The following is a 72,089-nucleotide window of genomic DNA, read 5'->3' as shown; positions in this document are numbered from 1 at the left end:
GCTGCTTCTGGCTCCCCCCTCCCCCACCCCCGCCCCCAGGGTTGTGTATTTAACTCAGGGCCTTGTGCATTACTAGGCAAGTGCTTTACCACTGAGCTATATCTCCAGCCCTGCTGCTGGCATTTTAATGTAGAAGGAATCAGAATACCATCTCCTTATGGCATCTTGTAGTTCTGGGGCTGATTTCACTTTCAGGCCCCAAGCAAATTGAACATTTTTAAGTATCAGGCCAAAACATAAGTCCCAATTTACTATTGTTAATATTCTAAAAAAGAAGATGACATGGGTCATGGACCAAGAGAGGGAATAATTAATTCTAGCCTGCCAGCAAAAGGGTGAGAAGAAGGAGGCAACTCTCACAGTCTTGGAGAGGATCCTACCCCAATAATCACAGAAATTTAGTTTCCAGTTGGGAAAAAATAAATAAAGTGGGTGGATGGGGTGCAAGAGGATACTGCAAGGCTTCATTTTAGAGCTCGAAAATCCATCCATCATGAGGAAGCTCAGAAGCCAGTGTCAGTGAGAGGCAGATTCTCCGTACCCCTCATGGGCCCAAACCAGAAAATAAAGTTAGAACTAAAATAATATGAGCAGATGTCTCTGATGAAAAATGCTCCAGTATAATCAGTGAGTACAAATTTTATACCATGGATCCCAAATAGTCATTTAAATAACAAAACTAAAGCTGGTTTAATGGTGAAAAAAGAGTGGGGCATTATTCATACCTGGTTTTAAATTCCACCTTAGACCCCCTACTCCAGACTCTTTTGAACTACTGGTCATTTACTGACTCTTTGTGGTTTTTGGGAACAGCTAGGTTTCATACATGCATACCTACACCTCTTTACAGTGGGGATGCTGTTTGAGCAATGCATTGTTAAGAGATTTCATTGCTGTATGATCACCATGGAGTGTGTTTACTCAAACCTACATGGTATAGGTCAATTCCCCCTCATGGCCTCTTGATGCAATCCGGATACATGATGAACACAAGATGTATGAGCTGTGTGCAGTGGCATAACCCTGTAATCCAGCAGTTTGGGAAACTGAGACAGGAGGATTGTGAGATCAAAGTCAGCCTCAGAGACTTAGTGAGGCTCTAAGCAACTTAGTGAGACCTTGTCTCTAAATAAAAAATAAAAAGGGCTGGGGAGGTGGCTCCGTGGTAAGCACCCCTGGGTTCAATCCCCAGTACAAAAAAAAAAAAAAAAAAAAGGATACATGAAGTGGTGCCCATGTAACACAGCATGTTTTGAAATAAACATATTTATCAGCAGGAGTGAGTGCTGAAATAATGACAAAAAGCATAATACAGTAAATACATAAATGGGTAGCATGGTTGTTCATTATTATCAAGTGTTATGCACTGTACAGACATGTATGGGCTGTGCTTTTATACAACTCACAATGCAGTAGGTTTGTTTACAACATTATAACCACTAGCACGTGTTATATGTTGCACTACAGCAGTATGATAGCCACTACATCACTAGGCAATAGGAATCCTTCAGCTCCGTTATAATTTTATAGAACCCCTTTTATTTATGCATCTTGTCATTGACCAAAACATTGTTATGCAGTGCATGACTGTCTATGAAATTCACAAACACAGATGATGTTTGAAGTAATGTAACTGCTCTGAAGAAAAACAGGGTAGGAAGAACTGAGAAAATGATGGGGATAATATATTCGGTAAAAGGAAGCATTTATATAACTATTTTGGCTTTGGAACACAGTTGAATTTTTCCTAGGCTCAGGCCTGTCCATCTTAAAAAAATTTTTTAATCCATATATGTAATCTTTTGAGGTGGGATCTGACTACCTTGCCCAGGCTGGTATCGAAATCATGGGCTCAAGTAATATTCCTCTTGAGCAGCTGGGACTATAGACATGCAACACCATGCCCTGCCTTTTCCATGTTTTTAAAGTACAAACTAGATATAATTTGGTAGCTGCAAGCAAGAGTCCAGCAGTAGAGGATTACTTTTAAAAGACCTTACAAATATGCCATCAGACACTAAGCTGAGTGCTCTATGGACATGAAGTCATTCATATACACAGTAGATGTGTCACTGCACATCTACTGGCTTAAAGCAACATGCATTTCTTGTTGCACAGTTTCTGTGGATCATAATTCTGGGTCCAGCATTGCAGGGCTCTCTGTTCAGGATCTCACAAGACTGCCAGGACAATGTTTTCATCAGAAACCTGGAGTCACTTCCAAGATCATTCAGGCCATTAGCAGAACTCAATTCCTTGCATTGCAGGACTGAGGAACCTGTTTACTGGCTGTCCATTCTTAATTCCCTAGCACATGGTCCCCTCAGGCCATTTACCTTAAAAATGCTGACCTCTTCAAGCTCAGCAAGAAGGGCCAGTGTCTCTTTATGAACTTTCATCTGATTAAATCAGACTCACTCCAGATAACCTCTTTTCTTACTATCTCAAAATCAACTTTTAATTACACATACAGAATCACTTTACCTTTTCTATTTATTTCAACCTAACCCACAGTGACATCTGGTGCCACCCAAACTCAAGGGAAAGAGATTATACTGAAACTTTTCCCCAGGGGGAGGGAGCCATCCTAGGATTCTACCTTCCACACTGGGGAAAGTGAGATTCTGCCTCCTTCAGCCATCCTCAGGACTCCTCTCCTCCGTTGTGCAGGCTCCTACCCCTGGAGAGAGCCATGGTGCACATCTCACAGTCAGAGGCCTCCCAAATGAACATTTCTCAGTTATGCAGGGCTTTGTTCTGAACTGTGTAATTTTGATGTTTGCAGACCTGCCTGCCTGCCTGCCTCACTTGGGGCCTGTGTGCATTTTTCTGACCTTGATTGCCTCAGTCCACAATCATCGTTCTAGAGGAGGCAAGGCCTGCAGAGCCCTAGAAGAGCAAGCAGGGGCTCCGGAGTATTCAACTTTCAGTGTTTTCCATTAGTGACCTGGGGAGTATACAGATTGCTTCAATGGCTCCGTGGAGCCAGCAATCACAGCAGGCATTGGGGGTCCCTGAAATTGAGCTAGAGAATGTCCTCTGTGAAGCAGCTGCTAGGGGGATGGGAGTGCCCTGCAGCTTTGCTGAGTCTCCACAGGGCCAAACTAGAGGTCTGTGGCTGCTGCCCTGCTCCAGAGATGCCCAATGGGAACTGCAGGGCCAATGTAGGTTTTCTGGCAAAGGTCTCTGGTGCTCTATTAAGGAGTGAGGCAGCCCAGCTTTGGACTCTGACTGGGACAGACCTCATGGGGCAAGTTGGTAGAGCAGGTACACTTGGGCAGTGTAGGGTGACATCTTTGTTCTACGATTGATGAGCAACCTGGCAGTGTCTCCTGAGCCTCAGAGGGCATTAGGTGGGTTCAATACTGTGGTTCCTCATCCTCACAGTGAGAATTGGAGCCCACAGCATTCACTGAGTCTCCCTCTCTTCTCTGTCACCCATCTTGTATTTTCCCAGCATCTGTGATATGCCAAATGATGCTCTAAGAAATGGGAAAACAGGAGGAATATGTCACACATGGTATCCTTTTTTTTTTTTTTTTTTTTTTTTTTTGATACCAGGGATTGAACCCAGGGTGCTTAACCATTGAATCACATCACATCCCCAGCCTTTTTTTTTATTTTTTATTTTGAGATAGGGTCTCACTAAGTTGCTTAGGGCCTCACTAAATTGCTGAGGCTGGCTTTGAACTTGTGATTCAGGTATGTGCCACCCTGCCCAGCTTGGTCTCTTGCAAAGATAACATTTTAATAGAAAGAGACAGACATCAAACAGATGCATGAAAAATATGTGGGGGAGGGAGGGCTAAGTAGGAAATATGGGTGAAGGGACAATAAGAGATGGTGCCAGGGTAGTATAATCTGTGGAGATGTTGAAGCTGAGGCCTAACAACAAGAAGGGACTAGTCACCACATGATTTCAGATAATTGGTACAAAGCCACAGGCAGGGGAAAGCTTGGTGTGTTTAGGAACATCAACAGGCTATTGGAGGGAAGTGGACAGGAAAAAAAGAAGAGAGGAAAGAACCAATCAGCCAGCATCTGTGAGACTGATGAGTAGCATTGAAAAGCCGCTGGATTTGTGGGAAGGGGACTGACATGATCTGATGTATCTTTTTACAAGATCACCCTGCATTGTAGTGGGGCAAGACTGGAAACAGAAAACCCACTGGAAGGCAACTGCAATTCCAGAGTGTCCAAGGATAAAGACATTTGGACCCAGGGAGGTGACACGACTTACTAGAAGCTTTTCCAGCTAGACAGAAATGACCAGAGGGTCATCATCAGGCAGGGTCACTAGAGAGCCCTAACTACTGTCCCTCTATCACCAATCTGAAGCAGAATAGAAGCTAATTCTAAATCTATCCCCTAGTGCAGCAGAATTTGCACTTAGGGGATAGATTTAGAATTCAGCGAGAGGATTTTCAGGTGAAACTTAAAAGGAAATAAGTGAAACAGGAGCAGAAACAGAGGAGACAGACAAGCAGGGATGGGATCTGAGATGGAGCCTTGTATCAGCCTGATCCCAGGGAACTCTGGAATGTGAATTACATCATAGTTGGCCATCTCTTGAGGTGAGGGGGTTCCAGCTTTGTTAGCCCTATATTACTTAGTCATTGAACAGCATAGTGTGGAGGGGCATGCAAACACCCAGGCATCTTCAGGAAGAGAGGGCTCCAGGGAGCTAAGGACAAGACAGAGCAGAAAATAGAGCTGTAAATTGTGAGCTACAACAAGCACAGCATCTTGGGAACAGGTGCACCTGCCAGTAAAGAATTAACAGGGATATGGTCATGGCACCTGGAGCATCTCTTATAATAGCTGTGACTTTACAGAGAGAAGAGAGAGAGGATGCTCAGACCAAGAAAGTACAAGGACACAGGGAGCCCAAATTTATACATTGAATAGTTAACATAGGAGGCCTGTTTTAGGAGGAACCTCTTATTGGCCACAAATTCTCTTTAAAAACCTTTAGTTAGCTTCCACTAGGCACTTAAATTAGAAATTGCTAATTCCATTCATTCAACTTCTCAGCAATAAATCCATTGCATGCTCGAAGGCTACCTCTGAATATCCATTTAAGCATCATAAAAAGGGATTAGAATTAGGTGCACTTACTCAGGACATTACAGACTTCCACCAAAGCGATCTGACCCTCTGTTTCTGAGAATAAATATGGCCTACGCGTAAGGAGTGTTGTTCTTTAAAGAACCACAGCAACTGCAGAGAAGGAACCAGAGTCAAGGCGTAGGACCACCAAACACAGAGGCCCCTGTGACTGTCACAACTTTACCTGAATGACATCAGCTTTACCACATAAATGTGTAGCTCTTTTAAATGTAGATCAGTGGTTTCCAAAACTTGTCTGCATATCAGAATACCCAGAGATCTTATTAAAAGTCCAAAGCCCAGGCCATGTCCTAAACCAATCAAATCATGATTTCTTTTTATTTCCAAATGATTTTAAACTGACAAAAAAGTTCCAAAGATTCTTCCCAATTTTGTTAACACCTTACACGACAACTGTAGACTTTTTACCACCAAGAAATTGGCATTGGTATATTATAATTAATCAAGTAAGGCCTGAATTTCTAAAGATGGATGAGTTAACATAGGAAGCCTATTCCAGGAGGAACCTCTTTATTTATTTATTTGAGTTTCACCAGGTTGTCCATTAATGTCCCCTTTCCCCTTCCCATGCCAAGACCAATCCAGGGTACCACATTGCACGTAGTTGTCCTATCTCCCCTGTCTCGTATCGCTGGTCCTTGTTCTTTATGACCTTGACAGTCTTGAGGAACACAGGCCAGGTGTCCTACAAAATGCTCTCCAATCTGCATTTGTCTATTGTTGTTCTCTCAACAGAACAAGACTATCATTGTTTGTGTGGGGTGATGGGTCTTTGGAATAAATACAGCAGAGGTGAACTGCCCACTTATCACATCACCCCAGGGTGCACAGCTAATTCACATGATATCATCAGTGCTGTTATATTTTATCACTTGGTGAAGGGAGTGTTTGCTATACACTATAGTTGTTTTATTTCTCTTTCCTTACTCTAATACTTAGATGAGTCTAGTCCACATTCGATGTGTGGTATGTATAGAGGGGAATGGTCAGCAATCAGAAATCGTCAAGGCACATTTTCATGGCCACTATTGTCCCCATTTCTTTGCCTATGTTGCCAATTATTATTGTACAAACATTTTCAAATAATCTAGGATGGGTAGACTCTGGATCCCCTGGGATTGAACCAGTGCTTCCCATCTACATTATTTAGTCCCTTCTGAGCCTCAGTTTACCCATCTAAGTCTCAGTAGAGTATCTATCTATTCCTAAGGGTTATTGCAAAGATCAAGTTAGATAATGACTAAGTTGACCACAATGCATCTTTTAACACGTTTTGCTACCAGAAGTAATAGAAGTAATAATAATGCCTACCTGAATTTGACCTTGTATAATAGATATCTAGTGCTACAAAAATGTCTCTCAGTGACATAAAACAATAAGTTGAAACTTGAAGAAAGAGCTATATTAAAAAAACTAATTCCACAATTTTCATATAGTAAAGAAACACTTATCATTTATTATGTCCGGCACTATTCCAATTGCTTTTATACATGTTAACTCAGTGTTCATAAAAGGACCGTGAGGTTGAAACTCTTATTATCCCCATTTTTCTGTTAAGGAAACTGAGGCACAATGAGATTAAGCTGCTTTCTTAAAGGCACACAGCTAGTGAATGGGAGCGCCAAGATTTGAGCTGAGGCAGCCTGATTGCAGAGTCTATGCTTGTAGTCACTATACTATACTAAATGGTATAAAAGAAATAGGAAGTATAAATTTTTCTAGGACTGTAAATCTGGGAGGGGAGGCTGACCTGGCCAGGTTAAGGGAAAACAATCAATGAAAACACCTTGTCTATCCTAGGTAAGAATATACCCAGACAGGTGAGAGGGGCTGGAGTAGAAGGAGGGAGCAGGGTGTTTGGAAAGATTATTAAATGACCTCCTGGTCCAGTACAGCACCTTCTAACACTAGCTGATAGCATCTTTCTAGGGAAGCCCCTTCTCTGTCACTTTCTCTTGCTCTCTCCATTTCTGGGTGTGCACTTGAGAATTCAGCAGATCTCTGATTTCAGGGAGATTAGAGGGGATGAAACATCTATTTCAATAACTGGAATGGATGGCCAACATAAAAGAATCTGGGCCATTCAAAACACATCCTCACGCTTGGTCTTCCAACACTTAAGAAAAATCAATCCACCCTCCTGAGTTTTTAGGTCAGGAATGTTGGTGATGCAAAGGAAGTTTCTGATTGTGAAAATTTAGATCAGCCATCAAATCATGTTTGGGGAGAATGAATGCCATTTGCATCTAGGGACCTAAAGGGGTACTGCTTCCAGAACAGAGTGGGTTTCAAAGTGTTGCATATAGGGCCTCACTATGGGTATGTCCCCAGAGGTGGATTTTTGCATTTGAATGCAAACTTCTTGGTGACAAATAATGCTATCATATTTATCTTTCACACATACACTGACAATTTATTTTCAGCGAGTAGCTGCTCAAAATGTGTTTTAAATGAAATTATAATTAGACTCATGATGAGAATCTGTGACTTGCTTATTTACCATGGCATGTATATCTGAATTCCTAAAAGTACATGTAAATCATCACCTTTGTCCTTTCCTTTGTCCCATCTTGTCTGCATGTAAAATCATCTTTCTGATTCTAACATTGGCAAGGAGTAAAAGTATGTTAATTCACCTCATGATTGAAATTTTAAATGTAGTTTTACCAAAATTGGAGGCTTCAAAGCTGTGTACCCTTCAGGTAAGGAAACTAAGGAGTGTCCTTGGGCGCTGGCATTATTTAGAGAGGCTCATTGGGATTCATTTTATACTTGAATAAGATGACTCCACTTCTGTCTGAAACCCATTAGGAAAACTTGGAATTCCATCGGCTTCACTGAGGACGTACTGATTTTGAGCTAATTCTAAGCTATTTCTGAGCTGTCACATTTCAAAAGCAGAGTCTCTCATTGAATTTCCCTTGTTTCTAGCAAGAGAGGATAGAGGGAGTCTATGTCCTGTGCACATCTGTATGTTTATGTTGAGGGGAAAGAGTAGAAGATGAGAAGCAAGAGATAAAATAGCTTGTGAGAATATTTCATTTTTGAGGTTTTCCTTGTCAGTAAAGACAGGATATTATCTGAGCCCTGGAAATTTTGCTGTTTGGCTAGAACATCTTATAGAAAAGAAAGAAGAGAAAAAGTCACCCTGACAGTGGTTGGTCCTTTTGCTATTTATCAGGTCTAGGGTCTTCATCAGTACCCCAACCCTCATCCATGGCTCATATGACCTGAGTGAAAACTGTTTTTGCTGAGAAAACTCATTTTCTAGACAAGACTCCTAAATTTCCCGCCAAATGGCCACCATTTAACTTCATGGATCTTTTTTGAAATCCAGAAAGACTTGATGTGCTAAGCATGACCCTTTAAGAATGAGACAGGGACAGAGGGGGAGGATAAATTGATGTTTCATCACTAACATTGATTCCATTGGTGTGTTCACATGCCCCCCCCCCCCAAGAACCATGTCCCTATTTAGAACTCACCATATTCATTCAGGCACAATATTTCTTGAGCATCTCTCATGTCCCAGGCACTGTCCTGGCATTTGGTCTCATTGTAATTTAAGTGTTAAAGGCAAGTACTTTGAGGAAGTTATTTAACTTTCTGCTCCTCAGTTTCTTCATGTCTCCAAGAAGGGTTAATGACAGTGGGGTCGTGGTGATGAGCAGCATAGTGAAGAGTTAGACACTTGACACACAGTGAGTGCTGCGCGGTCTATCAGAGTGTTCTGGACACTCAATATGGCCTGTGCCCCTGAGACCCAGACGACCCCAAGGTTAGAAAGCAATAGGCAATCTCTCAATGCAGAGTTAGGGATCTTACTCCCTAAGAAAGCTGCAGAGAATACCCTCATTCTACTCATTTTTAATGCTGCCTCTGAGTTCTCACTAATTGGTGACCATCTTCAGAGTGCTAAAGAACTGCCACCAACACTCCCTTGTGCCAATTGGTAATGACATCTGGGTCCAACCCAACAGCAATACTTTTAGACAGCAATCCTTTTAGGTTGCTCAAGTGAAAAGAGATAACAAAATTCTATTGTACCAACTACATTCTTCCTGTCCTAGCCCACAACTTCAGAATTCTCTTTCAGACCAAGATAGGCATTAACTGGAAATAAATTTCAGCTTCAATAGAGGAAAAGCTAAGAATAGAATCAGTGGTTGTCCCTGAGATGCCATATGAAAAATTTAGATTAAGTGAGGCTTCCTTTTTTCCTCTTGGCCTATTTTCTTTTATTAAAGGATGTAAAGACAGCACCTTCCATTTCTGACGTGCCTTCCAAGCATGCTTTACTTCTGCTCTACTTGCTGCCTACTGCTTACTCATACTGATAGTCCAACTGTCTGTAAAACTCCTAACATAAAAGAATGAAAAGAAATTTGCTGGGTATGGAGGGCAGAACAAGGAGAGAGAATGATATAATAGCAAATATTATAGGTATACTCAATGTATCAGTTAGCTTTTGCTGTGTAACAAATGACTACCAAACTTAGTGGCTTTGAAAAAGATCCATTTATTTATTTTGTGATTCTACAAGTCATCAATTTGAGCTGATTTCAGCTGGACTCACTCTTTAGTTAGTTGTTGGACCAGTTGGAGGTTTTTTGATGTAGAGTACCCTTACAAAGGTTTATTTTTTCTTTGTTCCACAGGGTCTATCTCATGAACCACTAGGCTAAGTAAGGTTGTTCACCTAGTGGTTGCATGGAGACAAAAACGGATGGAGAACACCTCTTTCCAACCAATCATCTTGAGCCCATACCCAGAGGGTAATGAGGCCTAAGAACTTGTTCCTCTTTGAGTTGCATGAGAATCACCAAATTCAAGTATGCACAGAAACCAAGAAATGTACACTTGTCAATAAGAGTAAGAGCAGTAGACACAGTACGACCTGTGGGAATCCTTAAAGTAGTCCATGGCCAGTCCAAATACTTCATCTCATTCAGCTGATATCTTCCTTCCTTCCACTCAAATAATTTGTACAGTGTCTCTCCTCTGGTTATAAAAGCAATTCGTATTAATTGCAGAAAAATTTGTAAAGACAATTACAACAAAGAAGAAATCATCAACCATGATCTCATGTCCTGGGGCAATAATTATAAGTAATTATTTTATTATATATGGCAGAACATGACTTTGTTCCTGTCTCCATTTGTTGAGCTTTATATATCAGAACTTCTGCTAACTTCTTTTTATTACAGACTCATTTAATTCCCACAACAACATTCATTTTAGAGATGAGGAATATGAAGCACAGAGAAACTAAACATCTTGTCTAAATCACACAGCACATCAGTGGAGCCAGCATTTGTCATAGTACAGCCTCACTTCTCAGACCATTCATGCCCATTCAACCTTGTTGTTTCTCACATCCGTACTACTCCAACCAAAGGACAACAGGGGACTGAAGTCTCTTGGGGGGCTTGTTAAAGCAGTTTGCTGAGGTTTACTTTCAGATATTATTATTTGGTTGGCCTGGGGTGAGGCCTAAGAATTAGCATTTCTAACGGGCTCCAGATGCTGCTGATTTTAGGTCCATGAACCAAACTGTGAGCAGCTCTCTTCACAGCAGCATTTAGGAAAGTACTGTTAATTCTGCTTCAAAGATGAGAAAAACCCAAGATCAGGGAGGTTTAATAAATAGGCCACAGACACACAGCTGGTCAAGTCTCTTTTATATCCCTTTTCCAGTTTAATCTCATGGAAAGCAATAAAAGCCAGATGATTTTCACTTCATGTGATAGCTCCTGCCTTTCTTCTGGTGAGGTTTACAATGCTCAGGGAGGTAGTTGAGAATCTAGACACAGCCTCTCTGTGAATTAAGCAAGGTGTGCAGACTTCATTCATTCATTCACTCATTCATTCATTCATTCACTCATTCAGTCAATCATTCACTCATTCAGTCATTCATTCACTCATTCATTCCCCTCAATGGGAAGCTCTAGCCATGAAGCTCCATGATGCACAGTGATTTGAGTCCTGTTGTCATCTGCGCCACCCCCCCCCCCCGCTCCCACTGATATTTAAGTGACTGTTTTTCTGATTGAAGGAATGACAGTAGTCCCCTTCAAGTGAAGTTAGAACAGAAAAACAAAAAAAATGTACAAACAGACTACCTTTTGAAGCTTCAGAAAAGAACGTGCTCCAAAGGCCTCTGTGCTATTTTTAAACAGCAGAGAGCCAGGTATTATTTTGCCAGGTTTCTCATAAGGAAAAAAGAAAGAAGAAGGAGAAAAGAAAAATCTCCTATGGTCACAAAACCTTCCTGTTGTTCTGACCAAAAGGGGTGTAGCTTTTGTAGTCATGCAAGATTAGCTTGAAATTTTCTGGGTGTCTGCTTCTGCTATGCAAAGTGTGGTCCCTGGGACTTGATAGCAATGCTAATTCATGGGCCTCACCCCAAAAGAACTGGACTAGAATCTTTAGGGTCAGAGTCCAGGAATCTGTTTCAATAAGCTCTCTAGATGATTTTTGCAGCTACATTTTTAGGAGCCCTGGTCTCCTGAGAACCCTACAAAACTTATTTGCCATTCTTCTGTGGGTTCTGCATGCACAGATTCAACCAACCACAGATAGAAAATATTCTGGGGTAAAAAAAATCGCATCTACTGAACATATGCAGACTTCTTTATTCGCCAAACAATATGGTAAGTATAACAACGATTTATGTAACATTTACAATGTACTTAGTATAAATAATCTAGAGATGGTTTAAATATACAGGAGAATGTGTACAGGTAATATGCAGTACTATGCCATCTTATACAACAAACCTGAGCATCCTCAGATTTTTGGTGTCTTTGGGGTTCCTGGAACTAATGTGCTGTAGATCCCTAGGGACTACTACTGTGTTTTGCTTCCAGAGGAGAATAGCTGTTCTTCTGGAAAGTTTTAGGTCTCTACATCTCAAACTTTAGTGACCTTCAGGATCACCTAGAGAACATGCATTCCTGGATCACACCCTCATAGTTTCATCCACATTACATCTTGGGTTGGGCTCATGAATTGGCATTTCCACAAGTCCCCTGCAGACCCTGCTGCTGCCTATCCTAGGCCATACTCTGGCTAGACTAGCATCCTTTCAACTCATGTTAGAACATGAAAGTAAACAAAGCTGACTTCAACTTTCAGATCTTTTCAAAGTCTCTGATTCTTTAAGTCCATTTAGAAATTACATCTTCTCTATTAGGAAACCTTCTGTCTCTTGAAAACCATTTTCCTTTAAAAATGTATTTTTCAAACAAATCCACAAACTGTTGAGAAATAGAGCTGGTTCTCCTTGTCCAGGCCATTTCTGAAGGAGGTCCTGGAGTCTAAATAAATGTAAGCATGTAGGACATTGGTTGTTTCATGGTTTTATGTTCAGGAAGTCAGATCACCTTCCATTTACCCAGAGCCCGAGCCCCCTCACATTGCATGGGGATAAATTTGCTGGATCGAGCCCTACAAAAGTGATGCCAAAATGACCAAGATTGGCCACCAGGTCCTCTGAAGATGAAACTTTAAAATGAGGTCCCAACACTTAATGCAGTTCTTTTTTTTTTTTTTTTAAAGTGTTATTGAGATATGTCCCCATCCATTTTGATTTTTTTTTTTAAGAGAGAGAGAGAGAGACAGACAGACAGACAGACAGACAGAGAGAATTTTAATATTTATTTTTTAGTTTTCGGCAGACACAACATCTTTGTATGTGGTGCTGAGGATCGAACCCGGGCCGCACGCATGCCAGGCGAGCGCGCTACCACCTGAGCCACATCCCCAGCCCACTTAATGTAATTCTTAAACCCTTAGTACCTTCATCTTCTGGGATACTGAGGATTGATGGATAAATGTATATGTGTATATAATTTCTGAAATTACTTATTGGGCTCTCCAGTAAATATTAATATATTTAAATTAATTGTGAACATATTGCCTTTGATAGTCAAAGGAAGTGTAGTACCAAAAAATTGCTTGAAACAATTAAGAAACATATATACTCAAATATAAGAGTCTAGCATCATGTAAAAAAAAAAGTAAGAAATCATAAGGAAATGTCAAAAGATAAAATTGCAACAAATTTAATCTAAAGATTTTAAGTGTCTTTTACTCAAGATTTTAAATTGGGCAACATCTTATTCCATAAAATGAAATGTTCCATTGAGTTGAGGAGTTTGACTTTATAGACATAAAAGGGCTGAAGGAAGATGAAGCAGAGAATCAAGAGTGGATTGATTGGTTGTTTCAAGCTTACTTTCCTTATAGGGTTAAAACCAAGGAGACTTCCTTATCATGCCAGCTAAAACTAGCTTAGTTGGGGATTTTGCTATTCTCTCTCATGCTCCCAACCTTCTGGAAGGTCAGATAAATAACTATGTTTTGGCTTGGTGACCTGGAACTTTAGCAGGAGTGATTCCATCTTTGTTTGACCTATTGGGCCTAGTACTAGGAGCTCATCCCAAACCATGGCTTACTATATTTTATTGAAGAGAAGGATGAAGTATGATCCTTGTTCTCACAACTATTTACTCCATGCTTTCCATATGCCAGGCACCTGGCCTCACATAATTCCCCTTGAGGATCTATCATAGTGTATCACAGGGACGCAGATAACATAGAGGCCAGTATAGCAAGAAGTACAAATATCAAATGCCTGAAAGCCAGAGAGGAGTCCAGAGGAGACCTTGGTCCCTGTGAGCAGCCTCCCCAAGAAGATGCTATTTGCAATGAATTTTGAAGGCTGGATGGAAGTTGTCCAGACAAAGCAGGATTGAGGGGTGGGATTGTGGCAAATGGAATCACAGAAATTTGGAGGATTACAGTAAACAGAAGTAGATAAGCATTTTCTCCAGGTTGGCTCCTGAGGGAGTAAAGGTTAATAAGCACGAGATCTGATCCCTTGGAAAATATTAAACAAATCTGCTACTGCCTCCAAAAAGGAACATATAAATCTGTTTGAAGGAAAACACATCTGCGCTTGTGATTAAAGCAAGTTAACCTTTCCTGGGTGGCTTTTGTCTTTCCATTGTGTTATTCATGAAATCTTCCATTTCCGTAGTATCCCCCTGGGGTTCTAGCTAAATGAACTGCAGGCCTAGAAAAGCATGCTTGCCTAAAATATGTTCCTCCTAGAGAGTGAATTTGTGAAAATTTTAGATATTTGTGCAGCAACAGGAAAGGAATCTGAGGGGATGGAAAGAACAGGAACGTAGAGAGACTTGAGGCACAAATTCTACCAGTACATGCATGTTTTAGTCAGCTTTTTTGCTGCTGTGACTAAAAGATCTGACCAGATCAGAGAGATCTGACTTTTCCTCCTTTTAAAGCAGGAAAAGTTTGTTTTCGGACTCATGGTTTTAGAGGTCTTAGTCCAAAGAAAGCTGGCTCCATTCGTCGGGGGTCAGAAGGGAGGCTGAACATCATGGCAGGAGAGTGTGGCAGAGGGAAGCAGTTCACAGGAGGATCAGGAAACAGAGAGAGACTCTACTTGCCAGATACCAATATATATCCCACAGTCCACCATATATACCCCAATAACCACTTCCTCCAGCCACACCCTACCAGCCTTCAGTTACCATTCAGTTAATCCCTCTCAGGGGATTAATTCACTGACTGGGTTAAGGCAACTCAATTATTTCTTCTCTGAACCTACTTGTATTGTCTCACACATGAGCTTTTGGGTGACATCTCACATACAAACCATAACAATGCCTAAGTATGAGTAAGATTCATGAGCTTACTCTTTATAGGCCCACCATACCCTTCTAGAACCATCTAGAACTCCTCCATCCTCAGGTGTACAGGACAATATGAGTCCTGATTTGCTCTCTGGAAGGTCCTAAGGACATTGTATACATCTGTACACACTGAGACACATACCCAAACTTGGTAATAGCAAAGTATAATTTCCAGAGTTAGAACATCACTCTCATGAATATACAGTGAGTTTGTACCAAAGATTTATTTACTTCATTAGTGAGAGAACCAGTAGGCTGGTACAGTTCATTCCCAGAATATTTGAGGAACAAAGATTTATATAGTTAGCCAGGAAAGTAAGATAAAAATAAATTTTAAGATGGGTTCAAAACTGATTAATGTCTCACCAGGCAATAAAAATATTACCCTTGAGATTATCTTTTGTACCAGAGAGAAATCATTTGCATCTATATTGGATGAAAGTCATTTGTTCAGTCTTCTATAAAGTAATATCTAACTTGACAATCTGGTCTCCAATGAAGATTAAATAAGAAAAAAACTTTGGTGGTGATGAATATGTTCATTATTTTCATTCTGGCAATAGTTTTATGGCAAAATATATGTCAAGTTTTATCAGATTATGCATTAACTATGTGCATTTATTATATGTCAGTTATACTTAAATAAAACTGTTAAAAGAAAAAAAAACATAGTCCAACAAAGGCACATTCCCCTAAAAAAAGTAGACCATTCTTTGGTAAACCTAAAGTTATCCTGAAGGTATTAAATGCCCCTGTATGATTAAAAAAGAATGCTATCATCCTTTTGCTTTACTTCCAGGTTCTGAATAATTTTCCTTAGCATTAATTAAAATAATTGTTCTAGAATTAAGGATTTGGGTTTGGCCATTTTCTAATTGTGTAACTGAAGGCAAAATATTTAAGCCTCCCTAAGGCTAAGATACCATGTGGGGAAAAAAAATGGAGATAATAGGCTCCTTGTTCATAGGTATATATAAATAGTGGATGAGGGTGAAAATGAGTTCATTTAAAGTTAGATTCTCTCACCAAGTCTTGAACGAAGTCCTGATGGACTATGACTTTTTTTTAATGTATCTACAGTCTATTTATAAGCATTTAGGAATGTATGTGCTCAGTATTCTAGTTCTGTGGTCAGTGGTGAGAATGTTTGATTCAGGCTCTCTGGATTCAAATCCCAGTTCTGCTATTTACTAGCTATTGTGCCTTGCTTTCTTAGCTATAAATGGGGGATAATAAAGATACCCACCTCACATGGTGTTCTTGGGACTATTCCAATGAGTTGTCACTTCCAAGAGTCTAAATAGCACTTGCCAGACCCTCAGTGCTCAGTTATCATGGCCTTGAACAAGTGGCTGGAATGGTCCTGGACATTTCTGCAAGACAGAGGAGTATGGATGGACTTCTCATAGTGGCAGGAACTAAAAATGTAATTTTCATATGAAGAACACTTTTCCTTTGGGGGTGTCAGTCATAACTCCAAAGTTATATCCTGGGTACTAATATAGTTTAATAACATAAAAATGTTCTGAGATATACATATCATGTATACTCTGGGACTGGAGAAAAGATCTTGGCACCCACAAAAGGGTTAGCTAGGCAATTTTTAGGGTGACCTGGCCAGGCCTTCCACCCTGCTGACTTGCAGAGTTCCCTGAGCAGGATGTACCCTCCTGTTCCCACAGAGCCCACAGATGGCTTACCACCTGCTTTCAAGAAGATGGCTCCTCCCTAGTTCTGGGGCACTGCTCAGCCTGAGCAGTAAGATTTGTCCCCAGAGGGTTCCCATTGCAGACACTGTGGCACCCCCAGAGTTCCCCCTTGGAGTCCTTACCTGCCTATTGCAACTTCTGCGTATTTTGCTACCAGAGACAACCTGTGACATTACCCCACAGAGGGTTGCTTCATCCATTCACATGCCTGGAAGTTTTTATACCCCTCCAAATGGCTCGAGCCAGTGACTGCTTCATGTGGGAGTACAAAGCTCAGCTCCTAGGTCTGGTGGCAGGACATACTTTGAGGTACACTGAAGACTCTAGAGCTCCCTGGAGGGTAAGACTGGTGCTAGGAATTCGCCTTGCTTGGCTTCTTCTCTTTTCTAGACCTACTTTCATCCTGCCCCTCCTGGTCTGCCCTGGGAGCCCTCCCTCAGTAAATCCCTTGCATGTAGATTCTTGGCTCAGGCTAAGTTCCTAAACTGATAGGGTTTTGATTAAGAAATTTGCTTCTTCCTGAGTACCTTGCTTTATAGACTTTGAGGGACAGGAGGAAAAACACAATAGGAAAAATTGGGACTTTCAGTAGAGAAAGCTGCAATTCAGAATTCTTTAAGGGGGCGCGGACTGATTTTCTCCAAGACAAAGTGCTGGACAGTCAGTCAGACCTGCCTCAGGTCTGGAGAGTGTTTTTGTTGTTGTTGTTTTTTTTTTTGTTTGTTTGTTTGTTTTTTTTAAATGCACTAGGCAGGCCCAGACCCTTGGGAACTTCTTCCAAAACAGAAATAGCTGCTCTGAGCCTCACTGACTTCAGGGAAAGTTTCCCTAGCTTCTGTCTTCAGCTCAGCCACCATAGGAAGGATGTCTGAGGTTTCAGCTGTTTCTTCATTTGAAATAAAAAGATTGAGCCCAGGCATTTGATAACTAAGGGCATTTTAAATAACATAGAAGATCCTTTCTCCCCAAGGCATCAGGATATCCCATAAGCTAAAACCTGAAACTTTGCCTTTTGGAGTTTGCCAGATTAGATTACAAGGTCTAAGCTGCCCTATGGGTGAGTATAATGATTGTGGCCTCCCATCTGCCAGATTTCCAAAAATCTGGATGGTCTCATATAGACTCACTGGTGCAGGAAGGCAGTTCAAAGTTTAATTTCTTCAAGAACCATCAAGTGGTGCCTGCTGCTCTGGCCACGCCCTTAATTCTGTCCATCATCTTGCATGTATCATTCAAAAGAGCAAAAAACTCAGTCAAGACAAAGACTGGGTGGGAGAAAGTGAATGGGACAGGTTAAGTTCCTCCCAGTTTCTGGAATCACCATGACATGTGAAGAACATATTCACACATTGTCTTGTGTATCCCACTTGTTCACAGTCGTGGGGTAGGAATTCATGGGGCCAGTTGTTTCTCTTGGTAAGTGGTCTCTACAGTACCTGGCAATAGGAGAAGCAAAATGAAGGTTTCTTAGACTCAACAAAGCCAATAAAGAGTAATAATGATGAGCTAGTACAATTCATTTTTAAAAATTGGTAGGCAAAACTACTTTTTCTGTTTTAATACAGGAATCATGTTGGATAGAAGGGAGAGGACTAGTGTGTTGACTTCATTGAAAATATTTCTCTATATTCTTAAAAATGTTAGCTTTCTTTTCCTTTGGGTGACCTTCATTTACTGACTTTTTAAATATGGCTATTAAGTCCAGGACAATGAGACTATAATGATTTTTAAAATACTATTAAATAAGGGGTGGGGTTGTGGCTCAGTGGTAGAGTGCTGGCCTAGCATGTGTGAAGCACTGAGTTCTATTCTTAGCACTATATAAAAATAAATAAAATAAAGTTATAAAAAAGGTTTAAAAATAATATTAATATAGAATAAGTATCTAAAAACAGATCCAACTAAATTCAGAATTGTTAATAAATCAGTGACATTATGTAGAAAAATCTGTCATTGTAGATAATGCATGGTTATAAACAATATTACAGAGGAAGAATATTTAAAGTAGAGCAGATGGATTTGAGCAGGACTGTTATTGGCAACACTACAAGCTGCTTACAGGCAGATTAAAGGCATCTTAGAGAAGATGAACTCTGGGTTGTTTTTCAACACCTAACTGTTCTATAAATGAGTGAGAGTTAAAGCCAGAATGAGGTAACGTTAAGAAACAAAAATGGTTAAAATTTAGACAAGAATACACTCAGACTAATTTGTTAGTAGTTTAAACCTTCTAGTATGCCTCTCTGTGTCTATTCACTAGCACAAAGCCTCCATGTTTTATTTTAAACTTCTTAAGAGTTATAAACTAATGAAGAAAGAAGATGTAATTCAACAAATGATGTAGAAAAAAAAAAGAAACTATTTGGGAAATACCAAATTAGAGTACTCTCCATGTATAAGCCAAGATAAAGTTATCAGGTATAAAAGTGAGATTAAAAATGAGTATTGAGAAAAACCAGAAAATAATTAATTTTAACTCTTCTTGTAATATGCAAAGATATCAAAACTTTTAAATTTTAGAAATCACAAATTAAAAACTAAGAATCGCTAAGGCTTTGTAAGAGGCAGTTTGGGTAATATATCTCAGATGTCCTTAAAGCTTTCATTCTTCTTGGCCTATAAATCTACTTTCAGGAACCCATTATAAGGAAATAATCTAAGATGTAGATAAAGTTTTTGTATAAATATGTTTGTGGCAATGAAACTGAAAATGGCAAAAAAGAAACAGAAATTTGATAATCAGCACTGCAAAAATGGATACAAAAAAGACAGACAGATGGACAAAAGAACTTTAAATGTCCAATAATAGAGGATTCAATAAACAAAATATAAGTTCATGTGATGGAACACAGTGCAATCTTTAAAACAGCAATCGAGTAATGACTAATGGAAATTTTCATATGATTAATAATTAAAGAAAACCAGAACAACTTATATCAGTCTGATGAATTTTAAAATAAATGTATGTGTACACATATGTGAACATAGGAGTCTCAGTAGCACAGTTGTCAATCCTGGCTGCATATTAAAATCACCTGAAGAGTTTGAAAATATATTGCTTCCTGATATCCATTCTCAGAGATTCTAATTGGATTAGTCTAGGGTGTCATCTGGGTATTGGGAAGCTTTAAAAGTTCACTGGCTGTCTCATATTGGAGAACAATGGCATTTAAAAAAAAAACTTTTCTTCAAGTGCATTAGGAGAAAGCATGAATATCCAGGCCCTTTGCCCACCAGATCTAACCCAAAGTGCTTTAAGCCCACTCTATGTTAATGATAGTGAATGACAGAGTGAGTTACTGGAGAAGTCAAGTTTATACACCAGAGTTGTTCCAGTCACAGTGGCGACTTATTTTACTTGAATGGAGGCTTGGGTAAAGCTAATTGCATAAATAAGTCTTCTTTTCCCATTGACTTCCACAATATCCTCAGAGACACTTCATCATCATTTGGAGCTCTTGTGCCATCAGCTGGGACTCCTGACACTTTTCCGGGACATTTTTTGTGTTCCCACTCTCTGTGATAAGTACTTAATGATCTGAAAAATGCTGGAGTGTAAGCTGGGAGCTTTGCTTTTTAAAGCAACTCTGCAGTGAATTGATTACTAGAGCAAATAGTTTTCCAGTGAGTCTGTTAGCTCAACTGTCTGTGCACGTTGGTGAAGAGTGCGTCCATGTGGAGTGACATTATGTGTGTAGGTCAAGGTTTCTTCAAGGAGAGACACACAGAAATGTTATCTAAAAACAAAACCATCTCCATTAAAGATGAAAATTATGAAGTCCAGGGTGAATGCCCACATTGATTTAAAATTTTCAGATTAATCTGAAAACAATTAGATGGGTGTTTTATTTCCTCACCTCCATGAAAGCAGACTTTGCAAATGAAACAGAATTTGCTACCTCCTTCCAGTAAGCTTGCTGACTTGGGAAATGTCTTCCTTGTTTTCAGCCACAGGGAATCATTTAATGCTGAGGAGCAGGTGGTATTTCTTCTACACAGCAAACCTTTCCCCAAGTGAAAGAAAGGGTAGAAAGAATTAGGTCCAACAAAGTTCTAATCTTTAAAGAAAAACAAGATAATAGTCATATGGAAGAAGTGGAAACTGAGGACTTATATCACAGGATTTGCCCCAGTTAAATCCTAATTTCCCCTGCTACAGAGAAACCACTTTTTTGAGGGTCCTGGGCTTGTGACATTGTGACATCAGATCATGCTTGCATATTGGTTTCCTTCATGAAGTCAGAGAACCTGGTTTGGAAGAGAATTTACATATCCCTGGATCTGATGTTTCATTCCATAAATGCATTGTGTCCACCAAACTCCACCAGCTTTTCAGCCTTTCCTTGATTACTGCCAAGAATGGGGACTCACTTCTTCTAAATCCTCCAATGCAGACTTTGGGAAGATCCCTTAGAAAATTCTTTCTCTGGTCCAACTTTGTCTTTCTATAATTTCCTCCCAATGTTCATATTTTGTTTCCAAGTCTATTGCTACTTGTCTTGGGAATTCTCAGGAATTATTTTAGTAGATATAATTAAAGTAGGTGAAGTTTGTAGGTCTCCTCTTTTGTGACCTTGAAACTAGGTATTGTATTATAAGGAACACAAGCATCTGGATGGACTTCCCCCTTTATTTCAATGTTTGGTAGAAAGAAAACATAATACTCATTGAAAATGTGTTCTACAAACTCAATGAAATCCTAGTATATTAGTCAGTTTTCTATTGCTATAACAAATGCCTGAGATAATTAACTTTCAAAAAGAGAAGGTTTATTTTGGCTCACAGTTTAAAGTTTCTGGTCCATAATCTATTGACCTCATTGCTTTTGTGCCTGTGATGAAACAGTGCATGATGATAGGATCACATGGCCAAAAAGGAAGGAAAAGAGTGAGAAGGGGACCCAGGTTCCCAAAATCCCCTTCAAGACAGGTGCCTTCCTTCCAAGTTTTCTAGGGTTTGCTCTTTCAAGGATATTTTAAAAGAGAAGCCCTAGATTGAGCAATAGGAGGTTCAGGTTCCAGATATCTCTACAGTTTCAAACAAATTATTTCACCTCTTTGAACTTTCCTCCCTCCTATGAGGAATGATGCTCTGATAATCCTCAAGTTCTAGCCATCCTGGGTATTTAGGATGTGGAGTCTTCAAATTTAAGTAAGTCGGGCCAGGATTTACCATATTCTTTGTCATGGCTACAAAATACAAGAATTTTTTTTTCTTTTCTCCACCTTTCTTCTCAGTGCAATGATTTGTTGATTTCTTTGAGCATCTGACACCTCATCATCTGTAGGTAATAAAATATAGCTTACAAATAAATGGAAGTTGTCTTAGCTTGGCATCCTCAGACTTGGGCACTTAAACAAAAAGATTTATGTACAAGTGACTTATTAAGGAAGTGTTCTTAGGAGAATCCAGAATAAGAGTGAGAGAAGAAGGGGCAGAAGCCAAACAAAGGAGCCATTGCAAACAAGGGTCCTAGCCTTGGTGACATACTGAGACAGTCTTTTGAATGAATGTGTATTATACCTTGCAGTGAGTCTCATCTTAAAGCAAAAAGATCTGGGCTTTTGTACTCCTATACCAGTCTGTTCATAGCTGTGGGCCTGCCTTGGAAAGAACATAAACTATCAGGCACTGTGGCTCTTGGTGGTCAGGTGAAGCAGGTTTAGGGTAATATTTACAAAAGGGGTCACAGAAATGGTAGGATGGTGACAAAGAACCAGTTAGGGGGCCAATCACAGCAGCAACAACATCTACTACAGAAGGTAAAACCATGAGTGAGTTTGAGTACATTGTGCTTCCTTTTACTGTTAATTTGGTCATATGCCCACAGAAATACTTTAAAGTTTTCATAAGAATGGGAGATTTTTCTGTTGGATTTGTATTCTGTCCTTTCATGCATCCATGAGTGGAATCATTTTATGTACGTAAAAAGACTTGTTTTTTCGCAGCCAATGATAGTCCTACAGTATATCACCTTGGTTCAAGGAACCAAGCCATGTACCTCAAAATACATACATTTCCTCTGGTTCTTTTCTAGGTGAGGTGGAGAGACTTGAAAATAAAAAAAAAAAGGCTTCTTGCTAGAGCTCCTAGAACCATCCTTCCAAAGCAGTCATCATTTCCCTCCAGTCACTGTGGCTGCACTAAGAGTAGCATTCAATAAATACTATTCAAATGGATGAACCAATTGTTGTGGTTTGCTTTGACTATGAAAATCAGGATAAATGAGACAGGGTTCAGTTCTGTCCCTCACTCCCTCCTGGTCAGTTAGTCCACTGTGCTTTGGCACCCAAATAAATAATCAGGAACTGTTGCATAATACAAACCACAACGCTAAATCCCCATTTAGCCACATTTGCAAAACAGACAAAAGAAACACTGGCATTTTTGAAAAGGAGAGATTTAGGCATAATCAGTGCTGGTGGTGGCTGGCTGCCCTGTTGTAATCCAAAAAATGCCAATGTTGGATGCATTTAAATGCTAGGCCACCCAAGACCCAGCACCTTAAAGAACAAAACCCAAGTCAAAGCCACCTGTCAGCTCTGCTTTTCTTAATCCTAGAATATCCCAGGGAAAGGGCTCATCAGAGAAGCCAGACTTCCCATCTCAGAAAAACCAGTTCAGGACACAATCTATTTATATCCATGTATTGAGTGAAGATTCCCCTGTAGGAATGGTGAGGTGTGGGATGATCTGGAAAATAAATAAGCCAACCAAGAAAAGAATTGGGCTTCTAATGATGCTCAGTGACTGTTCTCAGAGACTGTAAGGGAGAAGGTGATATTTTCATAAGCTGGTTGAAGTACCTGTCATTTGAAATGGTTTTCAACCAAATTCTCCTATAAGAAATGTATTCATGGGCTGGGGTTCTAGCTCAGTGGTAGAACGCTTGCCTCGCACATGCGAGGCACAAGGTTCAATCCTCAGCACCATATAAAAGTAAATAAATTTAAGTTATTGTGTTCATCTACAACTAAAAATATTTAAAAAAAAAAAAAGAAAGAAGGAAATTTATTCATGGTGTTTAACCTATGTCATCATCTTGAAAAGAACATACTGGGGAGAGAAAGAGCCTCCAGTACACACCCAGAGGGCCTTCTAAATGCCGGGGAACCACAAACTTGTGTTTCTAGATGGTTTTATCATAGAGTTACCAGAATATCTCATTGTACAGTTTTCAAAGATTGTAAGTCGTAAGTTATGCTACTTATGGATCTCCAATTCTTAGGAACATATGAAGAACCTATTGTTGAAAATGTAAATTCTAGCTCTAGGTTCACAGATCTGTCTCCATAGGTGGTATAACTGTCCATAGGTGGTGTAACTGTAAATCTGCATTTTTAACACACCACAGAAAAAAGGCTTTAAGGCAAGGAGACCTCAGAATGTACTACTAAAAGTCCTGTGTGAACAGTTGTGATTTATCCATTACTAAATTAATAGCATAAAATGGATGCTAGACATTACATCATTTCATTCATGAGCCAATGTGTTTCTCATATGTGAAATATAATCTTTTGATTTAACTAAGAAATTGATTATGACCTGTATTGCTCATTATGAAAGAGAAGTAGTTTGAATTTCATGCACAAGAATGTTCAAAATATAATATCAGAGAGCCAAGTCCAGCCCACACTCTTAAAAATTTATAATCATGGCCATTTGGGGCACCAGGAGATAGGGATTAAGTTGTGTGATAAGAATGGTTGCTTAGCATATATGAATCTCCATATTCGATCCTCAGTACCAAAAAAAAAAAAAAAGAAAAGAAAAGAAAGAAAAAAGAAAGAGCCATTCTTTTTAAAGTAGCTTCCTTTTTTAAAAAAATATTTTTTAGTTGTAGTTGACACATACCTTTATTTATTTATTGATATGTGATGCTGAGGATCAAACCCAGGGCCTCACACGTGCCAGGCGAGTGTGCTACCACTGAGCCACAACCCCAGCCCCAGAAAGAGCCATTTTTAGTGATAGATGTGTAAACAGAAACTTGCTATTTTTGTCAAAAGTACTCTTTTGATTCTTAGTTTAGCATTAAGACATGAACTTCATCACATTCTGAGGAATAATGAATTATCAGAACCACATATAGTCTCCAACATTCAAAATCCAGTGTTTTCTTCCTCTATTGTAAAGAAAATTTTTATCTTCGATAGACTGTTATTTGGAGAAAATAGGAAGTATCAGGTAGGGGTGTGTGTGTGTGTGTGTGTGTGTGTGTGTGTGTGTGTGTGTGTTTCTGATACATATCTTTACTTAGCTTTCTGAGTGAAAAAATTTAGCTCATGGATATTAGCCTGTTTGTCTACCCTGAGAGGGAAGGTACTATTAGGAGACCCATGGCTCCATAAGTTTTCAGTCCACTTGAGAAGCAAATGATGCTGGAGATCTGCAGAACTTATAAACTAAAGAAATTACAATAAAGATGCCCTGATTTGGTTGTTACACATTGCATACATGTTTATCAGCTACATCCCATAAATATGTACAATTATTATGCACCAATTAAAAACCAAATAAGTGAAATTAAATAAAAATTATGCACAGCGCTAGGGTGGAAACACAGTGGAGAGGTGGGAGGAAATAACAACTGAAATTTAAAACTCTGCTGGAGTAAATAACATACTATATGCTCAAACTGGAGAATACAGCCACAGTAACACCTAGAGGATAATTCACAGCAATAAGTATACTATACCCAAAAAAGAAAATGTAAAATAAATGATCTGTTTTAGTCAGCTTTTTCACTTCTGGGACTAAAGGATCTGACCAGCACAACTGTAGGGGAGGAAAAGTTTATTTGAGGGCTCACAGTCTCAGAGGTCTTAGTCCAAAGAAAGCCAACTCCATTCCTCTGGGCTCAAGTTGAGGCAGAACATCACCACGGGGTGTGTGGCAGAGGGAAGCTATATCATGGTGATCAAGAAGCAGGGAGAGAGACTCCACCTCCAGAGACAAAATATATACCCCATAGCCATGCCGGCAATTAACCACTTCCTCTAGCTACACCCCACCTGCCTCTAGTTAGCACTCAGTTAATACCATCAGGGATTAATTCCCTGATTGGGTTAAGACTCTCACAATCATTTCTCCTCTGAAACTTCTTGCATTGTCTCACATGTGAGCTTTTGGGAAATACCTCATATCCAAACCATAACATGATCCATTTGTCAATTTGAAAAAATATTAAAAGAAAAACACAATAATACACAATAATACATCTTGGGAAGAAAGGAGAAATAACATAAAAATAAAGACAAGGAAAGAAAAAATTTGAGATTAAGAACATAGGTAGATGACAATTAATATTAAAAGCTAAGTATATGGACTCATATATACCTGTCAAATCACTCTGCGTTATTTTCCAACATGTAAATGAAACTAAAAATAAAATAGTCTGCAGTTTTTAACTGACAGATAAAATATCCACTGAAACTTACTTTGAGAATAAATATCCTTTGGAAAAAAAAAGAAAAACTTGTTAGTGATCCAAACTCCTGATCTTAAATTTAGCTTAAGTGTCAATAGTTTCCTGTAAGCCTCATTTCCTCATCTACAAAGTGCTGGTGACAATAATACACACATCCTGTGTCATTTTAAGTTTAGTATAAGATTATATATACTATATTAAAAGCACTTAAAACAGTATCTAGAAAACAGTAAGCCTCCATAAGTGTTAGTTAATGTGATTTTTATTAATATATAAGTACAGTTGTCCACTTGGTTGATAAAAGTCCCTTCATTTTTCTTTGACCTTTGTTTTCATGAACTTTTGAAATTGAAGTTTTACTTTCCCAGAAGGCACCTCTGGGTCTAAGAAAAGGAGCTTCATTCAAATGATGACCTGTGTGACCAGATATCAAGATGTAGATTTCAGTTCTTTGTTATTCAGGCAGTAAGAGCTGACTTACATAGATTTGTTGATTCATGTTATTAATTAAAAGAGGAAACATGAAAAGAAACTGATTATTAGCTTGGGATACACTCTCCTTATTCCTTCCTTAAGAGTTCTTGCTCTATGATGGACTCATGGAATGTTCCAAGTAGGGTGAGCTCTATCTACCTTATAAAACAAAACACTCACCATTATCCAAACTTGTCTTGCCTTCCTGAGCCCAATCTCATATACGAATTCAGGCTCTGTAGTGAGAAAGCAATTTTACCCAGAGCAAATTCATTTCCATATTTTTACTCTGTGCATCATTTCTTGTTTCAAAATGTGTTCTGAGAAACACCACAGGAAGCTCCATGACAAGGAGATTTTAACAGAAAAATACAAAAAACAAACAAACAAAAGAAAACCCCATATATCTTTCACTATATCTGTTGATAGGAAATGTGTAATGCTTCAGGGATATTTAAGACTGATAAGGAATGTTTAAGGACTTCTGTTTCACTTTTGCTGTTTCTTTCTTTTCTTAAGCCAGAGATCCACAAATGTTCTTTTGCATAGAGCCAGGCAGTAAATATTTTCAGCTTTGTGGGCCATATGATTGCTACCACGATAGCATGAAAGGAGTGGGGAAGCAAAAGAATGAGCATATGCTCCTGGTCCAATAAAACTTTATTTACAGACCCTGAAATTTGGATTACATATGTTTTTCACATGTCCCAAAGTTTTTAAATCTCTCATTATTCTTTAACTGTTTAAAAAGAGAGAAACCATCGTCAGTTCAAGCCCAATATAAAAACAGGCAGCAAGCTGGATTTGACCCATAGGTCCTAATTGCCCAAAGCCAACTGTTTTTCTGCTTTTGTGTGTGTGTGTGTGTGTGTGTGTGTGTGTGTGCGTGCGCGCGCATGCACACACTAGAGATTAAACCCAGGGCCTTGTATATTGGAGGCAAGCACTCTACCAACCAAGCTATATGGAATTACCTTCTAACCCCAATTAGCGACACTTATTAACATTCCAGGGGAGAGTGTTTAGGCTTTGTGTTAGCTTTGTGTTGCTGTGACCAAAATACCTGACCGGAAAAATTTGGAAGGAAAAACGTTTACTTTGGCACAGAGTTTCAGAGGTTTGGTCCATGATAGGCAAATTCTATCACTCTAGGACCAAGATAAAGTCAAACACAAGGCAGAAGGGCATGGCAAGGGAGAGCTGCTTAGCTCATGGTGGCCAGAAAGTAGAGAGGGAAAAGGGAAAGTACCTCAGGAAAAATGCACCCTTCCAGGGCACTCCCCCAGTGACCCACCTCCTCTAATCACACTCACCTGCCTACAGTTAGCACCCAGTTAGTCCGCTAAAACTAGGATGGACCAATTAGATCACAGCTCTCACAATCCAGTCATTTCACCTCTAAAATATTCCTGCCTTAACACAGGAGCTTTTGGGGGTCACCTCATGTCTAAACCATAACAGTGTGCTCTAGGTCAGAGCTGCTCTAAATATGGCCTGTGAACCAACAGCATCAACATCACCTGGGTGCTTGTCAGAAACAGAGAAACTGGGACCCCAACCTTACAACCAAATCACAGTCCTGAGCGTGGGACCCCAGAGTCTGCTTCAACAATTTTTCTTACAATTCTAATGCCTTTGGAGTTATTAAAAGCACAGTCCTAAACTGTAATTTGGAAAGTGCTGGTTTGGGAACATTTAAGAAACTATTGTCAGAATATAGCGGTTCATTCAGTCACTCATTTAACAAGTCAATTAACAGGAACAGTTACTAGGAGCCAGACTCTTGGCTATGCACTGGTGATTTGAGATAATCAATGAGATTGGGCTTTTAATGGACTGGGACATTATCTTACATCAGAGCTCCAGGGAATTGTTTCCAGTGGCTCTGTTTCCTGGCTTCCTGGCTTACCAATCAGGTTTTGCTAGTTGGGACCACACCACCACCTCAGGCCACACATGGGATGGTGGTTTAATGCGGTAATAAGAGCAGAGTGCCCCCTGCCACCCTGATATTAAATGTCCTTTCATTATTAACATTATTTCAGCTGCTGAAGTGATGTTAATCGGAACCATTATGCCTGCATCTCAGAAAGCTAACACTCATGGGTTTGGGGTTTATGGGGACAGCTTTTCAAGCACCAGCCACAAATAGCCCAACAGATGAGCTGGAGGTGTGCTCAGTTCCCACTCTTGGACCCGTCATATTAGGAGGACAGACATTGCTTTTCTAGCTTTGAAATACCGTATGTTGAGATCTTTCGGATTCATCAAATCACAGATAGAATCCTGTATTTTAGAGGGATACAAAGGTGTGGGAGTTCCTGGGGGCGGGGGGTTAGGGGAAAGACACGGAAATGAAGCAAACAAGTGTGTGTAAGTTATACACCACCTGGCTTCTCTGCCAGCATGCCACCTGCCTATCAGCCAGACCCAGACAGGTTGCCATTACCGTGGATCCAGGGGGCCCAACAGCTGTTCTTCTTATGCCAAGAATAGCAACTTTAAGAGGAGAGTGCCAAGGAAACAGGAGACGAGAGAGAGAGAGAGAGAGAGAGAGAGAGAGAGAGAGAGTGTGTGTGTAAGAGAGCGAGGCAGAGAGAACAGAATGCACAAATATCCATAGCAAATAAACCCAGAAGAGTGGGCGATGGCGGTAGTACTACAGGTGTAAAAGCACATGAACCCTTTCTAATAAATTGGCCTATTAAAAGAAAAGGTCAGGTGCTTGTCTAGGCTGAAGGAGGATGTTCGTCCAAGACACCGAGCAGCAAATCTTAAGGATGGAGAACAGGGCCGGAAGGCGCTCTTGTTTGTTTCCCTGTGGTGATCCTCTGAGAGGTACTGCTTAGAGACTAGAGACGCAGCACTCTGGTGGTTTCCCTGGTTTCAGGCTTCCAGGGTGCTCAGCACCACAGCAACATGCCTCCTGCCCAGCCATTAGGAAAGGAAAGCTAATTAACAGAGACTGGATTTGTTCCAGTCTTAGCAAAGGGCATAGCATTCTACTGAATGAGCAAGGTTTTCTGAATATTAAACCCCCACATCCTTACAAAGTTGATCAGAATTTTGTATAAGTTATTCCCTTTAACAAGCCTATGAGATTGGGATTATTTGCCCTGTTGAGAAAACTAAAGACTCAAAGAGGGTAATGAACTTGCCTAGAGTCACCCATCTTCTGAGTGCCAGAACTAAAGGTCCAACTCTGTCCTTCAGATGATAAAGCTTTTATTCACTCCACTAAGCTCTGGTTCATCATCTACCCACCATTTTATTCTGGAGGCTAGATCTTCCATCACTTGGAAACACTGAAGTTTTACTTCTGCTCATCTTAAGGTTCAGGAAGGACTTGGTATAAATTCTTTTCCATTTCTGTTTCTTAGATTTCTAATTTTAGAGCCCTGCATTTAAGGAAAACGTTACAGCTTGACATCCTTTGAGCATGCATTCCAGTGACCAGGAGAGGTATTTGAAAATTAGCAGGCTTATGGTATGATGCCCCATCAATTTTTTAACGGACTCTCCATAAAACTAACATGATCTTGCTAACTTGTTTTTAATGCCAGTAATAGAATGCATCCCTGAAAATTCTTTTCTCCTTTTGGTATGATTTTGCATTTGACATTTTATCCAAGAATCACAGATAGAAACGAACTGTGAAATCTATTATCTCCAAAGTTTCACTTTGGGATTCCTCCAGCCTAACAACACTAAATAGTAAGACCTGCTTCACAAGAGTGAAAGTGTGAAAAGATTACAATACAATGTACTAAATGAAAATCCCAGAGGAATTCAGTCTTAGAAGTCAAGAAAACAGTAGAATAGGGAAGATGGAGAAAGGATTGCTAAGCCCCCTCCTCCAGATTCATCTCAAAGACCAACCCCTATGATTTTTGGTTTCCTTGCCTCTCAGTGGGTGTGTTTCTGATATTCTGACAAAGAGTTTTTATTTTATTTTTGCAAAAAGTTATTCTTACACAAATAATAATAGAATGGTAATGTCCCAAAGCCCTAAATCTAAAATTTTCTCCCAGCTTTGGTTTTAAGTGGGACATCAGAGAGGGTGATGAACTTGCCTAGAGTCACCCATCTTCTGAGTGCCAGAACTAAAGGTCCAAATCTGTCCTTCAGATTACAGAGCTTTTATTCACTCCACTAAGCTCTGGTTCATAATCTACCATAAATACTAATATAAAATACACAAATCTATTTTTCAGTTAGGTAGTCATGCTCATATGCAATGCTCCTATTCCATGGTAAACTTCTTCAAGACTTCATTAGTATAACACCAGCTGCTATAACAAAACAAAATAATGTGCTCACATGTCCAGTGGTGCAGCAGAAGAGGAGTGTCTCATTCACCTATGTAAGAGCTCAGGTGTTCTGGTCAGCACTCAACCTCACCTCCTAAAGGAATTTGGAAGACCCAAGTTCCCACAGCCTCGTGCTCAGCTGTTCTCTGGGGTCCTATTTTTTTATGTCAGAAGAGATAGGGAATGGAATACTGGCATCTGAACTGCTCCAGTCTGACAAGGACATGCTTTATTTCCACTACAATCCATGCACCATCTCTAACCACATGGCACCACCTCTTCGCAATGAGGACTGGAAATGTAATTCCTGTAGACAACCATCTCCCCAAGGCTGTGCTTTGCCATGCAAGAGGAAGGACAAATTCCAATGCACAGTTGACCATCACAGATGAGAAGAGCCCATGCCTTCTACAACTGTGCTGCTCAGAGAAGTTTTTTTCTCACCAGACTTCCTTGGGTGCTTTTATCCCGATTCCTCTGATGGCAATATCTGGGCACATGACTTCTTTAGCAGGCCTGTTGTGCCTCCAAGGGCCACCCAAGGAAGCAGGTATGTCCCCTAGTACCATTATTATCACACTTAATTATCTGATTTCCTTTTTTCACTTCTATTTTTCCCAGTTAGACTCTAGTTCCATGAAGATAGTGAATCTTCCTGTCTTGTTCATCACCATATTCCTAGTGCCTAATACTGCCCTGCCGTATTATGGGGACTCAACAAATACTTGAGAAGGAAGAGAGGATAGAAGAAGGAAAAAATGGAAGGAGAGAAGTTTGCTCTTAGAGGGATCTCAATCTTGCTGCCTGTAATTTGCAACCATATGGAATTTCAAAAGAGTAGCCAAGCTGATCACATTTTAGGGCCTAAGATCCATTCCCCTTTGGAATAATAATGTCTCACGCACACACACAAACCCTCCTGACAACTTCTGATAACAATTGAAAGAGACAAAATTAAAAAATCTTTTTCTTCTAAATGCAAAGGAATACTATTCAACATGAAAAATCAATAATTATTAATACATGCTATAATGGGGATGAATCTCAAAACAATTATAATAGCATATACTATAATTACATAACATATCCTGTGACTTATTCTATATGAAATTCTAGGAAGTACAAACTATAGTGACAGGAAGTAGAATGGCAGATTTGTGGGCACAGGGGTGGGATGGGGTAGGGAGCAGTGGATGGATAGTATTACAATGAGTTTAAGGAAAACTAGGAGTGATAGATATGTTCATTTTCTTGATGTGATCATAATTGCCTGGGTTTATATAGATGCCAAAACTTCTCAAATTGTGCATTTCAGAATATGTGAGATTTGCTGTGTGCCAATTATACATCAATAAATCTGTTCAGATAAAAATTTTAAAAGTGTGACATGTCTTTAAAGACACATATAACACCATGGTAGCCATATAGCACCATGGTAGAGTAGACAAACATGCATTTATGGCACCTTTTGGAGAAACGGCATAATTGTGTTGACCCCCAAAGAATGTGATGTGCTTTCCGTCTTGGAAGGTGACTGAGCTGTGGGGCCAGTCATCTAAGAACTTGGGCCACTTAGATCTTTGCCCACATTTGCACATGCTTCTACAAGCTCTCATGTTTTCAAATCTGCTTTTTCTCAGGTTCCGCAGCAAAACCCATCACTGACCCCCCAACCCAGGCACCCAGCCACCCCCCACCGCTACCATGGCTGAAGACGCGGACATGCGCAATGAGCTGGAGGAGATGCAGCGGAGGGCTGACCAGTTGGCCGATGAGGTGAGAAACAGAGACCTGGAAGGATGAGCAAAGGAAGGGGAATTTGGGTTCTGGGAAAAAACCTTCCTCTAATTTCTAATTTTTAAAAAATAATGACATCAATTTTCTAGGCTTCTGCAGACTAGATTGGGTTTATTATAAAACTTGTGTACTCACTGATGTCTAGATCCTAATTCTCAGTTTCTAGAAGTCTTAAGAAATCAAAGTCCTCTAAGAAAAGTGATGTCTATGGGTGTCTTGCAAGCACTGGTGTGCTGGACCTAGCTCAATTCTGACAGCTGGTTGTTAGGAACTTTTCCTGCTGATTGCTCAACACAAAGGTATTATATTGAATCATATAATCTAATAATTAGAAAGACGATGTTAAAATTAAAGGTAATAAAGACTCAAAACTCATCACTTCCTAATTATTTTACCACATTTGACTGTGATCCATGCTCTTGAGTTATTGACATCTATTGTATCTTGGGATTGGATACCATGTGTTACTGCAGATCCCCCCACCTCTGTGTTCAGTAACATCACATTGTAGTTAGAAATAAGACAGGGCAAGAATAATTACACCACAAAATCTGCAAACATTAAAAGTCACAGCTTGATTTGTTGTTTTGTTAATTACCTAGAGTTAAGACAGTAGAGAAAATGTTAACAATTCAGATGAAACTTAAAAGTATGTTTATTAAAAAATGAGGAAAATCATCCAGTATTTGAAAACTATAATTCTCTTCAGCAAAGACATCACTTTCTTTATTGACCAATGAGCCTAGTTCCAATATATGTTCTTGTTGTTTCATTTTCCCTCTTATATGCAACCATCATTCATATCAGGACCACACTAGTTCATGGCATCTTTAGCTATGGTTACAAGAGTTCCAAAACCAACAAAGTTTTCAGAGGGGATCAATTTATCTATATGAAATTTATAAAGTGACTAAATTATATTGTTATATTGTGTGCACATATGAATATATAACATTGAATCACACCATTATGTAAAACTACAATGCACCAACAAAACTATGCAAAAGTAGAAATTTACAATAGTGTTGTATATTTCATTGTTTGCAAATTCTGTGCTACTCATTCTTTATGTTAGCAAAAAAATAATTTTGAATACATGCATACATATTTATATATTTTGTCCAGAGAGGTACTACTTCAAAGAGCAACCTACTTAAGTCTTTTCTAAGAAAGTTAACATCCTTCAAGTTCCTGCAGAATCTTGTCCAAAATAAGTTTGTCATGTGAAAGCATAGCTTTGAGAAATCACACTGATTCTTGGATTTTAGTATTGTTAGAGGAACTAAGAAAAAAGTGACAATACTGTGCCTGTGGGACAAGCACTGAGCTCAGACTTTCCATTGAATTTTTTCTTATCTAAGAATGAAGATAATTATTATAGCTGTCTCCTATAGGCTACTTATTTCAAACATATTTGATTTTTTTTCACCCTAAGGCGACATTTTAATTTGTATTGATAACAACTTCCAATTGTGTTTCTAGGAGCTTTCTAAGAAACTTGATGCTATATTCATCTCAATTCATGAAAAATTATGTTTGTGTTTAAAATTCAATATTCTTAGCCCAGGGAGGCCAAATTAGTCCTCTGAGTATTTGAGATAATTTTTCATGCATCCTGAGCATGCAAAATTATCTCTTCCAGATTACTTTGTCTTTGATATCAAGATCGGCTTCATATGGCTTTGATTTTATGAAGATTAAGCTTTCATGTAATTGCTTTAGGGAATCCGATCATGTAGAAAGCCTGATAGGAAAGAGATTGAAAATGGAAAGACATTTTTTGTATTTCGGTTGCAAATATAAAATAATATGTGACAGGGACCCTTTTGTATTTCTCAAGTGAAGAAAGTATTTCTGGCTTTTCAAGATCTCTGGTTCCTGCACTTATAGTATTTATTTATTTATTTTTATCTTAGTCGCTGGAAAGCACCCGTCGTATGCTGCAACTGGTCGAAGAGGTAAGGAGTGACTATATTTTAAAATAAAGAAACTAATCCCTTAGGTAGACATGTTCTTTTCCTAGCCCCTACTGCATTCCATTGGCCACAATCTTATTAATTTCAGGGTTAATAGAGCCTACCAGAAAGTCACAAAATGAAAGAGATGCCATATTCAACTTGCCAAATAGCCGTCTAGGTGAATTCACCCTGCCTCCCACCCCAGCCCACCTTTATAGTTTGGGATGCAGAAAAGTATAGTATTTCTAAGCCAGTGCTCCCAAGAAATCAGAAAAGATTGAAGTCGCATTAAGCAGAGCAATTTTTACTATATAAAGGAATGATCTACATAAAAATCTTCATTTGTAACAATTTTGATGCCTGTATATCACAACTAATCTTGAAATTCTGTTCTGACTTTAGCAATATTTATGACTTTTAAACTAGGTAACTATATAAGTATATCATTTTCAGAAACTGCTATATTTAGAGTCAGGCACTAACAATCTATGAAAAATAGGAAAAATCTTAAACAAAGAGAAAATCAAGGCCAATAATATAAATATAAAAGCTCTTTTATATTCCTGACTCTGGATTGCACATCCATTTGCAAGGCATGGTTAATGAATCCCAAACTATTTTTAAATGGGTAAAATAGGGCAGATAGCAATAATGGAATCAAAAGGGCATTTGCAATAAACCTCACTCATTCCAATTTGGTAGAGCAGCAGTCAACCAGGAAGAATAAATGGATTAATTGAACTTGCCCATTGGGAGAGATGAAGCGGGAAAAGAATGAGTCGGACTATATTTATCTTAACCTAATAAAACAAGCCTAATAGTTTTTATTCAGCGAGATGCTGTTTCAGCTGTGCTTTGAATGCAGCTGCTTATCAATGTATAAATTCATGTGTGATTATCGTTTTTAAAGATCTTGGGTTTTCTGTAGCAGAATGATTAAATGAGCCTACCCACCTCGTGCTACTGTCAATTGCATATGCAATGACATGAAAGGAAAAACGATAAATTTTACAAAGGCTAAAAGGAAAGGCCTCTCATGCTACAGTGTTGACGTCCTTCCTTATTTCTGCAGCTTTAGCTTCTCACCTAGGGAAGAAACATGGCTAGATGTGAATTGCCACAGAAGGAATGGGGAGAAGGTGGCAATAATGAACTCCCTAAAATTAAAAAAAAAAAAATCTGGTATTTCAGAAATGAGTCTTTGAGCCTGCAATGTAGCACAAATTGCCCCCTCCCAGCCCAGCAAGGGAAAGCAGCCTTCCATCTCTAAATGAGAAATGTTTATTTACTGTGTTCTGGGAACACTGTTCATGCAGAAATACTTGAGGAGTAAGAAGGAGACAGATATTCTAAATCTAAGAGTGCTGGCAAGTCTCTCAATGTGGTTTTATTCTCCCCCAGCTTCTCATGAGCAAAGAATGAAAGGAGCACACATTAATGAAATTTCTATATGGGCTCTGACATGAACCTGAAGAGTGCCCTGAAGTCCACTGATGTAATTATTTTATTGTATACTATTATACTATCATTATAACATACTTTATGACCTGGGACCACAGCCTCCAGTTTTAGTTCTCATTTTTGTTTATGCATATGCACAGGTAATATACGTTTCTAAATACCAGGACTGTCACCAATTTGCCTGCCTGTCCAGTGTTGGAATGCTGCCCAGACTGTGGAGAGTGGTGGACCAAGTGCCACCAACTTGACTAACTCCTCACCCTTCAGAATCTTGGGGACATGAACACTTTCTTTCTCATGTCTTCTTAAATTGCAAACAGTGTCAGCCAGTCTCGAAAAATCAGTGTCTGCTCTAAATTATTCTAAGAAACAAAAAATTTCCCAAAGCTCTATTGATGGAAGTAGGCTTCTCAAATTATGTGTTTTTGTTTCTCCCAAAGTGTTTCTCGATCAAGCATGAAGTTGCATCTTAGAACAAGAAGCAAAACAGATGGAAGCAATCTCCTACCTCTAATAAATAAGAGGAGGCTATTAGACTTTCCATCCTTAGGAAATTGTGAGCAAGACATTATTAGAATTGATTTTTTCTTACTTCCTCCTGGGTTATTTTATATTTATGGTCAAAACCCCCTCATATCTAGGGCATTGGCTATTCAGATGATATTCTGCTTTTCAATCAAAAAGGAAATTCTCTTTAAAGAGAATCAGCATTAAATATTCATCAAGGGCAGAAATCATTTGGAAAATCTGAGCTTTGAAATACCAGGATCTTGCCCATGATCCCAAAGTTCATCAGTGCTATATAATTTGAATTGAACTGAATCCTTATTGAAATTCAGTCTCAAAGACAGGAAAGGTTACTAAAATTGTGAAACCTCCCTAGGGCAAACAATTCCACTTTCAGCGGAATATACAACTTTGCACCATCCCTAATAGACTCCAGGGTATAACATCGCGGCTGGGTGGGGAGGCACTTTTTAATAGAAGCCATCAGCATTTCAAGGACAATATAAAGTTACCCAGAGATCCCTGGAGAAGTTCAGAAAAACTGAATACTGTAGACAGGCAAAAAGGTTAAAATCCTGTAGCACTTGCTTTCCAGCCTGGACTTGGGAACTTGCATTTGGTGGACACATTTCAATGAATATTTACTGAACACCTCACTCTGCTGATAGGAGAGAAGATATATATTGATGTCTTTCAGGGAAACAGAGAGGCAAATAATTCTCCAAATGCAAGGTCGTACCTACCTAGAAAGCACAGAAAAGGGAATATTTGATTCTAGTAGGAGAATCATGAAGGTATTCTCAAGGAGAGACATTTGATTCTGGGCAAAAAAAAAAAAAAGTTAATTCTGCTAATGCTAAGTGCAGGAAATGAAGGCTACACATTAATGCCTTGAGCTATGAAAACTAGGCCCAGGAAAAGCCACACTGCTTTAGGGCAAGCAGATTGGAAAGCTATACAGCTTTCATGGAGTAATTATTGAACCACTAGCCTATCATGAATGTTTTAGCATCTTTTCTTTTTATTCCAACTGATCTTTCAGAACACTCTGGCCATGGGAAGGGAATAAACATTCTAAAAGCTGTGCTTGTGTTATGACAGACCCTGTGCTAGAAAACATTCAGGTTGGGCAATTGTTGTGGGATCTTTTGGAACTCCAGGGACTTCCTTTAGTGTCTTAGCTTTAGGTCAAATGTAGTGGGCTTTGGGGATAGCATTTCAAAATGACAAAAGGAAAAACTGAAAATGTTCTATAAACATTGTCTTAGTTCATGTGTAAAAATAAATAAATAATATAAACAACACAATAAAAATATAGAAATAATCTTTTTAAAAAAGAAAGAAATGTAAAGAAGAAAATCCCTCCTATCTCCGACTTCCCCCATTTTTACATAGGCTATTTTCCAAGCTATCTTGGAAACCAAGACTTGAGCTAAGGTAAAAATAGAACCACCTCGTCTCACTCCTAGCTATTAAAACAAAGTATTCTTTCAGGAATAGGAGAAAGTAATATTCTGTCTTCCTGAAGTATTGCCCTCATCCATGCCTCAACCTCTAAGTTTTTTGGTTTTCCCAAAGAACGCCCAGTTATTTTGATTGAAGTCATCAGCAAAACAGTGGAACCAAATGTAAATTCTAACATTTACTAAGAGCCTACCACATGTCAGGTCCTGCCTGGTCTTAAAGCCTTCATTACTATCACATAAGATCTAATTCCATCTTTGTAGCCACATTTTACTCTACTTCATCTTCATTTTACCCTGAAGGAATGTGAGGTACAGAGGGTTAAGTAATTTACATAAGATGCACAGTTATAAATGGCAGAGATGAAATTAAAACCCAGGACTACATGATTCCAGAGCAGTTAATTTACCTTCCACCAGCCCCTCCTACTATATTTATTTATTTATTTTATTTGAGAGTTTAACGCTGCGGGGGAAAGTATCTTAAAAAAAAAAAAAAAAGCAACTTGTTCTTAATGGATTGAGATTCCACTCAAATTAAATCCTGCATCTTAATGTATTTCTTCCTGAAGTTAGCACAGCCTCCCATTGAGTTGAACTAACTTTTAGCCTTCTGTAGTTCATTTTATCTTCATAAAGACTGTGGGAAGTAAGGGAGCTTTTGCTGCCCCATTTAACTGCTGGGGAAACTGGGACACAGAGGAGTTGGGTTGAAAGCCACAGGATTGCAAAGACAGGTCTAGAATTTAGAATTTCTGACTCCCAGATTGATTCCATTTCTGCTCAGGGACCAGCTGAGAAGCACAGTTGAGAAGCCATGCATTTGTCTTCCGCTTGCCTTTAGTGCCTGGGTAGAGTAGAGGTCAAATAAACAATTATGGAACAGAGGAACAAATGAGTAAATAAACAAAATAATGAATGCATTAAACACTAAATGAACGGAGGAGGCTAAGTGCAATGGTGCACACCTCTAATCCAAGCTACTTGGGAGGCCGAGGCAGAGGATTGCTAGTTCAAAGTCAGCCTTAGCAACTCAGCAAGACCTTGTCACCCTGTCTTGCTAAATAAATAAAAAAGGAAAAGGACTGGGGGTGTAGCTCATTGGTCGAAAACCCCTGGGTTCAAACCCCAGTACCACAAACAAGTAAATAAGCAAATGGAGGAATGAGTAAGCAAGGAAGCGAATGAACCAGCCAACCATCCATACCGTATGACTGCATCTCACCCTGATCTTCAGTAGGGAAAAATACCTGACAGGTCGCATGACTCTTCTAGTCTCACAGCTGCTTCTGGCTGAGCTAAGAGCATACCCCAGCTTTCCTTACCTCACATCAGTGCTCTCTGCTCCTGTACTGCCAGATCAGAGCAACTTCCAACGCTCTCACATTTTTTAGTTTCATGAGTCATTCTAGTGCAGAAACACTTAGCACCAAATTGAACATACATGAAATTATACTTACAGGGATTCATATAAAATAAATGGGTCTAGCAGACTATCAAAATGTATAAATAGATAAGAGTTGATCTGACCACATGAAAATCACTAACCTTTTTCCCACCAATGGTCACCAGTAGAATGGAGCAGAGTCTTCAGGCAAGCCTTGCTTGTGTCCTCAGAGAGAAACTGGTCTCTGAGTTGCCTCTGTCCTCAACAGAACCTCCACTGCCACATCCATATGCTTGAGGAAGCCATCTGCTTTTTGTAATTTAGTCTCATAAGCAGTGGCTAAAATATGCAGAAAAAGGGCAAAGACGTCATTACAATTCAGGCTGTTATAGACAGAAGTTCATTTATAACACATTTAAGGAAAAGACGGAAATGTCTTTCATGTTCTGGAATCTTGCTGCTCAGTATGTGTCCATGCACCATCAGCATGCATCAGAAAGCTTGTTAGAAATGCAGAATGTCAGGCTCTATCCCAGTGCTACTGAATCTGAATCTGAATTTTAACAAGACAATTCATGTACAGGTAATCCATGTGCACATTCAAGTTGGAGAAGTAGTGATCTAGAAACTTCTGATGGTGGAAGGTAATGATGATATATTTAGTAGGCCTAGATATTCTTCTATAGATGCATTTTTTTAAATGCATTTATCTTAAAAAGACTTCATGCCATGCTAACTATACACCAAGCTCCATTCTAGCACATTCCACTTATTCATTTATTGAATTCACATAAGAACTCAATGAGGTATAAACTCGTTACTGCTGTGTCACAAATGAGAGAACTGATGTACCTTGTAGTTAGGACACTCGTCCAAAGTCCTGCAGCTAGGAAATGAAATCACCAGGATTCCAGCCCTGAATCTGCTCTAGAATCTGTGCTCTCAGTGACTCTCCTGATGTCACCCTGGGCCATCATTCTTCCTACCACACTCTGACTTGGCCACAAAAGCCTGTCAAAATGTGCTCAAAAACAACATAGGTTTTTGTGACCTGGGGCGTTAACTGTATGATTATTCTAAAATGATGAGTTTATAATGGCTCACAGTGATTATTTCCAGTGTTTTGTTTGACTTTTGAGAAGCACGACTGGAATTTAATTGTCAGCCCCCACTAACATCTCCCTTTCTTTCTTAGTTCTTAAGTAAGTCAGTTTATTCTGTGGGTTTCCATGAACTTTCCTTGAAAAACTAATTCATCTAAACTGTAGGTAATGTCATTTTATATTCATTAAAAGTCACTCTGCGAAATGGGAAGTCTTTATTTAACTGGTTAGAATTCCTAGAACCTGTGATCCCTAAGTATGAGCAATACATGTATCTTTGTTCCTTCTCCCTTGCTCACTAACTCCCACTCCCGCTGTCCCAATAATGCAGATGGTGTTGGTTTATTTGGATAATAAGGAATGAGAGGAGAAGTGACTTTTAAAGACTTCTTCTTAACAAAGGAACTGCAGTAAGCTTGGACAGGAGTTTTTTTTTTTTTTCCCACACAATATCATTGTACAGACTTTTAGATTTTAGAATAAAAAGCCCTTATTTCTGATCTTGTTCCCTCTTCTAAATCTTACAGAACTTCTCTCCAGAGAAAGAAAATAGGCAAATTAGTTTCTCTCTGGCTGTGTTTCTCAACTTCTGTGAGGCCATGCTCTCTTCTAATAAACCTATACATCTCACCCTCAAGATTCTTATGCACCTTCCCCATGGCCAGAAGAGAAAATTCAGTCTAGAGGATTTTGAAAGATTTGCTTTCTGTGGTTGGTGTTATGAAAATCCTATGTGTTTTTATTTTTAAGGCATAAAATTACATTATAATTTTAAGTGTGTGTATGTCAATACACACTTCATGTTTTGGAAGCCCCCTCCCAGGCTCTACTTGTGGTGATTTTACTACACCCCTTCCTTCAGCCCCTAAGATCACTGATAGAGTGAGTCCACAGGGTACTCATTCCTATGAATCCCTCCCCAACCCCTAATGTTCTCACCATATTTCCTCCCTTTTTTCTTTGGTCTTTCTTCATTTTCCATTTCTAGGGCTAATTGTCCCCTTACTGATGTATCTTTCTCTCTTTTCTCCCTCTAAATCCTTTTCAACTTTGCTACCATTATTGGAATGTAGAGTAAAGATGCTGGTATCAGGACTTTGGTTATGTTGGATGAACAAGGAGGTAAGTTCAGATTTCTTCAGTAAGAAATTTAAATAAAGTGGTTTTTTTTTTAATTCTTTGTGCATCCACAGGAGGCCATTTGAGCATGTGTTACACACATATGTGAGTTTGAGGGTTCTAGAATTTTCATCTTGCTAATTTTTCTTCTCTGTTGAAAAGATTGATAAACATGTAGAAATGCTGACATCTTTCTCATGACTAAATGAATGATACTATTTGTTATATCTTTTGGAGTAACAGAATCCATATGGGAAAGCCATGTGTTTGTATTTTTTAAAGAATAGGATTTTAAACAGTGTATGATTTGTTTATTCTCCTTACCCCCAAACTTTTCCACAAATTTGGGTTCCTTCACACCTTGATAGGATGAGAATGTTATAAATCACATTATCTGCTTCTTTTAACCATCCTAATTTATTATCTGGCAGTTTTGATTTTCAGGTCACTATGCAGATTCCTTAAATAACTAGAAGGTATTTTTAACAGGATATAAGCAAAGGGAAATGATCTGGAAAATAGAAAATTAAATCAATTGAAATATTAGGCCTGTTTTCTTATCATTATTTAAGCACACTCTATTTTATTATCTTAAAAGTTTAACCTTTGTGCTATAGATTTATTTCAAAAAATGGAAAATCTTATCTTGCATATATGTATGTGTGTATATGTATCACTCTTTTATTTTTTTTCTCCAAAGACCATTAAATACTAAATAGAAACAAAAACTAAATAATGACTGTAAGGAACCAAATCTCACTTTAAGAAAACTAGAGTTGCACATTTGAAAACAATACTTCTACACAATGATTTGTCATCACCACATCAAGTTCACACTCACACCTCAGCAATAGCAGATCTATTAACGGCCAAAGGCATTGGTTCCTAGCCATACAATGGCTGACATTTCATGTCTGTGGTAAGAGGAGCAAAATGTTCCATCACCTTGTACTGTTTAAAACAAAACAACAACACAAATATTTCCTAGTTATTTAGTGATTTTTTTAAAGATCACTACACTTTAGAATTTGCTAAAAGGATAAAAAGTAGTGTTGTAAATAAAATGGAAAGAATACAACAACAGTGAACCAAACTGATTATTTTAAACAAACAATACACTATCTGAGGAAATTTGGTTAGGGTGCAATCATTTTTACATGTACATGGAAGTCATATTGTACACATATTGGAGAACAGAGATTAGAGGCTCTTCTCTTTGAACTTTTGGCCTGTTTTTAAACTCATGATGGAAATGCTAGAAGCAGTGAAACTCGGGAAGCCGGCATTTTAGTATGGCATCTCCATATTCTATGGTGGCACCTAAAATGGGAAGGCCATAATATTTGTGGTTTTGTTTGGTGGCAAATATCAATATTAAAACTTATTCACAGCAGAGGTCCCAATAAACTCCAAGCATAAATTTCAAATTTGGACAATTGCCATATAGGTATCAGGCCTAAAAATGTTTTCCCAAAATATAGAAAGCCCTTACACAACTTTAAAGAAAAGAGCAATCAAAAGAAAAAAAAATAGACATAAGATAGGAATCATCAGTTTACAAATAGACATACAAAACTGGGTCTCAATCATCAATGGTAGTGAGATACTATTCTTTATCTAGTAGACTAACTTAAATTTTGAAAATTGATGTTAACCAATGTGATGAATATGCTGGGAAAACAAAAAACGCTTATTCTACAGATGGATGCTGTAGATGGATATAAATTTCTTGAAGAGTAATTTATGATACCTTAAAATTTAAAGTGTCTTGATTTTGATCAAGACATTCTACTTCTAGAATTTGACAGTGGAGACACGCATTTACAATTACTCAAAGAAAAATGTACATGGCTTACTTGTAGTCATGTAAGGCTAGAAACAGCCTATCTGAAAGCAGGGAGATGAACTAAACTAATTATGGTATGGCCATGAAATAAATGTTGTGCAATCAATACCATAAATAAAGTAAATCTTTACTGACATCTGGGAAGTTGGGGTGGAGACAGGAAGATAAGTTATTTAGAGTCCTCTAAGAAGCAAATGTTAAGGAGCAATACAAAGTATAAGAGATTTTGGGGGGACATGTCTGTGATGGGTCAAAGGGAAAGGGAGCAGATATAGGTAAGTGGAACGTTTAGACTTTTAAGGATTTTATGGATCCAATACCTATATCAGCAGAAGGAAGGAGGATTGGGTAGGAAGAGCCTCAAACTGTAATACTGCTTGGAAAGTCTCAGCCAGGCTGATGGGAAGTCCAGGAACAGAAATCACCCATTGGAACAGCCCTATTTTTGGTCATATATGTTTCAGATCTGGTAGTCCCATTGTACTCAGTCACTGGCTTGAAGCATCCCAGGGAGCACATGACCTCAACATAAATGCTGTAGCAGTTCCCAAGTGCACAGCTAACTCTACTTCTCACAGGAGAGTCTTCTAAAAGGAGCCTTGAGGGTCTATTTTGAAGGCACTACAATAACAGTGGCAGTCTACAGAGCTCCCCAGATAGATTTGCTATAATTATAAGACTTGTTGGCTTGATCTGTGCAACAATGTCCCAGCTTTGAAACTCAGAAGGCAGTAAATCATTGATTTTTTAATAAAGGAAAATTTAAACAGCAGGTGCCCATATAGAAGAGTGGTACCTTATTTCCAAAGCAAAATTGAAACAAATACACTTGAATAATTAGCAATTCCACCTCGTTGGCTCTTTCAATTAGTAATTCAGAATGTGAAGGGATGGAAAAAGAAGACTTACAGCAGAGGGAAGGTTGGCAAAAGATTCAGGATAATGACTTTTCCCCTTAACTGTATACACTAACATAAAAATGTGGAAAATACTATAAATGAACTTGGAGTATTAAGCACAGATGATTCCCAGATGCATTTGCATACTTTATCTGAGAAGGGAAGCAGAATAGAATATTTGTTTGACAGGTTTCTTCATGAGATAGTGAGTGTTCTCAGCTAAAACATTTCATTTGTGGCCATTCCTGAGTAAATGCCAAATTCTTCTGTTCACTGTATTTCCTAGGATAAGCCTGAGTTTTGCCACATGTGTAGTGAATAAACCGATTCTGATGAGAAACCTGCAATTGTAAGACCAACAAAAATGGATGATCTATGCCTACTGTTAAGTGGGACACATTCCATTTATACTATCATAGGAACTTAGGGCCTTTTAATATGACAACTAAGCACAACTGTGTTCACTACGGTCATAAATGCATTTTAATTCTGCATGTGCTATGTTTAGTTGTTTTAAATCAGTAACTGTTTTGCAATTTCTCTTCAGTTATGCTCTACTAATTCTGTCTACACCTGAACACCAAAAATGTTGACTATTTCTACCTTGCAGCTGCTCAGGAGCCTCAAGAAACAGACATCCTTCTAAAGAAACATTATACACCCACTGTCAGGTCAGGCCAGACCATTGCAGGTTATCTAGCTGAACAGTTAAATTACTTATAGGGTTTTTGCTTTTTACCCAGGTATCAGGACACACCAAGGAGCACTGAGCATGAAAGACATCCTAGGAAATATACCAAGCCCTGGAACTTTTCTTTCCCTACAAAACTTGTGTCCAAGGGAAACCCTCTAAAACAACCATGGCACTAACATAAGATGATCTAACCTTTCACCTCTGTTTCTATTGTTGGTTTTTGCTGGATTATATGTTTGTTCTGATAGCTATTATAGTTCTTTGAGAACAATCCTGGGATGAACTCCAAAGTAATAATGAAATTTCTGACCACCGCCTCCTGGCAGAGGGAAGAAAAAGTAGAACCCCATCCAGAGACCCAGCCAACAATCTTAAAAGGTTCATGGCACTACAAAGCAGAATTTGAGAAAAAATATCCTTCTTGCTGATGTTTACTCACCAAGTATCAGTTAGGAATGACTAAGGCTGCACTAGCCAATATAATAGCCTTTCATTGTATGTGGCTCTTTAACTTCATTTACATGAATTTTTCTGTTTTAATCAATGTTAACAAAAATGAAAAGCACATAGACAGCATCTTGAAATTGGACGTATTCATGAAGGCTTGCACACTAGCAAAGCATCAATGTCTTGCTATTTTATTGTGTCTTATTTTGTGTTAAAAAACAGAATGAGAATCCTAAGAGCCCTGTGTTGTTTTACTAAGATGAGCTCAGTAGAAAAGATGTGTAAACTTAGAACCCAGAGTATCCTACCATTGGTGGATCTATCACAAATCACCATTCAAATATCAAAGCAAAGGAAAGTTCAAGCTTTTATGCCAACACAGAATGTTGTGACTTGAAAGCCCTCTTCTGAACTAAAAGGTTGTTCTCCCAGTCTCTAAGAATCAACATAAAATTGACAGAAAGCAAGCTTAGAAAGCTAAGATGAAATCAAGCCTAGATGGTTCATTATATCTGTTATCAGAGAGGCTGCTGTCACTCCAGAATGACATAATGGCATTGGTTGTTTTCATCTCCACTCCCTGAGAAATGTCTTCACAGAAATCATCCAAGTGCTATGAAGCCCCAATATATCAAATGTACCCAGAAACACAACTCAGTGGACTCTAAAAATTAATATTATTATTAGAATACCTGTGACAAACGGTTTATGCTATTTTTTAAATTAAAGGTTTGTCTTATAATTTGTATGTAAAGATGCATTTAACTAATATGGGCAGGTATAAAATATTTTTCTGAATCAACCCTTTTCTGAACAGTTTTCTCAATTAAATTCTGAAAAATTTTGTCAGAATTTCCTCTTTTGTAGTCAAACCTTTGCAAACCTTTCTTTTTGTAGTCAAACCTGGCAATTTAGAGCAGAACCCAACTCTCAGAAATATGGATTTTGATTTGCTTGTTCATTTGTACAAGTTCAGTTCAACATTTATGAACCAATTCACATATCTAGATGCTATTTCCTAATTTCTGCAGGCACAGCAGATAGCATTTTGGAAATCTTGTGGGAGAGTTAATATTTGGCCAAATAAACAAGTTAGTTGGCTTTCTCACTCAAGAGAAACTCAAGAAGGACAAACACCTAAATATACATCCCTCTGCCATAACCTACACTGATTTCAGCTGTCACTGGTTGAGTCTAGCATGCTTTCCCTCAGTCTGCCATTGATCACACCCCAGCACACCTGGAAGCCATTAGCAGTTATTAGATTGTAATTCAGCATCCCTATTTCTATCTATAGGTATGATGATCCTCATCTGATGACATTGAGCTCTTTGACATTGAACCTTCCCCCACCACCACCAGTCCCCTCAATCAAATATTTAACTTGACCCAATCTAATCTATTGGGATGTTTTTGCTGTTGTTTTGTTTTGTTTTGTTTTGTTTTTTGGAGGGATGGGGGATTGAACCCAGGGTGTTTAATCATTGAACCATATCACCAACCCTTTTCACTTGTTTTTATTTTGAGTCAGGGTCTTGCTAAGTTGTGTAGGGTCTCAATATGTTGCTGAGGCCTGTCTCTGACTTGTGATTCTCCTGTTTCAGCCTCCTGAGTTGCTGGGATTACAGGCATGTGCCAATGTGCCCAGCTCTATTGCATTGTTAGAAGGAAACTGGAGTGCAATCTTCAGAAAAGAAAAAAATCTCCTAGAATACCACAAGTATAAAGTATATGAAGATATCACTGTACCTGTACTTATTCAGCAAAAAGTTTTCCAGCTCTTTGGCACTATAGTCTTATTTCCTTCAGATATCCAGTACTAGATAAATACTAAGATTTTGTTTTCACCAGTCTTTTTGAAAAGCAAAGTGGAGTTAGTAGTCCTAACAATCAGAATTTTTTTTCTTCAGCCCCACAAAACAGAACACAGTACGCTTTTTACAAATTTATAGTTTGGGTCACTAGTGAATCCAAGTTAGGCTTTGGAATGACAATTGCCACTGTACAATTTAATGTGAAATTGTTTTTACATGATTATTCATGCCCTTAGGCTGGAAATGTACTTATCAGTTTTATTCTAAGCATGCCTGTATTCCTGGAGGCATCCAAATGCATGCATGCATGAAAATATAGATGAAAAGAAGAATGGGAATGTAATTAGGTTTTGTAATTAGACAACCAAGACATCTCATTTGCTGCTCTCTTTTAATGGCTTTAAAAGCTATTTTAAAAATCCCTTCATTGAACTTGTAGTTACCTCAATTTGGTGACACAACTTTTGAAAAATTAATCAACTTGATGTATGTAACCCTGGCAACCTAGGAATATGATTCATTTTTTTGTCTATCAATCTATGTCTTAGATACACTAAGGTCAGCTATGCTAGCAGCAATGGTACAGTAATCATCTATGTTCCAATCTGTTTTCCTTCTTCAAGGAGATGTTTATTCTCCCTGCTGTCTACATGGGGTTGATTGGGGGGGGGGGCATTATAGACACTGGAAAGTCAGGAGCCAGAGAAATGAAATGCTTTTCAAAGCTTTCTTAGCAAGTGACTCAGAGGATGAAAGACAAATTGAAACACCCCAATATTGATAATATTGCTGTGTTGATGTTACTTTCTTTTACAGCTTCTATGAATTAAATATGGGGAAACCAAGAACAGACCATAGGCTACTTTTGGCTACACAGTCACTGCTTAGAGGAAGAAAAAAGATCCATATCCATTGCTAATTATTGCTATTGCTGCTGCTGTTTTTCCTGAAAGGGGGGAACATGGATTCTATTTTCTACCTTTATCTGGTTAAGGATATTTAAAAACAAAACAATACAGATATTTTAAGTTGAAGCAGATACTTCCTCTTGTAGCACAGAATAAGAATGGCTTAAATATAAACTAACACCCTGTTTTTCTTTCTTTGGAGTTTCACTGGTGTGTGAGTAAGTGAATATACTGTGCTTTCCCCCTGGACACTCAGAATCAAACAGACCTTCTGACCCATTCCATCATGTCTGAACTACAAACTAGTTTGAGCATCATTTTTGTTCATTTCCTCCTATCTGCCCGCTTAGGGCAGCGGCAGCCCTCTGCAATGCACCCTCTTGGACAATGCATTGTAATCTCTCTCTTTCAAATTCCTTTTTCACGTAGTCATTTCTCATATTCTGTTGGAAACCCAAGAAAAATTCATTCCACACTGTCATCCCTTTGTCCTAACCAGAACAACTCGATCGGGTCGAAGAAGGCATGAACCATATCAACCAAGACATGAAGGAGGCCGAGAAAAATTTAAAAGATTTAGGGAAATGCTGTGGCCTTTTCATATGTCCTTGTAACAAGTAGGTACTGGGTACCAGCTCTAATCTGTGGCGTCCAGTTTTCTTTCTTTCTTTTTCTTTTTTTTTTTTCTTTTTTAATGTCAAAGTGAATGTCTGAAGTTTTGTCTTTTTTTTCTTTGTCCTTTTCCATCTGCTTCATTCTGTGGGGATAAAATACTTGTGTTTAATCAGAACAACTGGAACGCATTGAGGAAGGGATGGACCAAATCAATAAGGACATGAAAGAAGCAGAAAAGAATTTGACGGACCTAGGAAAATTCTGCGGGCTTTGTGTGTGTCCCTGTAACAAGTAGGTGCTGCCTGCCTGCCTGAAGCTTTGGTTTTCCAAGGCCCCATCTCCAAGCCTTGACAAGCTCATTCCTGCAGGCGCATAGGCAGGATGAGCATGTGGCATGCAGAACAGATCAATACCGTCTCCAATGCATTCATCTCATAGCATAGATGATATTAGTGGGAGTTACTGTTGATGCATTAAAAATCAGGCATACTACAGTGAAAGCTTCACTGTCAGCAACTTTTATTGATGAACGTTTCAACATTTTCCAGAAAGTGTACTTTGAGATGCAGGCACCCCGTGATCTTTGTTTTCTCCAACCCCAAGAACCAAAATTTCAGATTTAGAATAGAGGATGGGTAAGTTTGGAAGATAAGAAACACATGTGTGAAAGTTTGATTTTTCAAAAATAATAGAGGCAGGTAATTTGGCCCAAGGAAGCACTCTGCAAGTTAGATTATGTCAGAGATTTTTCCCTTTCCATTGCCCACCTGTTACCAAATTTGGTCCTGAGATCCACCTTGTGTAGGCAGTGAGCTGTCCAGCGTGAAGTGCCCAATCCTTGCCCAAATTGGGACCATCCCTCTCAAATTCTTCCCCTTGGAAGAGCAACCCGTACACTGGCTGAAATGTTGAAATGTGTAGATTTTGCATGCACGATATCACAAAATTTTCAACTGTTCTTAAGGTTCTGCAACGCTTTTTTTGGAATGTAGCAGAAATGTGACATGTGGTTATAAGGTTTGCAACAGAAAGAACCTGAAACCAGGGTTCTGGAAGATAGTCTCATTTGACTAGCAGTGAAAGCAAAAAATGCATGAGTGGATTGTCCAACATGCATTTGGAAAATTAAACCCATTACCTGATCTCCCTCACCCCTCCCTCTTTTCCTTTTAAAAGAAGCTTTTTCTCCTAAAAGCTCTCCTAGCCCTAGCTTTTAGAATAGAAATTGATGTCGTTTCTAGCAGATTATATGACTATTCACATCCTTTAAACTTTGAGGCTGATTTAAAATATCCCACTTCCTGTTTAGGAGGGGGAGGGGCTCAATTTACCAATAAATAAAAAGCATGTTTTTGAAAGAATCATCTACAGTGAAGTCTGATTAACTGGAATCTAACTAACTGGAATTCTCAACTATATACTTCCTCCTCCCTTTTATCTTTAGCAAAATAATAATAATAATAATAATAATAATAATATCCCAAATTAAAAATACCCCGAGACAATCTATGTAATTTGCATTGTTTCAAGTCTCCATTCTCTTACAGTCTTCATATTTAAAAAAAAGGAAGAATATAAAATGAAAGGCCATCAAACACAACAGTAACATTGGAAAAATTTGATTATGACCACTACTCAAAGATGCCCAGGCAGAAAATTGGCTCAGGGGTCTAACAAAATTGCCCTTGAAATTGCCCTTGAAACAAAATTTCTTCTTCAGTCCATTGTTCATTAAGAAAGTCGTAAAATTTACAAAAATGACTCACTAGCAGGCATTCCAGTTAGTCAAGATTTCCAGTGGCAACTGGCCCCCATGTGAGATTTCCTTCCGTTTTGTGGTGAATTCCAACAGATTCATTTCGCCCTGCATCAACTATGTGTGAAGAAAGGGTGGAGGCAGGGCTCCCTGGGATGGATTCTAAGGTTCCAATGAAACACCACCCCTATGATTCCACATAAAAGTGGTCACTAATTCCTTAATGCACAAGAGACCCTAACTAAGCTTCAAAGCTTGACCGAAGTGTTCCCTATTGCGTGTAAATAATGCTTTAAAAACCATGTGTCACAATGCAGTGGCTGGTGGTGCCCTGGACTATTTGAGGGCTTTGCCCTGTCTCAGCATGTTTCAAAGGACTATGGTAGATGTACGGCAGTGATGTGAGTCTATGTGCAGAGTTGTGGGTGCAGTGGTTTGCCTTCTTTTGGAAACGCATACTTCCCCCTCCTTTGACTTTGCCAAAGATGGTATACCAGATATTTTACATAGCAGAAAACATCAGAAAGTCCATAAAAATTCCTTTATTCCAAGGAAGGAGGAGATGGGGAGATGTGGGGATAAAGCCAGACTCTAAACTCTACTAAAATTACTTTGGGGATCTTGTCCCCTTGAGCCAGTCCATGGCCCCTTGGTGCGCTAATGTCTGACTGACTACTCAAAGGGCCACAATATTATACACTAAATTGCGGAAGTTGCTGAAATTCCACTGGTGCATTTTCCCAATTGTCACCAGGGTTGTTTGGTCTGCAATCTGCAAGGATTAGAGCTAGTTTTAATAGCTGGCTCTGGTCCTCTAGTAAAAGGGGAAAAAAAAAAAGTTAAATTCTGCTTTTTTGTAACTTAAAAAAAATTATGAAAATGGGACCAAAGGATGTCTTTTGTTTCTGGACTAAAAACATATGGTTTCTACTATGCAAAGAACCTAAAAACATCTTTGATCGCCTTAAATTACAACACACCCACCAAAATGTGCTGCACATGTTTCTATTGGGCACAATAGGTATGCCTGGATTTTAAGTTTTTCTCCAAGGCAGCTCAGTGAAATACAGCCCATGGAGACCACACTGATTCCAAACCACTCTCCCTCCGTCACAACCCCAGGATAGTTGGAAGTAGGAGTTTGTAAGCATTCTCCGCCCTGCCCTTCAGCCCATCAAAGAAGCTACTGAACTGCGTTTCAAATCCTCATGAAGGCTATTACTGTCCTGCTAGTGCCTTTTTCGGGAATGGTCAACTTCGGGAGTAGTTTGGCTTAAATGAGAATGCTTCACTTTCCACTCATGCCTGTAGCTGGTGCATGAAGAAGAGATAAAATGGGTTTCCCTTTTTGGTGCTAGGTGGCTTGTTCTCTCTTCTATTTTCCTGCATTCATTTCACTATGCTTCTTTTACTTTTTGTCTCTGTGGACAAAGGTTTGTACATCAACTCTGGATGTATGGTGACTGTTTGGAAGTACCGATATATTATCTAATTCAAATCACTCTAGAAGTTCCTCAAAGACCATCACCCTTGGCCAACCACCAATCCTTTATGTCCTTCATGAAGCACTAGAAATGTTAGTTCCACATATGTGTTAGGGAAAACATATTAACAGGGATCTTTGCATGATGGTGTGTAAAAACTTGGTCAAGTATGTTTTTCTTGATGACACTGTGTGGCTGTGGTGTGATGTACACACCCTACTTGGCAGTCTTGTTTTGTGTCTGTCTGCCAGTATGTTCTTTCTGTGTTTTGTGTCTCAAAATATAACCATGTCACTGAAATAAAACTGAATGTTCTCCAGCTACCTCAATCTTTATCTTAAATCTAATTAAACCACAAAACAAACCAAAGATTGCAGTCTTGACCATTGCAATCGACTCAGTTGAAAATGAATGATAAGTAGTGGAGGCATGGTGGTGGCCAACTGTTTGGGTCCGGATTATGATATATCGGTATTCTCTAATGCCTCAACTTAAAACTCATTTGCTTGGTTCGGTTCTTCGCTTGAAGAGGTGATGATTGCCATGAGCTTGCTGCTCCACCCTGTGCCTTGTCACTCACCCTCTTTTTTGCATAGGCTTAAATCAAGTGATGCTTACAAAAAAGCCTGGGGCAATAATCAGGATGGAGTGGTGGCCAGCCAGCCTGCTCGTGTGGTGGATGAACGGGAGCAAATGGCCATCAGTGGTGGCTTCATCCGCAGGTGAGCTTCATGCATTCCACACTTAAGCGGTTACCTATTATTGAATAACTAACCACCCCAACACTGAGTGAATTTTGAAATAACAACCATTGTTTTACTCTATATGTTGGCCAGAAGTCTCTACCACAAGCCTCTCCTGGGCTTACTCACCCAACTTCCTGAAACTAAGATGCAAGAGGATGATCCAAGAGGGTCTCACTCACTTGTGTGGTAGTTGGCTGCAGCTGTCAGTGGTACACTTCTGTCCTCCTCCACATGGTCTTCCAGCAGAATAATCAAGGTTTCTTTATGGTGATAGCAGCATACCAAGGTGGCAAGCTCTAATGAACAAGCACTTAGCAAGCCTTGACTTGTGTCATATTTGCCCAAGCTTCATTAGATAAAGCAAATCACATGACCACATCCATTATATCAGTGTGGCAGTTGACGGGCATCTCATTCCATGGGTTTAGTTGAACAAAGCTTATGGAGAGGTTTAGGCAGGATTAATAACAATAAATCGTGAAGCACTTATGGACTAGCAATAACAAGAAGCTATTACCATCTAAAGGGACAGGAAAGGGAGCTGGTATCAGAACCCAACAATCGTTATGACTGTGACAAGGGGCTACGGGTAGAGAAATGCAGCCACAGCCAAATCTAGCAGGGATTGCAGAAAAGAAACAAATGTCACAATACTTAACTCCTCTTGCCTTCCTTACTCTCCCAGGCCATTAGCCAAACCCATTGGAAGCCAGAGGGTAAGAGAGGCTGGGTGATACAGTCATGGAGGTCAGTGTCTCAGAACATAGAGCAAGGAAAAGTCAAAGCATAGATTTGGGGTGAACATAGAAAACAATGAATGAGCTGCTTAATAACCATTTCTTTTGAGGAAAAAATAAATGCCTCTTTTAAAAACCTCCAATTACACAGTTCAGCCAGTTCAGAATTCAGATAGCTCTTAGGATACCAGAAAACAGAATAATAACTAAATATTTCCTATGAAAAGAAAAAGAGTGTTTCTTTTTATAGACTACTATACCAGGGCTCAGTCAGGGGTAGGGCAATTGTTTCCACAACTACCTACCTATTCCCAGGCCATCGTAACTGTTGTTGGTCACATAGTACCCCTGTGATTCAAATGATGGGTCACTGTCACTGACATATAAGGTCTTGATAATGCACCTGTAGGTTCACAGGTGAGAATTCTCTTTCTACCTCTATCTGCTCTTAGGGAAACCAGATCAATGGGTTCTCAATGCAATGGCTACATATTAGACTCAACTGTGGAGAGTTTTAAAAAATAAAGCAATGTCTATGTCCAGCCCACACCAGTTGATTCAGAATCTTGACAAACAACACAAGCATCTGTGGTTTTAAAGCTTCTCAGGTGATTCTAATATTCAACAAGAGCTGACAACCATTGAACTAGAATGTGTAGTAGTTTGGTCATTTATTTAAGCAAGCTTTTTCCCTATAAGAAAAAATATCTAGGAATTTCTCCCTTAATATTTGAAATTTCTCTGGCCTGGACTACCTGAAAAATCATAATGGGTCAGACTACATTGTGTGTTACCCAAGGGGGAGGGATTTTAATTTCTCTGAACATTTTTTATCCCTTTGGGAAAATCTAGAATAGTGCTTACTGTATGCAATAAACACTTGTTATTTGAAATAAAGTATTTTCTTAGCCTTCACATTGGAATGTGGAAAAATGGTAAGGTGCTTTGTGAGCCAACTCTTTCCTCTCCACATCTACCCCATTCAAACCAAAACCATCTTTTATCACAGTTTTCTGCTCTGAAATCACTCATTCACAATACCCATAATAAAAACCCATGGCATTAAAATATGAGCAAATAAAAATCATCTTCAATAAAGAGTTCCCATTGTAGGATTAAAGGGCAGAGTGTAATTATCACTATTCTTCCCACTGATAATTGATTCCAAGTGGGAAAAGAGGTGAGAGACTCACTAACTTAGCATAATAAGTATTTTCTTTTGTTCTCAATTTGAATCCTAGAGATTTGGGTTCAAAAAGAAAACACAGTTTCTATTTAGCTCCACTTTCCTTCTCTGAACTAGTCTCTCTAAAATGATTTTATCTTAAAGAATAAAAATGTGTAGAAATCATATATATGAAAGGAGAAATGATATGCTGGTGTAAGTCAGAAAAGTAGATAAATCTATTTAGTATACTTTCTTTAAAAATTCAAGGGTTCAAAATGCAATTTTTGTATGTTTGGGTTTTTTGTTTTGTTTTGTTTTTTAGAAATGCTGGGGACTGAAGCCAGAACCTTACTCATGCTAGCAAAAGACTCTACCACTGAGCTATATCCCCAGCTCTAAACACAGTTTTAAAAATTATTTTTCAATGTACAAAGGCTAACCGTGTACTTATATTGGATAGAGGTTTAAGATAGAGAACATGGAAGCTTTCGAGGTCCAGACTTTCCCTAAGCGTTGAGTCTAATATTCAAGGTTTTTCCCACCCTCGGTCTTCTAAAACTTGCTCTGTGGCTCCTAGGGTAACAAATGATGCCCGAGAAAATGAAATGGATGAAAACCTGGAGCAGGTGAGCGGCATCATTGGAAACCTCCGTCACATGGCCCTGGACATGGGCAATGAGATTGATACGCAGAATCGCCAGATCGACAGGATCATGGAGAAGGTGAGCATGCTGCAGTCTACTAGTTGTTTCTGCTTGTCATTTCTGAAACAGCCAACAGGAAGTGTGACGGGCACAATGTCCTCACTCCCTGACATTGGATTCAGGCATATTAATTGCTGGAAATTGTGCTTTTAATTTTCTAAGACAGACAAACAAACAAAAATCCACAGGATTCAGCAACAGAACTTGAGTGAAGATTAGAATATAGATTTGAGGGTGGAGTGCTAAGGATCAAACCCAGGGCCTTGTGCATTCTAGGCAAGCACTCTAGGCAAGGATTGGGAAATATTTCAAAAAAAGTTGTATTTGCATTGAATCTTGAAGGATGGTTAAGAGTTGGCAAGTGGAGATGGTAAAGAACTAGAATCAGGAAATGGGGCAAAGAATAGCTTAGCCCAAAGGTAAGTATGAGCTTTTGTTTTGATAAATACCAAAGGTTTAATAATAATTTAAGAGGACCTAGGTTTCATTTCCAACCTAACACTTCATAGCCCCAAATTTCAAAATAGGAGGAACTTACATGATGAAATTGAGTTCACTCCAGGATACCAGACTTGTCTGTAGGACCCCCTAGCATTGACAGGAACCCTAGGGAAGACAGAAGAGAGTAGAATGGGAAGGGATGGGCTTGGGCACAAAAAATCAGAAAAGAATACTGGGAAGTTTCTATAAAGACATTTAGGGCACCAAAAATCTGATATTCTATACCATACAATTCTGACATCATTTCTATTTCCTTGTAGTCAACCCCTTCCCCAATCAGTAAGGTGTTGAATATTGATTATTATCTCTTAAAGGTCCAAATACCAAATGGAGGAAGAAACATGTTATAATAATAATAGTAATTGTTTCACTAATCTTATGCATATATATATATTTTTTTTTCTGTAAGATATTGAAGTAGTCTAAGATCCTGAATTTTTTTATAACAATTAATTCCTCTTCTGTGAGCTGAGGAGGATACTTTTGTGATCATTTGAGTCACAAGACTTACCTAGTAGTTCTTGATACCCAAACAGCCTCCAGCAACTTGAAAAAGAAACAAATAGACATACAGAGATTGTGTTGCCCTTTTGTCTTGTATGTGCCCCATATTGAGAATCTCTAGTTGCATAATATTTTGCCTAATCGATATAGAGCTACACAGAAGTCACAGTTGGTTGGCAAAATGTTGTGCTTTACTTACTTTTGCAAGTTATGGCATGCACATTGTTAAGAAGCTTTTGATGTGATAAAGCTTTTAAAGCTGTGCAAGTCAATAGATTTTAGAAAAACATTGAGAGTTTCTACACGACCTGATCCAAGCCATTATGGCCCAGAAAAATGAACTTAGAAATAATTGCTGAACTGCTTTCCAACAAGAAAATGATTGAGAAAACAGGAAGCATTCATTTTCTAGTAATGGACCCAATTTACTCAGATGCAAGAAGATAATGCATCAAAGTCAATTAGGTTCCTAAAGGAGAGGTTTTACCAATGGTGAGGTCAAACTCTCATTGATAGAGTTGGTCTTGGAGCAAGAGAAAGCCTTTCTTCCTGGAAAGGCAAGTGGCATCTTGATTCTGCCACTCTGCATTTCTACTTCTCATCTTTAGGGAGAACCTTTTATTCTAGGTCCAGTGTACTTCACAGAGACATATGTAGCCATAAAGTTTAGTCAAAAACCAGGAAAGTGGATGGGAAATAGCTGGTTCAGTGGGAATCATTCCTTGAGTGCTGAATCATTTAAAAAATGGGGGAGGAGTCTAGCTGCTTTTGATTAGTTAGTTTATTCCAGTCAATACTGTAAATAGCACCAACCCCCTATTTTTTTTTTCAAACTCAAAATCTGGGCATGATTGAGACAGAGCCCATTTCAACCCAGCATTGCCCCAAATGATCATGTTACTGAGCTGCACAATTACTAACAGACCGGTCTTCTCATGGAAATTCTCTCTCTCTCTCCCACCCTCTCCTCCCACCCCCCATCTTCTTTTTGACATAATTGTACATATAAGGAATTTCATGTCAATCCCCATTCAGCCTCTCCTTCCTTCTCTCTTCCATCCCCTTTTTTTCTCCTCTACTGTTCTTCCTTTCACTCCTTTATTTCTTTATTTTGGATTGGTTCTTTCTACATGTACACAAAGGAGATACTCCCTTTGGTACATCTATTCATGTATATAACATGATTTTGTGAGGCTCATTCCATATTTTTTTTCCTTTTCCCTTCCTTCCTCCCTCTCTCCCTCCCTCCCTCTCATTCGCCTACTTCTGCTCCGCTGATCTTCCCTATGTATTTATAACAACTTATCCCCTCTGCAATCACCTTCTTTTCCTTATTTTGCTTTAGCTCCAACACATGAAAGGAAGCATTAGATTCTGAAAACAGTGTGCAGAGGTCTCCTGCATCTCTGATATTTTATTAATATCACAAAGTGGGGGTCAGGAAAGTCTTGTTACATTGCACACATCTTCTCTCTTAACTCTAGTGACCATGTTTACCCACCTGTATTCATCATGGTCTATGATCTTCTGTCATCATTTGAATTGTTAGTGACATTTTGGGAGTCCAAAACAATTGAGATTTTCAAAACATAAAAATCCTTGTTTTCTGCTCAAGAGTACTTATATATATTCTTCTAAGGTCAAAAACATATAGTTCTTTCAGAAAAAAAAATGGAGGCAAGTGTATATCAGATGTTTTGGGAAGGGTTGCTAAGGAAATAACAGTGATATTCAAGTTGCAATTTAAAGTTGTCAGTGATAGAAGTCACATTGAGAAGCATCGAAGCTGATTTTTTATCAGTCCTCAAATTCTTCCATTAGTGAGGAAAAGCAGCATTTAAAAACTAAGACGTTAGATCCCAACAGCATTCACCAGCTCTGTGACCTGGTTGCCTCATCTAAAAGATAACAGTTCAGTCCAGGCATGGTGGGGCATACTCGCAATCCCAGCGGCTCAGGAGGCTGAGGCAGGAGTATTTTGCAAGTTCAAAGCCAGCCTCAGCAAGTTAGCGAGGCCCCCAGCAATTAAGCGAGACCCTGGGTCTAAATAAAAATACAAAAGAGATCTGGAGATGTGGCTCAGTGGTTAAGTGCTCCTGGGTTCAATCCCTGGTAGTAGTAGTAGTAGTAGTAATAATAATAATAATAATACAATAACAGTTCATACTTATACACAGAATGAGTAGCTATATGGAATGAGTAGCATCCAGTTTGAGAAGTCTGGGCCTAAAAGCTACCTGACATAGTCTGAAGTTGAGGAGATTCCCAGTGTTCAGATGTGGGCTGAGCAGCTCCTTAAACTACTTACTGGCTCTCTGGTGATCATTTCTGTTTTCTCATAAGGGCAAATCATGTAGCATATGTTGGGTGTGTCAGCAAGTTTAGGATTCTCTAAATAGAAATGTAAAAACTCTGGAATGGGTTAGCCTCCATAAATAGAGTCCTCAAGCATATAAATAGGATGAACAGAGGCATTCTCCAAATACCAGGAAGACATCTAAAAGGAGATTCAGGACATTTTTCTTCCTAAAAGGCACTACTTTTTTATATTTTATGTAATAAAACCATGGTACCCTCTATGTTGGGTATTAGATGGGTAGGAATTTAATATGCTTCAGAAAGGATTTAGGTGGAAATCACAAATGCCCACTGAACAAAGGTCAATTCCAGCTCCTTGCACATCTTTAAGGATCTCCAAAGAGTAGCCTTATGCTCCCTGCAAACATCCCCTGTGCCACTGTGTAAAGGCTCATCACTGCATTCTTATGCAAGAGGTTCTAGAATGTTTGACTTCAGAAATGTCATCTGTTTTTAAATGGATTATTTTTCTTGTTTGAGTTTGTCTCAGAGTTCAGCCTGGAAACAGCATAATTCGATCTTCAGGAACATTTCACATTGGTCTGAGCTAGTAATTTTCCTTTGCACTAAAGTATCATTATTTCTGATATTATATATAGCTGGAGAGGGAGGATTTAAGAATGAAATAAAATTGGAGGAATTTTCAATTTTCCAAATGAAGAATTATCTAGAAATAAGTTCAACTTTGCAAATTTCTATTTGAGCTTTTTTTTTTTTTCCCAATTGTGGGGCTTGAACCCAGAGATGCTCTACCATTAAGCTACATTCCCAACTCTTTTATTTTTAAATTTTGAGACAGGGTCTTGCTAAGTTACTAAGGCTGGTCTCTATCTTGTGATCCTCCTGTGTCATCCACCCCACATCCCCACAGTCACTGGGATTACAGGTGCATACCACTGCACATAGTCTAACAAATTTCTATTTGAATGTGGATGACCCTAATGCCCTAGAAATTCAAAATTCCAACCGAACAAAGAAGACCCAACTCTGTAGAGGCTGAAATGTACCAAACTTGGTAGCAGGTGTAAACTCAGTAATCACTAAGTGATAATAATTAAGAACACAGTTCTGTTTCCCTGCCCTGCCTGGATGCTTCATGCTCCTCTTTCCAGACTGGAATTACAGACAACACTACCTATCAGGACAGGATATGACAATTAAAGAGAATTGTTGTCTCTGCCTCTAATCCATCTTTCTCAGTGGTGATGAGAATGATCAATTTTCTGAGGTTTAAGGTATATTCTGGTAGCATTCCTAGGTTTTATGCTTTCTTTTTCAGTAAAATGTAATCTAAGCAGTGAAGATATCAACCCAAAGATTAAAGGGAGCAAAAAAATTATAGTAAATATGCCCCCAATAAAGAAAAGCCTATCATGAAAATAAAAAGAACAGTAGAGCAGAGGCAGGGGATCTAGGGAAAGGGAGGAGGGATGGGTAAGGGGGGGCAACAGTGGAATGAAATTGACCAACTTATGCTATCTGTATAACATCTGTATAACTATAATGCACCAATAAAAGCAATAAAGAAATAGAATAGGAATGAAAATTATCTTCCTCCTCTTCCTCCCTCTCTCTCTCTTTCTCTCTTTCTTTCTCTCTCTCTCTCTCTCTCTCTCTCTCTCTCTCTCTCTCTCTCTCTCTTCTCTTCTCTTCTCTCTCTCTCTCTCTTCCTTTTGGCATAATTCTACATACAAGGAATTTGGTGTCAATCCCCCATTCTGCCTCCCCTTCTTTCCCTCCTCCCTCCCCTTTTTCTCAAACTGTTCTTCCTTTCACTCCTTTATTTACTTATTTTGGATTGGTACTTTGTATATGTACACAAAGGAGATACTCCCTTTGGTACATCTATACATGTATATAGCATGATTTTGTGAGGCTCATCCATATTTTTTTTCCTTTGTGTATATGTAGAAAGTACCAATGCATCTGATATACACTTGCCTCCATTTTTTCCTTTAAGGTCAAAAACATATTTTGACTTTTGAAGAATATTTACATGTTTTGAAAACCTCATTGTTTTGGACTCCCAAAACTTCACTATCAATTCAATTGAAAGGAAGCATTAGATTCTGAAAACAGTGTGCAGAGGTCTCCTGCATCTCTGATATTTTATTAATATCACAAAGTGGGGGTATAGATCATGATGAATAGAGGTGGGTAAACATGGTCACTGGAGTTAAGAGAGAAGATGTCTGCAACATCACAAGACTTTCCTGACCCCCACTTTGTGATATTAATAAAATATCAGAAATTGAAGGAAGACCAGTAGAGTAGAGGAAGGGGATGTGGGGGGAGACCAGTCAATCAACACACTCACATTTGTGAGTCTTCAGAATAGAGTTTGAAAATGATCAAGCATCCCCAAAAGCCGTAGCTTATAGTAACTGCAAGATAAGATGCATTGAGCATTTATGTTTGCAAAACACTCTTTTTTCCATATTTTTATTGGTGCGTTAGAATTGTACGTTATGGTGGGGTTCATTGTCACATAATTGTACGAATTACAATACAATAATATAATTTGTTTTATTCACCATTATTTCCTCCCCCCCTTCCCTGCCCTGGTCTCTTTCCTCTACTGATCTCCTGTTGATTATCATGAGATTTCCCCCCCATACACACACACACCTTTCTTTTCCTTTTTCCTCTCTAGCTTCCATATATAAGAAAAAAAATATGACCCTTGACTTTCTCAATTTGTCTTATTTTGCTTAACATAATGGTTTTCAGTTCCATTCATTTTCCTGCAAATGACATAATCTAATTCTTCTTTATGGCTGAGTAAATCTCCATTGTGTATATATACCACATTTTCTTTATCTGTTTATGCCCTGATGGACACCTAGGCTAGTCCCACAGGCAAAATGTTATTCTAAGAACATTACTTACATAGTAATAAATATAGACTTGATTCATCCTCACTGCAAACCTAAGTAGTAGAGTGATATACAGTATGGATTCTGACCTTAGGCTACTTGCATTCTGGTTGTGGTGTCCCCCCCCCCCAAGTACTAAGACTTTAGACAAATTGCCTAAATCCTGTCTACCTGATTTTCTCACTTGGAAAAAGGAGCTAATAATCACACACACCTGATGGTTGATGTTATCGATATTGAATGAATGGAACAAAGTAGATGCTCATGCTCTCTGGCCGTATTCTTTATTGTCCCCAGAGAGTAGACAAGAAAGCTGAGATTTCGAGATACGATTTGTTCAAACTGACATAGCTAATAAGTGAACCATGACTGTACAGTGGTGGTGATTCAACTCAGTCCAACAGATGAATATTCCATAGAAGTCATCAACTATCCTTCCAGGATAGAAAGATAAATGATAAAGAATGCTCTCTGATGGGGAAAATCGTGAAAAAGCAAAATCAAGTTTAAGTGGTCATCCAAGTAGAGCCGTAGCAATGGTCCTGGAAACACAGAAGTGAGAGTGGCCAATTCTGATGGGTATCTTCTTCACCCAAGAAGCATTTGACCTGGACCCTGAAAGATGAACAAGATATTAAGGGTTCTGTTTTCTTTCTCTTTTTTCTAGGCTGATTCCAACAAAACCAGAATCGATGAGGCCAACCAACGTGCAACAAAGATGCTGGGAAGTGGTTAAACTTTCTCAACTGTGCTCTCTTCCGAATGCTGTTGGGCAAGATAGCTCCTTCATGCTTTTCTCATGGTATTACCGAGTAGGTCTTGCACATACACACACACACACACACACACACACATACACACACACACACACACATACATCAGTCCACCCCCATCGTGAATGTTGTCCTGTGTCATTTGTCAGCTTTCTGACAATGCCATATGTCTTTTGTTCTCTGGGTCTCTTTCTTTCCAAAGGTTATACATAGTGGTCATTTAGTGGCTCTAACGCTCTATGTAAGATGTCTTGGGTTTCATTTTCCCTTTTTTTCTCTCCTCAGTGGTGTTTGCTGAATGACAACAATTTAGGAATGCTCAATGTGCTGTTGATTCTTTCAATACATAGTATTGTTCTCGTAAAACTGTGACATTCCACAGAGCTACTGCCACGGTCTTTTCTTTGGGTGTCAGGCTCTGAATCTCTCAAAATGTGCTGTCTTTAGTTCCTCATGGCTCTTATCTGTCTTTATGATTTCATGATTAGACAATGTGGAATTACATAACAGGCATTGCACTAAAAGTGATGTGATTTATGCATTTATGCATGAGAACTAAATAGATTTTTAGATTCCTACTTAAACAAAAACTTTCCATGACAATAGCATACTGATGAGAAAACGCACACACACAACACAACAACAACCAACCAACAAAGCATGCTCAGTATTGAGACACTGTCGAGATTAAGTTATACCAGCAAAACTGCAGTAGTGTCACTTTCTTTCTGTCGACATATAGACTTATTAATCATAATCATCCTTTTTTAAAAAAATGAATTTTAAAAAAAGATGGATTTGACACACTCACCATTCAATCATTTCCAGCAACATATATGTTTGGCTGAAACTATGTCAAATGGATGTAATATAGGGTTTGTTTGCTGCTTTTGAAGGCTATGTTTTGGAGAAAATAATCTTGCTGTGAAACAGTGTGGAGATGTAAATTTTATAAGGCTGACTCTTGTTGATCACCATTTCCCCTGTGATTCGTTATCAGTACAATTCTTTGTTGCTTAATCTAGAGCTATGCACACCAAATTGCTGAGATGTTTAGTAGCTGATAAAGAAACCTTTAAAAAAATAATATAAATGAATGAAATATAAACTGTGAGATAAATATCATTACAGCATGTAATATTAAATTCCTCCTGTCTCCTCTGTCGGTTTGTGAAGTGATTGACATTTTGTAGCTAGTTTAAAATTATTAAAAATTATAGACCCCAGATATCCGCTTTAGTTTCTTCATGGACCCGTCTGATTTGGCATTCACACAAGGAGACAAAGCCTCGTTACCCTGTTCCATTGCTCCTAAGAAGCCGGTTGTATGTGAAGACAACACTGGGTGGAAGAACCAAAGATGTCCTCTTTAAACATAATTCCAAGGCAGCTGACAATTTGGCTTTATTTTCATAATTTGTTCTAGAAATACTTGCCTGTGAATTCAGTATTAGCTGTGGGGGGAAATGTAGTTTTCCAGCAGACACTGAAAAAAAATTTGTGGCATTCAAGCTTGGTCCTATGTAAATTCAGGTACATCTGGTGTCAGTCAACTTTTATCTTCCATCCTCTCCTCCAAACGCCCACCAACCAAAGTTCAGCCCTTAACTAATCACAACCACCACCATCAGTACTGGCCCCAATTTGTTTTTATAACTCTATGGACTTATCATAAAATGTACCCATTTAGCTGGGAATGTAACTCCACAGCAGAATGCTTATCTAGCATTTTAATATAAAATTCAAAGGTTGTGTAGTATATTAATAACAGAGTTTTCCAGTATAATTTTAGAACATCATTATCACCCCCAAAACAAGCCACATGCCTACTGGCAATCATTCACATCTCACTTTCCCAACCCTAGACAACAACTAGCTTATTAATTGTCTCTCTAGATTTTCCTGTTCTGAATATTTCACATAAGGAATCATACAGTGGTCTTTTTATCACCGACTTCTTTCACTTGGGCTTCTTTCACTTGCATGTTTTCAAGGCTTATCCATGTTGCAGGATGTATCAGTACTTCATTCATTTTTGCGACCAAATAATATTCCATTGTATGGATATGCCACATGTTTTTCATCCATTCATCAGTTTATGGACATTTGGGTACTTCCACTCTGGACTATTAGAACTAATGCTGCCATGAACATTCATGTGGAAGTTTTTTTTTTTCTTTTTGTAGACAGATGTTTTCAATTCTCTTGCCATCACAGTTTTACCACCATAATGGTCTCTACCACTAAATCCACAAACACCACCACCACCAATACCTCTACACAATCACCTCCACCACCACCCCAACCTACACCATCTTCATTTTTGACATTGCCTATACCCTTTCTCCACTATCTTAACCAGCACTTCCACCATCACTGTTTATCACCAGCTTTATTACAATCACCATAATCACCTCCATGATGACTGTCACCACCACCACCACCTGTACCTCCACATTGACCATACCACCATCTCCTCCATCACTTCCACCTCTTCCACCTGCACAACTCTCTGCATAACCCCATAATAACAATGCAGATAAATGTATCCTGATTCCCTAGGTTGACTGTCAGATCATTTTACCCATGAAAAATAACTGAGACCAGTTATGATGAAAGAACAGAGATGACAACATTGTCCTTGTAAATAAATGTTTGCTGTTCTTTGGCCTCTTTCCAAGCCTCAGAAAATATTATGTAGGTCCCCCAATGCTCAGGGAAGCTATTCTCAGGAACTAGAATAAGAACACATTTATTCCTTAAAAATCATGGCAGTAAAAAGGGATGCTAGAAGACAGAGAAAGTGAATATGTTCTATATGTCAAAATTGCCAAAGGGTCAGTATGTGGGCCATGTTCTGTTCCAAACTCCATCTGTTCTCCACCAGTCAGTAGATGTATTCTCATATTGTTTGAGAATTTAAAATCATACATTAAGTACATGAGAGTTAAAATACAGGCATTTTGCTTTTAAGACCAGTCACATAATTCATTGTGAAGCACATTGCCTTTAATGATTTCATTTGTCCTGCCTCAGTTCTTATGAAGTCAGCAACTTCTAGCTAAAGGATAGATCCCCAGGGATAATTCATCTCTGGGCAATGTGCCGACCCAGGAAATGTATTAGAAATGTAATGGTTAGTGAAGACAGAAAACTGTAAAGGCTAAATCTTCTATGTCCTCCCAACACCCATACATGGCACTAGGAAAGGAACCTTCTACAAAAGACCAGAGCTGAAGAGTGGTCCCAGATCCTAGTGAGACAGTCCTTTCCTCTTGTCCTTCTCTCCATTTCTAGTTTCTGTTATCCCTCCTTTAAATACTCCCTGGCATCTACTTTGACCAACTTTCCCTGATTTCTATGTCACTAAATCATTAGCAAATTGATGATTGCACTGGCTATTAATAGAAAGGACAATTTCATATTTTATGATCATGAAGTACATGCCAGACACTGTTAAGTGCCTCTTTTATGTTGACTCATTAAACCCTCTTAAAAACTCTGCAAAATTGGCATGTATTAGTCCCCTTCTGCAGATGAAAACATTGACAGTTTATTTGAACAAGATCTCTTAGCTAATAAGTGGCAAAGGCATGATTCAAACCAGATATGTGTGACTCTAAATCAAGAGAGGCCTAGAAGGTACATTCCAGGAGACATTTAGCTCTCAATTCAGCCAACGAGGAAACTCCAGGAGACATTTGGCTCCGAGAGGAACAGCAAACATGGCAGGAATGGATTTCTTAGAAGGTCTTAGGAAGCCAGTTTTCATTCACTCACTCCTTCAATAAATGTTTACTGAATTTCTATTATATACCAGGCCCTGTTCTAAGTATTATGGGTATAGCAGTAGGGAACCAAAACAACTAACAGAGAAAATTCCCTGGATTCATTGAAATTTAATGCTCAGAAACAGTCTTCAACCAAGGATGGATGGGGAGTGGACACTCTAGCTGCCTCGGTTCTGGGCTGGGACACCACTGAGGTATACATCCTTCGTTGTCTCCCTGAGTTTGCCCCATGGACTCAATCTCCAGTTTCTCTCTTGAGAATTTACCTGATGATTATCACTGTCTGTATTGTCCACCTTCTCTTCTCTCTCTTTCTCACCTTGTTACTTATGTTTCCTAGAACCCTTTCTCAAATAAACAACTGGTCGTGAAATTCTTGTTGGAGGGTCTACTTCTAGGGGAGTCCTCCCAAAGACAACCCTTTCATGAAGTTCATGCCAACTCCTGAACATCTCCCCAAAGCACTGCCATAGAGCAGTATGCTGCCTTCCACCTACTTCTAGCATTCTTTGGATCCATTCTTCTTCTGTGAAACATCCCTTACTACTGTCAGCTACCATCTAAAAACTGGCATTCCTTGGGGATGGGATTGTGGCTCTGTGGTAGAGCACTTGTGAGACACTGGGTTCGATCCTCAGCACCACATAAAAATAAATAAATAAATAAAGTTTTTAAAAAACTGGCATTCCTCAGTGAAGAGCAAGGGCCACTTGCAAATCAATGACAGCTATCATCTGACCCCACTGCCCTTCATTCACGAAGTCCAGCCTTTGCCCCTCATACACAGCAATAGCCCTCTGCAAACAAGGGATGGTGACATGAAATTTTATAGTAAAAGATACTAGAGTAAAAGATAATAAATGATACCTCCCACAAAAGTATAAAGAGTTTACAAAGAAAAAAAAAGAGTTTATAAAGAGTAGTATGCAGCTGCTATGAAAAGAACATTTAATCAAGAGTCTTGAAACTTCCCTGAGCTTTAATCTGTGTGTGTCTAAGCTAAATGCTGTGACAATGCTTGCCTTCCTTACTTGACAGGACACTTGGGAAGATCAACTGAGATGACGTTCATTAAAATGCCTTTTAAATCTCCCATGTCTTCAGGATGACAACTAAAGTGAAAGGAAACACAGTCGGCACCATCAGGAATAGAAACAGTCACCCCTTGCCACTTTTAATTAGAGTGTACATTCATCACATGTGTGTGCATACATTATACTCAGTGGACTTTGCTTAGGTTGAAATAAATTAAGTTTGGAAATGTTTCATGCGTTTATCAGATCTACCCAAAAAACAGCCCAGGTGTCTTCATTTTTCTCAATGTAGCAGTTAGTGTGCTCATTTTTTTACAATTAAATCTCAATCAGTCTCTCTGACTTTTAACTAAAAGTCAACAACATTAGTACTTCTTTATCCATCATTTGCGTCCCCAAAATAGAAATGATTCCCTAGATGTACCGTTGGTGTGAACCAAATGGTGCTATATTCTGCAGTATCCATATATTACTATCATTAGCATTTTTGTCAATACTATTAATAATAAAGGAAACCAGAATATAGATCCAAGGAATATAGTGGAGGCTATGAACCTTGTTAATGAGTCCTCCTTGACAAACTAACCTCAAGACATAGTGTCTTCCATGATAAATATTTATTGAGCTGACAATTCTGCAGTTTGGCATTTTGGACTAAGCTTGATGCAGTGCTGAGCTTGGGTGAGCTCCTCAAGTGACTCCAGTCAACTGGGCATTTTAGCCTATGGGAATTGGCTAGCTGTTGCTGAGGCTCCTCCCCCTCCTCCCTGTGGTCTCTTGTTCTCCTGCCAGCCAACTAGGGTTTGCTCTCCTGACAAAATCAGGAGTCCAAGAAAGATTGGACGCTGCCTCCTCATGAGGCCAAGGCTCCTCACTTCTGCCCCGTTCTATCAGCCAAGGCAAGTCACAAAGCAGTGCATATCCCAGAGATAGGGGAAAAGACTTCTCTTGTGGAGAAAAGCTTCTAAGTCACATTGCAATGGGTATACATACAGAGGAAGTTGAAGAATATGGCTAGCTGTGCAGTGAATCTAACACCACCGGAGGCATATGGAATTCTTCCCTCCTCTGCGTCCTATGGAAACAACTGGTGAGGGTGAATCCTTTCTGGGTTTTGGAGTAGGCATATGTGAATATTCTTCCCTTTTAGTGACATTAAAAAAAAAAAATGTCTGACTCAGAGTATCAGCAGCCCACAGGAGAATTTGAGATTCAGGAGCAGAGTGCCAGTGGGATAGGGAGTGGCTGACAGTGGGGTAGGGAGAGGATGTGGCAGCCTGTCCATAAGACTGACCTTAATCCTAAAATAACAAAACTAATCCCTCCTATTCAAAGCGATAGGGTTCTAGCCACCATCATTAACCCCTAAGCACCCAAATCTTCAAAGAGAACATTTTAAAATGTGCCAAATAGAACTGGATGCTCAACTAGCACTTGATAAATACGCTTATTCTGGGACCTTCTGTGGTTTCTCTCCCTCCCATCTTTTATTTGTCGCTCTTTTGTGGAAATTTACACTGGATCTGATTTGGGGTGGAAGAATGCTTTTATTTTCCTCTCTTCCCAAATCTTTCTGTACAAAAATATACTGTTCTCTTTGCTAAAGGGACTAAAAAGACTGATTACTCAGGGATGAAAAAGAAATTATGTGTGTCAGAGACAGCTTAAGTACACACAAGATATATCCTGGGTGTCTGGGGGCGTGGGGTGTGGGAGGTGACTGCTGTCTTCCATGGCACCGTCTTTAAAGGAACCGTGACAATCGCCAGTTTAGGAAAAATGAGGCAAGTGCTAATGGTGTATGTTTTTAAAGCATGAGAGGCTATGGAGATAGGAAGCCCTAGAGACCTGAATCCATGCATCGTTTGTTATTAAAGGCAAAACTTCAAACTAGGCCAAAGAGATTCTCCAAAATGTTAGCACTTTTTATTCCCCTCCTCTAAAAATGCACTTTGTTTTTCATACCTATTGATTTGACCGTGACCATGGCCGATTTGATTTTCTACCCTCTGAGAATAGTTAGAAATTCTTCAGTTAAGATATCCCTACTACAGGGCTCGTTGGCACACACCTGTAATCCCAGTGACTTGGGAGGCTGAGGCAGGTAGAAGGATTGTGAGTTTGAAGTCAGTCTTGACAACTTAATAAGACCCTCAGTAACTTAGTGAGACCCTGTGGTTCATCAAATAAAACTGGACTTTTTAAATACTGAAATTAGACTTTTTCTGTGATCATGTGCTGTTAAGACAAAGGGTATCACTTAAACATCTATGAAATGGTTGATAAGGCCAAGTCACAGTTTCATATATTTATTTGGAAACTAAAAAAGTAAAAATGGCTGGAGATATAGCTTAGTAGCAAAGTATCCCTGGGTTCAAGACATTCTTACCAACTTTCTTAGCATAACTTTATTCCAATGCAATCACTTCAAACCAAGAAGAAACTTCAAAGTGCCTTGGAATTGCTTTTTCTAAATTACAGGACGCTATAGGTCAGTTCCTCTGAAAACAAAGAAAGCAAAGTCTGAGATAAAAGCCTAAGTATAAGTAGTTTTTCTGGGAGTATGATTACAAGGACTAGGAATGAAGGATGGGAAAGCCAAGTGGTGAAAAAGACTTATTGGAAAGCCAGCGGAAATACTTATGGAGGTACCAATATTTTCATGCACCTGGATGTTTGATCTCATGATACAGCTGAAAAGTTTATGAAACACCTATCAGGACCATATTCCTGGAAGGAGGGGCAGGTGGACAGCATTTATTCTTCAGCAGCTCCCATCTCCTTTTAGTCAAGAACTGCCACAGGGCAGAGCATTAACTCCCCTGTTTTTCTGAGTTGCACACATGAAAGCCGAAGCGTTTGTTGCAAAGATGTCCTACACCAGAGGACCAGAAAAATTCCAGGACAGAAGAGGTGGAGCTGAAGTGGGCAGTGCCAGCTCATCCTTCTCCAAGACTGGTTGAAGTCAGTGTGGAATTGGTTGCCAATGGTGTGGCTGGAATATGAGTCAGGGATGGGAGAGTTTTAAGGTGTGTACATAAAATATTATCATAAAATATATTAAATATATATATAATATGTATATTAAAATCCCATTAAAATATTTATGCCCAACAGGGGGCATAAATTGGTAAAACCACTTTAGCAGGATCTACTAAAGATAAACATTTGCATACCCTATGACTCAGAACTTCCATTCCTAGGTATCAACCCAACAGGAAAAATACATACTTTTGTTTACCAAAAGGTATGTACTAGAATATTTGTAACAGAAGAACTCATAATATCCAAATTGAAATTTTCCCAAATGCCCATAAACAATAGAATGGAGAAATAAATTATGGTTATTTAAACATAGAATACTGACAGTAATAAGAATGAGTAAACTGTAACTACAAACTGAAGCAATATACATACATTTTGTTAGTTTGATGTAGATGGAAGAAGCCAAATACAAAAGAGAACACATTATTTGATTCCATGCATACAAAGTTCAAAATCAAGATGAATGAATCCATAGTGTTAAAAGTTAAAACAGTGGTTTCCCTTGGAGATAAGATAGTGACTAAAATAAGAAAGTTTCTTGATTCTGCTAATACCCTGCTTCTTGGTAAGGGTGCTGGTTACAGGAATGGATGCAGTTAGTAAAATCTCACTATACCATATTATCTGTGCACTTTTCTGTATGTTATACTTCAACAAGAAGTTTTGAAATGGTTATAAAAATGACAACAAGTTGTACAATCTCCAACATCCTCTGGGCTCTCCATTCAGTTATATAAAGGCCTTCCAAATACAAAGAAACCCCTCTTTCCCAACTTTTTTCCTTTCCTTTCCTTTTCATTCCTTGACTTTACCTTATATTCAAAGGGGAAAACTGAAATTACCAGCAGGGGCACAAGTGACACAATTTCATCGCAAAGTGAAAAAATGCCTCCTTAAGTAGAGCAGTATCACAGCCTACAATTATTGGGCACAAAGTACTTCCATTTCCTGTCACTCCTATTAAAAGATTTCTAACATTTAACTATGTATAACTTCCTTTTAATATCAAATAGACTCCTTGTAGGACAGGGTAATTAATGTAAGGAGAATTTAATAACAGGGACTACTTATGAAGGTGTGGGCAGGTTTAGAGAAACCAAGAAGAGAGTATATTGCTCTGGGGCTAGCCACAGTGGAGGGCCCTTCTCATCCCTCGTCCCAAAGAGGCAAGGTAGGGAGAAGTTTCCTTGAACCAGCACCTGAGAAGAAAATTAGATAATTATCTTTTCCAGATAATTTTTTTACATGGAGAGGAACACCTGGCTGGAGCGACAGCCTATGGCAAAGACCTGAAGCTAACTTATAGCAATGTAGTGGAGAAGAATCTGGGAATAGATGCCACAGTCGTCCACACCTCCCCCATCTGATCTCTTGCCTCCCATGTGCTGAACCCCACTGGTACTCCATATGCATGATTCCCATGTGCAACCCCACCAGAAGACAAAGGAAAAGAGTAAGTCATGAAATCCACAGAGACTGTCGCTCTCAAGACCCAAAACAAAGTAGAGAGAGTAGAGCACTAGTATGGAGGGGTGAAAGATGGCATCCAGCACACTCTCTCCTACAGGCATCTCCCCCAAGTCACACTGACTGCTGAGGCTATTATATTAAATATAACATAATATAATGTTAATTATTTTATATATAATATAATAATAACATGATATTAAATGGTATATTAAACAGTCCAACTGAAAGTACCTCAAGCAAAAGAGGGCTTGTGATGATGAGTCCCACGGAACTAGAATCAGAGTCATGGACATTCTCTTCCTCTTGTTTATGGGGTACATGATAGTTCCACTTTTGTCTTTATATTCTC

General features: G+C 38.9%; 1 protein-coding gene across 3 annotated transcripts; it reads left to right on the top strand.

The window, feature by feature from the left end:
* The first annotated feature begins 32,479 nt into the window (after window positions 1–32,479).
* Snap25 (synaptosome associated protein 25) lies at window positions 32,480–62,363 on the top strand. 3 transcript variants are annotated; one of them, XM_076848958.1, is made up of 7 exons: window positions 32,480–32,551; window positions 34,489–34,530; window positions 41,525–41,573; window positions 48,967–49,084; window positions 52,642–52,755; window positions 55,262–55,406; window positions 62,295–62,363. In XM_076848958.1, the coding sequence occupies exons 1-7, from the start codon at window positions 32,480–32,482 to the stop codon at window positions 62,361–62,363; spliced, it is 609 nt and encodes a 202-aa protein (XP_076705073.1). The 3 variants fall into 3 exon arrangements, with proteins under 3 accessions (XP_076705073.1, XP_076705072.1, XP_076705075.1); XM_076848957.1 differs by having other exon boundaries at window positions 52,630–52,755; XM_076848960.1 differs by lacking the exon at window positions 52,642–52,755.
* The last annotated feature ends 9,726 nt before the right edge of the window (window positions 62,364–72,089 follow it).

Source organism: Callospermophilus lateralis, chromosome 3, assembly GCF_048772815.1.
Source record: "Callospermophilus lateralis isolate mCalLat2 chromosome 3, mCalLat2.hap1, whole genome shotgun sequence".
Classification (NCBI taxonomy): Eukaryota; Metazoa; Chordata; class Mammalia; order Rodentia; family Sciuridae; genus Callospermophilus; species Callospermophilus lateralis.
The sequence above is the reverse complement of the archived record's forward strand: the minus strand, read 5'-3'. Positions and strand labels throughout refer to the sequence as shown.

What these genes read in the sequence shown, in the direction of transcription:
- Snap25 (XM_076848957.1), top strand. Translation starts at nt 32,480, where the DNA reads ATGGCTGAAGACGCGGACATGCGCAATGAGCTGGAGGAGATGCAGCGG. An exon ending in TGTGTGTGTCCCTGTAACAA is followed by an intron (nt 49,085 to 52,629) that starts GTAGGTGCTGCC and finishes TTTTTTGCATAG; the next exon opens with GCTTAAATCAAGTGATGCTT. An exon ending in AGTGGTGGCTTCATCCGCAG is followed by an intron (nt 52,756 to 55,261) that starts GTGAGCTTCATG and finishes TGTGGCTCCTAG; the next exon opens with GGTAACAAATGATGCCCGAG.